Here is a 58,216-nt window from a genome sequence, read left to right as displayed (position 1 = left end):
TCTTACCGACAGAAAGTAGCCCGATATTACAACGCCAAGGTCAAGCCAAAGCTTTTCAGGCCTGGGGACCTAGTCCTAAGAAAGGCAGAAGTCTCGAAGCCTCTAGACCAAGGGAAGCTGGCTCCGAATTGGGAAGGGCCCTACATGGTAGCGGACACCTACGGGCCAAGGGCTTACCGACTGGAAACTCTGGAAGGGAACCCCATTCTCCAGACCTGGAATGCTGACAACCTGAAGTTGTATCACCAATGAACTTTATACCTGTCGTTCGGAATACAAATCCAGTTTCAAATTTTGGAGTCTCAACTCTTCGACTGATGATCGGTGCTCGCCAAGAAGTACGAGTCCCGACATCCCGACTCGGACTTAACGTCCACACAGAACCGACGGCCCAGTCGCCGATGATGTATCGGACGCTCACAAGGGCCGAAATGTCCATGACAATGGGAGTTACACTCCTTCTACGATCGAACTTTCGGACCAAACGACCGGCTAACTTGCCGACTCAGCCCCGACCAAAGAAAGGTAAAACGCCGGCGCGACCGCTGTCGCGACTTACCGACCGAGCTACGATCGGTCGAAGGATATTCAGCTTACCACCGTCTATCACACGACGCGACCACTGTCGCATTCATGACTCATCGATCAGGCCACGGTCGGTTGAAGGATATTTGGCTTACCACTGTCTATCACGCGGTGCGACGTAAGTACCCGACATAACGGTAACGGGATCCAACTTATCATCGCTTCCCCGACTAAACGCATCGGACGCCATTCGACTGAACGCATCGAAAGATATCCGACTGTCGGACCCCATGAAATAATCCGACCATCCAGTCTTGCCCGGTAGTAAGTTGGCTTTCAGCTCAACAAACACGCCCGACTCACAATCGGGCGACGGACGCCCGACTTAAGCCCTCGACCGTCGGAAGGCCGATCCAAAGTCGGGATTTGCTCTGCCTTCGTGGTGGCATGCATTACCGAACGTCCTAACTAATCTATCGGGCAAGCGACTTATGTGTTCAAAAGCATTCCACGACACATGAAAGAAGAAAGACATACAAAAGAAAAGTTCAAGTCCAAAAGACTTACTTTGATTTCATTAAAGATCAGGTCAAGTTTACAAAACTGGGCCGGAGCCCGACTACAAGTATGACAAGCAGAAGTAAAGGGAAAATAAAAAACCGACTAGTCCTCAGAGTCGGCCTCTTCCACTGGGTGACGGTTGGGGCGGTCGGCGAACCTGCTCGGGCTTCGGGGGTCGGAGCTGCTCGACCTTCGGTGGGCTGCTCCGCGTCTACTTCGGCTTCCGCCCTGGTGGTGAGACCTCCCGGTGATGGGTCGGCTGTCTCCTCCGTAGCTGGGGCCTCCGACTCTGGCGGAACGATGCTGTCAAGGTCGAGCTCCGGGTACAAGCTCCGGATGGCTTCCCGAGCATCTTCGTACCCCACTTGGTACGAGAGGAAGCCGCTCGTCAGAAGTTCCTCCTGGTACTCCTCCGAGTCGCAGAAGTCTTCTATAGCCCGACCCATGGCCTCCTTCGCCGACTCCGCTTCCGCCTTCGCGATGTCTGCGTTGGCCTAGGCGATGGACAGACCTTCTTCGGCCTTGGCTAGGTTCCCGAGGCTTACTCAGAGCTGCTCGCGTTCGGCCTTCAGCTTTTTGGCGAAGCTGTCCCTCTCGTGCCGAAGTCGACGGACGGTTCGGGACTTCTTCTTGGCGTCGTCCCAAGTCGGCTGCAGCTCAGACTCCAAAGTCGCCAAGGCGCCCGTGAGTCGGGAGACCTCCTCTGTGAGTCAGGAGACCTCCCCCTCAAGCCGGCCCTCCCGGTCGACCGACTGCTGCAGTTGGTCGACCAGAATGACCCTGTCGGCTTCAGCGGCTGCGACTTTGTCTCTCCAAGCCGCGCGCAGATCACCGAATCTCCGATATCCCGCCTCTAGCTCGGATATATTGCAGACCAACTGCACAAAACAAGATCGACCATCAGAAGACCGAGCTCACAGAAACAATAATGAAAACAAAGAAGAGAAAGACTCACCCGGATCATCATCGGGTAAAATGAAGACAGCATGTCGGAGACACGCTGATTCTTTATCGCCTCGACGTCGGCTGGGAGAAGGAGCGCCTGGCACAGCCTCTTGGCCAAGTCATGATTGGCCAGGCCCGACGTACCTTCGGGAAGCGGGAAGTCGGTCGACCCCCCACCACCGACCGACCTTCCTTCGTCGCCGGACGTCATCGGGGCCTTCCCGTGGTCGGACATCCAGGCCCTGACGTCGGAAAAGGATGGCAAGCTTGAGCCCGACCGAGTGTCCTCCGAAGGCGCGGCAGCAGCAGGCGCGGGTTGCTCGGGCTCGCGCGCCTCCTCCCGATCCTCCACCACCGGCTGAGCAGCCGGCGCGCCATCGACCGATTCCTCGACCGCCCTTCTCTCGGGCAAGGCTGCGCCCTCGCCCGACGGTCCCTCGGATGGGACTTCGACGAGCACTGTCGGCGCCGACAGTGCGATGACGGGCTCCACCTCCGATCCAATCGGCTCGCTCGACGGAGCTACTTGGGGCCTCTTGGGAGCCGCAACGGCCCGGCCCCTTGTGCCGGCCTCTTCCGTACGACGTACTGCCGTACGTCGGCTGCCGTCAGTCTCGACCTCGGTGGCATATCTGCAAACGACGATAGCTGGTTAGCACCAAAAAGGAAAGGAAAGAGTAAAGGGGAAGAAAGACAGAAAATCGACCTAAGCGAGGGACCGGGCTGAGACCGGCATCGTACAGGGCCTGCTCGGTGACGAGCTCCCTCTGCTTCAGCACCGAAATGTCTTTCAGATGGTGGAAGTCTTCCCGATCCTCAGCTTCCACCTGACTGTTCTCGTTCCATTGGGTTCGGAGATTCTCCCAACGGGCAGGGAACCCCCAAGGAGTAGAAGAAGATACAAAAAAGAACTGATTCTTTCATCTATGAATGGACGACGGAAGACCGGTGATGAAAGAGAGCCCCTTCTGAGGATTAAAGTACCACCACCCTCGGGCTTTAGGATGAGGTCAGAGGACGAAGAAGGATCGGAAGAGGAAAATCTGAGGGTCAGTCGGCAAAAGCCGACACAACAAAGCAAAACTGACTATTAGCCGAACCGAGTTCGGCGCGAGTTGCGTCGGGCATAGCCTGTAATAGTCGAGTACGTTCCGGACGAACTCCGGGACCGAAAAGTGAAGACCGGCCCGGAGGTCCTCGACGTAGAAGGCCACCTGGCCCTCAGGCGGGCTGTTGACCTGATCGTTGGCACCAGAGGCGAATAGCCGAAATTGCTCCGAGATGCAATATTGCTCCCGGAGCCGATCGACGTTCAGCCCCGAAAGTGAAGAGACCTCCACCTCCGGGGTCGACCGAGGGTCGTCAGTCGGCTCTCCCGACCGACCTCCTCGTGGAGATGTTCTTGCCATGGACCAGAACGAGGGGCGGAAAGCAAGGAAGAAGACGGTGAAGGCCCTTAGAAGAAAAAGAGAAGACTCCTAAGAAGAAGGAAAATGGAGTACCTGGAACAGGGGACTACGCGGGCAGAGTCTCGACAGCAAAATGAGAGGGGTAGGAACCTGGATGCAGGCGACCATGTATATATAGTACCTCCCTACGATCGAGATGGAGGCACGACCAACGAGGGACTCCCAGATCACGCCACGTGGCATCATCCGGACCGTCTGTCGGCCCGACGATTCGACGCACCCATCCTCAGATCGAGCCACGTCACCTCCATCCGCTCCAACGGACCCGTCCCAATGGCCACCTGCCACGTGGCGAAGAGGCCATGACGTTTCGCATCCCCGAAGGGGTGACGGGAATGACGGTTTTTCTTTCCGATGGGACGAGACGTCTGGTGTCGATGGGACGAGACCTCTGACACCGACAGGATGTCTGACATCGACAGGACGTCTGACACCGACGGGAGATTTGGTAAAGGACGTCTGACGCCAGCGGATCGCCCGGCATTCATGAGGTGCCTGATATCATATCAGCCCACGGTAGATCGAAACTTGATACGGTGAGGATCCACTCCTTTCGTCCGATGCTGCCGCCCAAACGAAGACATTGGCCAGCGCACCATCCGACTCAAGAGTGGAGGGGGGCAACTGTTGGGGAATACCGACCGACCCCACTCACGCCGACTCATCGTCGGGCCTACATGACCATCGCCCGACTCTGCCGTTACCGACCGTCGCCCGACTCTGCCGTTACCGACCGACCGATGGCTGCCGACCGACCGAGGATACGTCGGTCGGACGGACCTTTTCTTCTCTCCCGACCGACTGTACTATGGAGTCCGATGCCCGACTCCTGCAACGTGCCCGACTAACTGTCGGAGGGGCCCCAAATTTCCACCCGATGCCCCTCAACTGGCCGCCGACCTATGGTCGGTCGGCCCCTCCAGACGCTGTACGACTGCCAGAAACTGTCAGCCCTGACAATGGCATGCGGCATTGCCGCCTAGGGGCATTATCCCACCTAAGGCATGGGTCAACCCTAGCGATTGACAGCCCCACGGTGATTTGATATCTTTACGGCGACTCTGACAGTCTTCAGTGAGTTGACAATTCTTCAATTGTCTGCGCCATTAATAACGGCGCCATACCATGCTCCACTATATATATCGGGGAAGGCAATAGTACTAGAGGTCCCTTCGAAACTTTTGGGCTTGCTCCCTCTCTCTCTCTCTCTTTCTCGTTGAGCTCCTTGTTTTCTTTTCACTGTTGCCTAGTCTCCTCTCTGACTTGACTGTCGGAGGGTCCCCGTCGGAGCCGCCTCCGGTTAGTGCGGACTTTCTTTTGCAGGTACTCGTTCCCGACGATCAGGCGATGGGAGGATTGGCCGCAACAGTTAGCATATACTATGTTGCTAAATACATTCCAGATGTTGGGCTATAATTTTTTTTGTGCTGTACAAAGTAAGGCTAATGGTGTCCTAACTCATGCATGAGTTTAGCTACAGTGGAACCAAGAGCAAAAAAAGGTGTAAAATATCAATTATTCTAAAGTGGCATTTGGTAGGAGCATAAGGAATATAGGCGAAAGGAAATATGTCAAGTGTCATATCCAGCTACAGCCAGGTGTTTCTGTCAAATTTTAGTGAGCTGTCAATAATTTTTGAGATAAACTGAGAACTGAAACAAACTATCAATTTTTGAAATGGCAAAACTTCTAGTATATCATATATGATGGTATTGATATTTTAAATGTAATATCAATATTGAATATAATATTATATATCATAAAATTATAGTATTCTAGTTTATTATATCATTTAACAAACACTAACGTGCATATATTATGTAGTGATATATTAGACATTATAATATCAATATTTTAAAGACTAAATTAATATTAAATAATAAAATAATTATATTATTTTATAATATTAATTATATTATAATTTATTCATTATCATACTATAATATTCATATAATATAATAGATAATATAAAAATAGTTTTAGAGGTAAGGCAGAATAGATATAAGCCATTCCAAGATGGACATAAAATAGTCAATGATATGCTTAAAAATTGATCCTAGCCCACATGGTAAAATCGATCAATTATGGACCACCACGAAGTCCTCATCTCGACTGATCAATTCTGCTATGTGGCCATTCTGAAAGATGCATGGAGATGCTCAAACCTCCCACCATTCGGTTAGAGCTAGTCCATAATAGCAGATTTGTATTTCATCGGATTATATCTTCTGAACATGCAAGTGGTTAGTCTTAATGGCCTTCTTTACACATTTTAAAGTGCCAATCACAATGGGTACTGATCCTAATCTATATAAATCTTTCCTCGATGACCCTCCAGATAACTCCAAGTAAAGTTTGCATTGAGTACAAAGGGAGGATAGCTGGTACTCCACCTCTTTCTCTTTCTCTCTCTTCCTCATAGACACCCTCATGTGGACTTTGGATCTCTCTCTCTTTCTTTACCTTCTTTTCTATAGAATCTTCTTGATTATCCTAAGGTAATCTAATTTAGCCATCGGAGGATCTCCCACTAAGAAACCTATAGCAAGTAAATTTCTTCTGTTTGTGGTGTTTCAAGATCGATGCAGATGTTGGAGAAAAGATCTGATCACTATCAATTGCTTCGAAATTTTCAACTAGCTATTTAGGTTTCTGAATCATCATTCTCAACTCTTTAGCCCCTACCATCTAGCTTGTCAACTTGAGACCGTTTTCAGCAGCAACAATCTATGTCCAAGAAATGGGCAAGATGCGTGCTCTTATTTCTTTTCCTGTTTAGTTTCTTTATTTCGGTGATGGAATTTGAGCATAGATCTATTTCTTAATATGATTAATTTCTTCTTAATCCATTTTCTTGACTAATGTATACCTTCGTAAGTAAGGGTGAAAGTGGTATGAATATTATCCGCTCGGATCCATTTTTCTATCTAAATCAATTCGGATATAGACAAAAATTTGAAGATTTAATTAATATCCGTATCCGTATTCATGTATCTATAAAAAAAAAAATGGATATAGATATGGATGGATGATTATCTGATTCGTATCCGAATATCATATGTAATCCTATACAATTTTATATAGTACTTATTAATTTTTTAAAAAATATATAACTATCTAAACATATTATTGATTTGATTTATCATCTATTTAATAATATCTTTAATTCTGTAATCATAAAATTTAATTATCTAAATTATATCCATATTTGTAGCATTAAAATTTTATTGTATTTATTTAAAATAAATATAGATATAAATTTTTACATCCAAATAATATCTATATTCATATTTATATTTACTATATAAAATAAATATGAATATAAATATATTGATATTTTACCGGTATTCAATCTAAATCAAGCTTAATGGCATCCGATCTGTGCAATTCACAGGTCCAGTTTATTGCTCTACGCCAAGATAGATCACCAGCAATTCACACACTCCAAGGACACAGGAAAGACGTCTTTATACTTACAATCTTACATCAATACAACTTCCAAAGACAGGAAAAGAATATAAATACTCTTATGTTTTGTAAAACCAGAAACTCTGGAACAAAGTTCGAAATCACTAAATTGTCTGCAGAGTTCTCCTGAATGTTCCCCTGCTCTGTAGCGAGCCAAAACATCCATGCCGATCTACCAAAATCTTTCATTTGTTGCGATCCAATTCCGACCATCTTCGACCCAAAACAACGAAAAACCATCGATCCGTGATGGTTTGTCCATTTCCTTCAGACCAAAGAGGCGGAAGCTCCGCGTTACAGACGGGAATCATGGAAACTGAAAGGTGCCAGCTGCAGCCGCCCCCCCACCCTCTGGTGGGTTGATCGAGATCCAAAGCAACGACAAGGTGATGGCGATCAGCCCCGACCACACAAACACAATCGTGGGCGTCTTCCCTCGTCTTCCCATCAATCCCTTGGCGAAGGGGTAGAGATGGGCCAGCACCCAGAAGCTGAAGAAAGCTCCTCCCATGAGCTTGCTCCAGTTGGGCGTCTCGCTGTACACGGTCTTGGCGAACCCGAAAGCAATCGCGATGATGTTCACCATCATGATGGTGATGGGTGGTATCATGAGCGACGTCCACTTGACGATGTAGAGGTCGGCGTAGATGTCCTCCACGTCATCCCCGGCTGATTTGGAGGTGAGGGTGAAGGAGATCTCGATCCCAGCCATCACCTTGAGGAGGCCTTGGACGACGGCGTAGAAGTGGGCGCTGGTGCCGGAGATGAGCCAGAACTGCTCGTTCCGCCAGATCTCCTCGAGGCCGACACCGGACCACTTGACCTCCAGAATGGCGATGCAGATGAGGAAGACGGTGATGATGAGGAGGTAGACGAGGAAGGCGACACTGAGGGTCCGCACGATGAAGTGGCCGGTGAAGAGGGAGAGGGCGGGGAGGAAGCAGTAGACGAGGAGAAAGATGGAGGTGAATGGGTAGATGCCGACGTTGAGGTAGGCGACGCGCTGGAGGAACTTGAGCCGGGAGGAGGCGAGGAGGGCGTTGTTGCGCGAGAAGAAGATCTCCACGGAGCCGGTGGCCCAGCGGAGCACCTGGTGCAGCCGGTCCGTCAGGTTGATGGGGGCCGACCCTCGGAAGGCGTCGCGCTTGGTGATGCAGTACACGGACCGCCACCCCCGGTTGTGCATCCTGAACCCCGTCACCACGTCCTCCGTCACCGACCCATAGATCCACCCCACACGGTCCCCCCACTCCGTCTTGTCCTCGTACCTGCACCACCAATTGTACTCTTCTGTTACGTCGTTGGCCTCGATGGGCCGATGGACAGCCCGAACCATTTGGTAGGTAGATTTTTTCTTCGGCAAAAAGAAATTAAGGTGATCGATCAGGAAGGGTACCAGCAAGAGATGACCGAGACGGCCTCGGCAACGGTGTGAGGATCGAGGGGCGGGCGAGGGACCCTGAGGGCACCGGGTGGACGGCCATACTTGATCCCCGGGTGATCCGCCAGCGGCCGGCCCTGGAACTCGGCGATTGGAATGGACTCCGCAAGCGCTTCCGAGTTGCCAAAGCGCTTAGGCATGAGCGCTGCATTAAGTTCCCCATCAAAATCCTCGGCCTTCAGCGACTGCATCTCTGTCTCCGTGTCCGTGGGATACATATTTTTCTTTTCTTTCTTGAGGAACCACCCTTTGTATTCCACCGTACTTGGAGGGTCGAACCCGTACAACGCAAATCGCCGAAACATGCAGCCAGTTCCCACGTACACCGGGCCCTGCAGCAAGTAATCATGCACCATAATCGTTAGCTAGCGACTTTGATTGCATATTCTTAGTTTGTCGGTTCCAAAATTTCATGGTGTGCCACGGAATATCATCCCGTTTTGCCAAGCTCCCTCATCGCCAATCTATTACACTGCGGTAGGTTTTATGATGATGAGCTGAACTAGTGGTGGCAGGTGTGGATATATACCTGGATGCCATCCAGGGCGCGCATGTTGCCATCAAAGAAGACGGTGTTGTGGTTGGCATAGCGGTCGGAAGGGTCGATGCCCTCGAACCGCTGGGGGAACTGGATGTAGCAGATGCGCTCGCCGCCGCGGTCCATCATGAAGCACATGCCCTCGCGGATGGCCTGGCAATTGTAGATATAGTGGTCGCAGTCCAGGTTCAGGATGAAGGGACCATTGGACATGACGGCCGATGCACGCACCAGCGCATTCATCGCCCCAGCCTTCTTGTTGTGGTCGTACCCCGGCCGCTTCTCCCGCGACATATACACCATCATCGGCAGCCGGATGTCCACATCGCTGAAGTCGATCATCTGCTCCTCCTCCGGCAGCCCCAAAAGTGGATCAGCCGAAGGTGGCTTCAGCATCACCTGCAGCAGCCGGTCAAATCAATCCAATAAGATCTCAAGATTCTGGAAGAGTTCATGAGACGAGAGGTTGATTTAATTACCTGGAGGATGCCGGCGTGATCTCCTTTGGAGTGGTCGGGGGCGGAAAAGGCCCAAGTCCCAGGCCAATGGGTCCCATCGGCCATCCACGTAGCTTTCTGGACCTTGATCGGCTCGAGCGGGTCGCCACCGCTCTCCCTCATGTGCTTCAACATCTTCATTTCCTCCCGGGCATTGAACGCGTCGGACCGTCTCCGGATGGAATCCGGCAGGCCATTGATCCTCACCTTGAATTCGTCGTACTCCCTCTTCACCTTCCTCCGATCCTTCACGAAGTCTTGCCTTCTCTTGTTCTTGGTCGGATCACCCTTCACATTGAAGTAACTGTCCGGGTTCCTCGGCTCGATGTCATGCTTCCGGCAGAAGGGAACCCAGATGTTGGCAAAACTGGCGGCCTCCGCCATGGCCTCGAAGGTGAGGAGAGCCCCTCCATCGTCTGATACGTAGCATGCCAGCTTCTCCACCGGGTAGTCCACGGCCAGAATTGATAGGATGGTGTTCGCGGTAACGAGCGGCGGTTCCTTCTCCGGATCGGCTGTCGACACGAACACATCGACTCCGGGGAGGTCGGACCGCCCGGTGGGGTTGTCAGGGGACGGCATCTCGAATTTGTCCTTGAGGACTGATAGATCGGTTTCCCTGTTGATGGGGCGCAGCTTTGGGAGCACATCAAGCAGCCAGGAGAAGGCGAACCAAAGCTCGCACACGATCGACAGTCCCCACAGCCACATTGCTTCTTCATTGGGATGCTTCACTCTCCACCCCAGGAAGAAGAAGAGGCCGATCAGCCGACCAACTATAAGCAGCCTGAGTCACCCTTCTTCTAATTAGACTCACAAACACACACACACACACACACACACACACACACACACAATGGGTAAGGAGATTATGACGACAACTTCTTCACAACTGCATATAGATCACCCACCTGTAAGGGCTGATGATGCCAGCAGGCATCTGAATTTTCCTAGTGAGGGGCTTCCAAGGCTTGTCTGTGGCCTCGGGGATGCCGTCGCCCGTGCCCCCATCGATGTCATCTTCGTACATGCCGTCCTTGGGCCAGAAGGCGTTGCCGTAGCCGTAGGTTCCCTTGGTCTCGAACAGCCAGCGATTATGGTCGAAGTCCCCCGTCTGGCTCCGCATCAGCAGCGACTTGTTCGAGTTCATCACCGACATGCCGGGGGCCGGGAGAGGGAGGGCGCCGGCACTGAAGTCGGGCACTTCGTCCTCGTAGTCTCCTATCTTGTAGGGCTCCTTGCAGCCCGGGCATGTGCCTCCATCCTTCTGGGCATCCATGTAACAGTCTCTGCATATCTTGAACCTGCCATGCATCCCGGCATTCATGTTTTAGTATTACAATAACTCTTTCATCGCAGAATTACGGAAGCGTTCTTGAGCCAAAGGACGAGGCCTGCGTACCTGCACTCACAGGGATCGATATCCTCGCCCCGCTCGTTCCGCATGACCTTGCCATCGCAGGCAGGCATGGCACACTTGGAGCCCTTGGCACCGGCCATCTGGGGGTGGCTCACCTCCGAATCGATCACCTTGTCCATGAGGTGTGCCCTGGTGACGCTGTTGAATCCCCCGGTGAAGAGCGAGTTGGACACGTACTGCTCCTCGGCCTTCATTGCCACGGATTGCGGCTCCATTCCGTCCATTGGCTGGTTGTCGGGCGTCGGAGGGATTTGGACCGTGTAGTTTGTGTAGTCCCCCGACAGCTCGCCTGACATGTCGATATCCTCCCTTGAGAGGCTCACATACCGTCCGCTTGACGTCCTCCTCGCGAACTTCACCGTCTGCCCGGTCGTGTTCCGGCTGCTTTGAGAGCCGGCACCTCCCGGGTTGCGGATTGCCTTCTTCGATGGATTGTGTGGTTGATTCGATGCCATCTTTCTAAGGGGTTCTTTTCCTCTGCTCTTCTAATCTCCGATCGTTATTTTGGTTTCAAGGCTTTCATTATCGATCTCTATTTCAGCAAACCTGAAAAATTTCGCACTGGGCATCAATTCGAACCACTGGTGCGTTGCATTAAAACATCGTATTCTAGGAAACAAAGTTTCAAAGTGAACACTGCAAAATGTAAATCTGAACCCGCCAATGCCTCATAGCACCAGAGGAAACATAGCATATCAAAGTAGGTTGCTCTGCAAATTTAAATTCTAATGTACTTACATTGTGGCTGTAAATTAAATTTTCTTGTAAATGAAGTGCAAGTGTGCAAGAAAATATAACGCAATAACAAAGAACATTTTAAATAAACACTTGCTATCCCCTACCAATTGTCTTCAGACATGGATCCTAGATTTATTTCAATGCAGCATTTACTAATATATAGCAATCATTCATCCAAAATGAAGGCTAGAGCATTATGCTTCTCTTTCTATACCCTCGGGAGGAAGCTTGCTCACCGGCTTGCACATTGATCATGCTTGTTAAGAGCCCAATCCCTTGGTTTTTTGTGAAGAGATGTCCCTAGAATACAATTTCGGTTGCTCCGTCCAGTTTAAAGAACCTCCTCTCCTCTCCTCTCCTCTGATCCGGAGTCCAGAGACCCATCCCACCATCCGAAGGCCTAACTGGCGTTTCTAATGATTGCACCTTGTGTAACTTTACTACATCAGGGAATGGCAATTCTTGCAGGCATTGGTGATGCATGGGAGCAGCAGAGGAGCTTAATGCGAACCATCATGAGCTCGGAGGAAGAGAGAGATAAGGACGAAGAGAAAAGGCGTGGGCTGAGTCAAAAGGAAGGGTTGGTATGGTAGGAAGTTGATGGTGGGAGACTAGGTCAATACTATTTAAAAGGGGAAGAACTCTTTGCCCGGTATTTAAGGAGGGTGTTATAGAGAGTGATTGGTGTCGGAATCAAGCACCGGGCGAGGCTCACGGCCCTTCATTTCTTTCTAGTTTCTACACAGTTGCGGCTCACACGACACTCGCTTAGCCATTGAATCCTGTCAGAATAATTAACAACAGAATGCCACAGGGCGAGAGCCTAGGGAAGGAAAGAAACTAGCTACACCTCAATGCAACTCACTCTCCCTTCGTTGGGAAAACCTGGGAACAGCTCATACAACGTTAGGGAGAAAGCTGGTCTCGTCAACTTGTTCCCACACCATTCCGCAGCGTTCTTCTTTGCAGGTGGAGTGAGGGTGGTGGCAGGGAAGGTGGTTGACCTGAAGCCTCGGAGAGAGCGGTGGCAGATTTAGTAGACAGAGAGGCCTCCAGAAAATCAGGCGTGTCCCTAACCCGTGGGAATTTTTTGTAGCTTGTGCTATACCCGAGTACCTGATATCTTGATTAGATCAAGTCCATTGGTGTCTAGATTTTCGTTTACAGTTTTGGTAGCATTAGAATTGCGTCATCTCTCTGGAGCAATGTATTTGAGCTCACGGAGTATTTCAAAATGCAGTATATTGGCCAGTTGTTGGAAAGCAGATATTAATTATATGAACATCCTTCAATTAAAAAGTCTCACAAAGATATGTGTGATTTGATTTTCTTTCTAGTTATCGTCAAATCATGAGTCTAGAAGCGTTCTCTCTGGCAGCCAGAACATGAAGGTCCATTAATTGGATCCTTATCTTCCAAAGGCTTTAGACCAAATAGCTTCATATATCTATCATCCGAAAATACTTCATAGTTTGTCGAAGGAAATATATCGCCTGACTAGGTAACTAACTTGGGAGATCCTGGAGCTTGATCGTAATTGGGAGTACATGGAACGGGTACTCAGGAGCTGCTTCATGTACTGGATTTTGATTCTTTGGCAAGTTACATGGAGCGTCCTGTGTGGTTACTGAATAGCAGATCTTGTTAATGATGAAATAAATAATTAAAAAATGAATATAGTGCAATGAGTAATTCATTTTATTACCAGATATTTTCTTTGAAAATCACATTATTATACATTTTCCGACACAATTAATTGGCAGGAAGACAATTTTATTTGATGTGTCAGTGACATCCAACTTAAATTTGTAGATAGCCAATCCACTGGAATTTTGGAACCATATGCACACTGTACTCTCCAAACCCACAAAACCAAAAATCTACTTTTTATTCTAGACTTTTAGTAATCATGGCTTAGCCAATGATCCAAAGAGATATACACAGGAAAACTACATAATTCCATAACAAAGAACAGAGCTTTTCTAAGTTTATTATTCTATATGGTCTTACGTACCCTCAGACGTCAACCAAACTTTGTATGGGAACTGGCCATGCAAATGTTTTTCAAAATTGTCTCATGCGTGTAGCAACTCCAGATGCTTCTCCTGTTCAGGGAGAAGAAGGAAGAGCTGGAGGGTGGTTTCGAAGGCGATAGGTTGTTATAATTAAAATTAAAGTGTGCTCACTTAATCGATGGGACATGGCCATGCACTCCCTCGTTCAAGGCACCATGAAACCACAGCCCCGCATCAGGCCGCGAGAGTGCATTCAGCTGGCCTCGGAGGGCTTTTTTTTTTTCTTTTTTTTTTTTTTTTGGGAGAATGACAGGGGCTAGTAAGATACTTTCCTCATGTGTAATTATACAATATTAAATAAGATGTCTACAGGGAGTGAATAAAAATGATGGGAAACCATTAGAAGATACGGATAGATGAAAAGAAAGCAGCAGGTGCTTTCAGAAGAACAGAACCTTCAAGCCGACCACGGAGGATTGATTATGTTCTCGGTTGTTTGAGGCTTCCGTGCAATTCCGTCAAAATAATTATAAGTAATACCTAATAAATATATAATTTTGGGGCAGAGGGCAATCTTACTTGAGGGTGGCAAAAATCAATCCAATTCATCAATTCGATCCGTATTCGATCCATCTTAAATAGATTTGAATTTGTATTAAACGGCTTCAGATCGTAAATAGATCGACTTATTTAATCCGTTTAATAATCGGATCGAATTCAGATTTCATACAGCAGATCTGTTTAACTTGTTTATTAAATAGATTGGATCGGATCGGATCGGATCAGGTTGTAATCCGTGAATCTGCTACCCACTAAATATAAAAGCTAAAATCCTAAAAAAATCCGAAACCCTTCAGCATTCGCTCGTTCGCTCTGCGGCTCTGCCTCTCTGGTGTCTGATCTTTCATCTTCCCTCCCATTCTCGACTTCTAGATCTAGGGTTTCCTCCTTCGCTCCTCCACTCCTCCTTCAATGGCCAGTTGCTTGCAACTTCCTTTCTAACGGTGGCCGGGCGAACTGTGAAATCCATCCCCTCCCGCGGCTTTCTCTGGTTTCTTCCTTCGATGACGGTCCTCTTTCATCATCGATCTTTGAGGGCTTGTGCTGCTTGGCACTTTGGTGGCTTGGCCGCTCGAGATCTAGCCATTTAGAATTTTTTTCTTTTTTTTCTTTCGGTGATTGCCTGGTCGCTGCTTTCTTCTCCAACGGCCGTCGCTTAAGGAGGTTGGCCACTTGAGATCTAAGAATTTTTTTTTTCTTTTTGACCTTTTCCTCCTTCCATGCTTCCTTAATCTTCCTCAAGGTATACTTTTCTTAATCCTTAATCTAGGATTTTTGAATTTTCATGTTTATTTTTTTCATGGTGATCAACATGTGCAATGATTATGCTTTGAAAATTCGATCGGCTTGCTTTATATGCGAAGGTTAGATGTATGTATATTGTGCTTCAGTTACTAGGATGTGGGAGAGAGTTAATATCCCGACAGATCTGTGGTGTGATCAATATTTGGATATTATTGTTTGTTATGTCACCTTCTGTGTATCATAAAAAGCATATTCTATCTATCATGATAGTGCTCGTTTTAGCTTGCAGCTGCTTTCTAATATTTTGCCCATTTTCCTTCGTTGTTTTTATTGTTATGGTTGTTTATTTTTGATGATATGAGAATTAGACTTTCATCTATAACTTGATGTTTAAATATTTAGCAATCTAGATTAGAGATAAAATGATTACTATTTTTATATTTTGTATTCTTTTGTATTCTCAAATTTTTATCATGCTCGTAGGTTACTATTTTGTATTCTTTTAATATGCAAGGATCTTTTTTTTTCATTTTTTGCTATTCTGATGATTTTCAGATACAGTATCATTTTGAAAACTGAAATAAGTAACAGAACAAGGGTAAACATGTGATCTACATAAGTTCCTGCTGCTTGTTGTCCTTTTGAATTTCAAAATAATGTGAGCTAGTGCAGGTTGTGAAAAAGAGCTTAAACTCTATCTGGGATGAGACTTTTGACTTTCTTGTGGAAGATGGGCTACATGATTTGCTTATTTTGAAAATTTGGGATCATGACATGCTGAAAAAGGTATCTCTTCTTGATCCTGTTAATGCATTAGTAGTTTCAATAACTTGGTTAGGATCTGATATGTTACAGCAATTAATAGAATTATTAGTATAACCTGTACTAGAGAGCTCTATTGCTCAACATCTTGGTTTGGATAGAGTCAAAACTTGTCATCCAATTCACATAATTTAGGCATAACATTTTATTCCTAAGCAATCATATTGATCATCTTGTCTATCATTTTAGGATTTGACCAAGAGATGCATTATTACGCTGACGAGAGTTATAATTGAAAGAGAGTTGGCAGATAGTTTCTTTCTTGAGGCGTCAAAACTTGAAAAGTTAAATTTCAGCCTCAAGTGAAAATTGCAGCCAATTTATTAAGATTTTTGATTGATAAAAGATAATTTTACTTTTACCACCATTCATTATACAGGATTGACAATTTTTTTGATTACTTTGTCTTAAATCTGGGTTTTGAAAAATATTATGATATATACTTCAGTTCTGAGATAGGATTAGGCAAATTGCAATCACACAAGTGAAACTGATTGTGGTAGCTATTTGTCATATCATTTAATTCATCTTGGTTATTCTTAAAAAATTGAATTCATCTTAATCTTTATTTTTTCTAACAAAAATCATAGCATACAACAATAAATATATTAAATGGATTGGGTTGGGTCAGTTAAACAGGTTATTCATCTAATAAATAGGTTAAACGATAAATAGGTTAAACGGATTGGGTCGGATCAGTTAAATAGGTTAACTATTTAATAAACATGTTAAACAGATCGGGTCAGATGACCTATTTATTAAATGGGTCAAGTTCAGATTTGAAAATCTGATTTGTTTAATAAACAGATCGGGTTCAGCTTTGATATTTTCTGACTCTATCTGCATCTGATCCGATTCATTTATGACTGATCCGACCCAATTGCCACCCCTAACCTTATTTCCTCCATCGTACCCAAAAAAAAATCGCATGTGTGTGGATGCGATGGATTTTTTTTAAATGTTATTTTCTTAATATTTATTTTCAAGTTCATCCCTTTGTCTAACTTAATTTTTAAAATATGCTAATTTGACTGAGTGAGATCCTATGCAGTGAAATCGCATATTGAACGTGCGATTTCAAGTTCGAAATCACATGTTCGATATGCAATTTCAAGCTGAGATGGCATCTCATGGTTGATATTTTTAAATATAAATTAAAAAATAAAATCGTATGTTGGAAATGTGATTTCACGATGAAATCACATCTTCAACATGCTATTTCTCCTTTTTTTTTTCTCTCCTTTGTATCGAGGATTTTTTTTTTCTTTCCCTTGTATCGAGGGCGCAGATGGAGGACAATAGGGGCACGGACGGAAGACGGATGAGCCAGGGCTGGAGGGAAGGGGTGGCGGTGGTCGCACGGGGTGTGGGTTCACCAAGGCCTGGAGGGGAGTGGGATTTGATGGTCATGCGGCATGCGAGCTCGCAAGGGCCCAGGGGGTGGTGGTGGTTGCATGGAGCCAGAGGTGGACTGCGGGTGTGGCATGAACGATGCGGGGCGGGGCCATGGCAGATGCAGCATAAACGACAACAGCCTAGGCCTCGTAAGGGGAGGAGGCGGCCATGGTGGCAGGACAGAATGAGAGTGGGGCCTAGAAGGGACAGTGTGGAGGAGCGACGAGCGAGTGGATGTACCACCGATGGTGCATCGGAGGGGGGTGGGTGCGGATCAGTCGGAGGGATGGGGTGGGAGGAAGAAAAGGGAGAAATGAAAAAAAAATTTAAAAAAATAAAAAAAATTAATGATAAAATATTATTATTTGATGAATAGTAAAATATTATTATTTTATTAATAAAAAATTATTATTTGATTAATAATAAATTATTATTATTTGATTAATAATAAATTATTATTATTATTTGATGAATAATAAAAAAATATTTGAATCAAAAATTTTATTCAAAGATAAAAAAATGCAAGAAAACTATTTTTCGAACATCATGGGCTGAGCCCTGAATCTCAGGGGGGTGACCTCTAGGTCATCTCATTTTGAAAAAAAAAATATTGACATGCCTTTTTAGACTAGCATACAAAAGAGGACGACCTATGATGCGACCTTTGTGCCAGGGGATGACATATGGGTAGACCCTTGCTGTGCTGCAAGCTAAAACAAAAAGATCATTATATTCAAATAAAATTTTTATTCTCTACGGCCAGCCCCCTCCGGCATCATCTACGGCTCCTCCATCCACTCGTCACTGCTCCATGCCTCCTCCGATGCCGCATTGTATTATTATTATTACTAGCATATTATCCACACGATGCACTGGATTCTTTTTGGTTTAGTAAATATATTGTTTTAAAATAATATTTATATTTATTATATAATTATTTTAAAAATAATATATATCTTATTATTATATAAATTTTTTATTTTAATCATTAATATATTTATTGATTTTTAGTGATAAATATATTTTAAAATAATATTATTAATCAAATAATAATATTTTATTATTAATCAAATAATAATATTTTATTATTAATTAAATAATAATTTATTATTCATCAAATAATAATAATTTATTATTAATCAAAAAATAATAATTTATTATTTATCAAATAATAATATTTTATTATTCATCAAATAATAATAGTTTATTATTCATCAAATAATAATAATTTATTATTAATCAAATAATAATATTTTGTTATTCATCAAATAATAATATTTAATATTAATCTTTTTTTCTCGTTTCTCCCTTCCCTTCCGCCCACCCCACCACCGATCGCTCCTCCACCTCTTTGCTAGTAGCCGATCTGTATCCACTCTCCTTTGGTGCACTATCGATGGCACCTTCACTTGGCTGTCGCTCTCCTGTGCTGTCTCTCCTGAGCCCCACGCCCATTTTGGCCCGCTGCCATGGCCACCTTCCTCTCCCTTCGTGAGGCCCAGGCTGCGGCCATTCGTGCCGTGGCCCCGCCCCACTGTCATTCGTGCCGCACTCGCTGCCCAGCTTTGGCTTCATACGACCCCCTCCTCTCCCCAGCAGGCCCCAACAAACTCGCACATCGTGCGACCACCAAAACCCTTCTCCCCAATGGGCCTCGACGAACCCACACCCCATGCAACCACCACCACCCCTTCTCCCCAGCCCCGACCCCTCCGTCCTCCATCCGCATCCCTCGATACAAGGGAGCGGAAAAAAAAAACCTTCAATACAAAGGAGAGAGAAAAAAAGAGAAAAATTGGATGTTGAAGATGCAATTTCACCATGGAATCATATTTTCAATATGTAATTTTATTTTTTAATTTATATTTGAAAATATTGATCGTGGGGTGCCATCTCAGCTTGAAATCACATGTTCAACATATGATGTCGCCACATCGGATCCCACTCAGCCAAACTATCATATTTTGATAAATAAGTTAGAAAGAAGAGTAGATTAATTTAAAAATAAATATTAAAAAATAATAATTAAAAAATTTTTGAATACGACTACTGCTCCATATCTTTTCATGCCATCATCACCTTCCTGCTTGTACAATGAACATGATCACTCCTACCATCATCTGTACCATCAACTCCCACTATCCGCACCGTTACTATCATCCTCTTTGCAATTAATACCTATACCATTACCACTAACTCCACCATCATTTTTTTTTCAAATAAATTATATTTTTAATTTTTGAATTAAATCAAATTTTTTAAACAATCCATAAACTATAAAAAATTAAAATTTAGTCTCTATGCTTTTTGAGCCATTTTAATATAGTCCTTTTCCTGGATTTCAATCACTTTCTTTTACCAAAAATTTTAGATGTCGATACTTACATGGTAAAAAATATCTAACAAAGATGATATGACATAAATAACATGGCATATGAGTAATGATGTGGCACAATGGATGAAAGTTTTTATTTTACTGACATGATATGGGTGATGATGTGGCATCCACTATAAAATTTTTTTAAAAATGTTCAACACGGAGTGACATGTCAGCACTCATAGGTGACATAGCATTGATGATGTGGCATATGCATGATGATGAGGTACAGATGATGATGTGGCATATGATATAGAATTTCTTTCCAAAGTGTCCAATTATCGAGTGACATGTCAGTACTCATAGGTGACATGGCATAAATGGTATGCCATGTATGATGATGTGATATGAGTGATGACACGATATGTGATGTATAATTCTTTTTCGAAAATAACCAATCACCAAGTGACACGCCAGCGCCCACACATGCTATGGCATATATGATGTGGCACGTGAGTAATGACATGGCATGGGCAAGGACATGGCATGGATGGACTATGAATTTTTTTTTAAAAAAGTATCCAATCACTAAATGCCACATCATCACCCAAGCCACATCATTACGATAAATTATATTTTCATCCTCTAAGTTTCATAAATATTTTTATATGGTTCTTATACTTAAAAAAATCTCTAATTAAGTCCTTTGATTTTTCAAATATGACTTAATTTAACCTTCCCAAAAGGATGGCAGAGAAGATAATGATTCTGATGCGGGATGAGTCACTAGAAGCATTCAACAAGTCGAAAATGACAGCAATATTCAAAACAGGGAGCCGGGTCCAAATCTAGAAATGAAAGGATTGTTATGGCATATCTAAATCCAAATACAGAAAGAATGTGATGGCTCATAAGAAGAGAGTTATATCTTATCCATTGATTTCTACCTTCAACTATAATAGATTCTTGCTCCACATCTATATAAATAGGATCAAAGGACCTTAAAGAAAAAAAAGGCTTTCAAAAAGAAAAACTCCCACAACTCAAAGCTCTCATGATAAGAAATTCTCATGATGAAGACCAAGCTGCCATAGTCGTCTTTCAAAGACCGACCTCCTAAAGGCAAGCTCTTAAATGCTAAGGTGAAAAGTTCGACTTGAGAATGTCAATTTGAGAAAGCCGACTAAAAGCAAACTAATTAGAACATAGTTATGAGCGAGCATTCCCCAATAACTCATCAAGATTACTATGGAGAGCCAAAAAGCCAAGGATGAACAACCTCATGCTACCGACTTCTGTTTGAACTCCGACTCGAACGATTACTGACTCCAAGGTCGAGATCCAACCAACAATAGGAAATGTGGCCCAATGACTTTCACGAGCACTAACACATCTAAAACAAAGCCTCAACTTTGCACCGACCTCAAGCCGTCAGCCTACTCAGCCATATGGGTGATTCTTGAAATCTCTTAATAGCTTTCAGAATATGGGCACGATCCATAACTGACATTCATGACTAACAATTCTGATTCATGGATTAGTAGATGAATTTTCTACCCTAACAATCTATCAGATTGAGGCCTAGCAACCTAGTGATTAGGGGCCAAATGGCCTATGGCTCTACCCTCTATTTAAAGAGATAACAAAGAGACCCTTAGATAAGCCAATTAGGAAAGAGAATATCATCTCTTACTCTTGCACTCACCATTCTCCTCATTTTCTCTACTATTCTCAAGCTCTGACTAATTTAATCATTGAAGGATCCCCCATCGGAGAGCCCTCAACGTGAGTGAACTTCTCATATAGATTCTCTTTCGGGGTGCCTCCACCCTCAATCGACATCCACCCCTCAGTCGTATCTAACTTAGACAAGAGTCTTGCAGCAATAGACAGTAGTTATGACGATATAAATTCTTTTCTTGTATATGTTTATATCTATTCTGATATAAGGTAGAATGAAAAAGAGGATGGATTAAGAGTATGATTGAAGATGGAGTAAATTAATAATATAATAATATGTTATCAAAATAATTTTTTTTATTTTTAGTTTATGTATTATATTTTAATATTAGTTTTAACTATCAAAATCATATTAATTTAAATTAAATCATATCTGAAAATCAAAAGACCTAATTTAAAAAAATTTTTAACCATAAAGCAACAATTGAGATCCTTATTAGGGGATCTATTCTATCCTAATCGGAGCAAATGCCTGAGATCTTTAGTTGTATAGTCCATGATTACCAATCTATTCTTTTTCAAGAAAAAATTTAATAGCAGTAGCGAGCTCAACAATGGTGAAACTGAGAATGCCAAGACTACATACTTTTTCATTGTCGCTGCTATATTCACAATAACGATTTTCAGATCTCCAAATCTGATCTACTTTGGAACCATCTTTGAGTCCAGACCCCAACTCCCTATTTTGAATATTGTTGTCATTTTCGGCTTTTCAAATGTATCCAATAACTCTTCCCACATCCAAATTATCATCTTCTCTACCATCATGCTAAAAAGATAAACTAAATCACACAAGAAAATCAAAGAAACTAATTAGAGTTTTTTAAAGTATAAGGATCATTTAAGAACATTTGCGAAACTTTGAGGATGCAAAATATAATTTATAGTATATGGGTGATGACGTGGCATATGGATGCTAACGTGACATTTAGTTGCTGATATGTCACTCGATGATTGGATACTTTTGAAAAAAATTTACATCAGATGCCACATTACTAATGAGTGCTGATGTGTCACTCGGTGATAGGATATTTTTGAAAAAATTTCACATCAGATGCCATATCATCATCGATGCCACATCACCATGAGTGTTAACATGTCACTCGATTATTGGACACTTTCAAAAACATTCCATAGTAGATGCCATGTCATATTATTTATGAGTGCTAATATGTCACTTGGTGATTGGACACTCAAAAAATTTTATAGTAGATGCCACATCGTCACCAATGCCACATCATCTATGCCACGTTATCTATGAGTATCGATATATCACTCGGTGATTGGATACTTTTAAAAAATTTCACAGCAGATGTCACATCATTATCCATACCATATCATCTATACCACGTTACCTATGAGTACTAAAATGTCACTAGGTAATTGGACACTTTCGAAAAATTCCACAGCTGATGCCACGTTATCACCTATGCCATGCTAGTAAAAAAAATTCATCTATTATGCCACGTCATCACTCATATGATATATTATCTATGCCATGTCATCTTCATCGAATGTTTCTCGCCATATAAGCATCGGGTATCACCAGTTGGGATTGTCGGTGAGAGAAAATAGTCGAAATCCGAAAAAAGGAACACATTAAAATAGTTTAGAAAGTATAGAGACTAAACTTTAGCTTTTTACAGTTTAGAGACCTTTTAAAAAAATTTAATTTAATTCAGAGACTAAAAATATAATTTATCTTTTTTTTTTATAACCTCTATTATCACCGCCAATACTACCACCACTACCATCTCCTCCTCTATTATTACCAACATCAATATTCACAATCAATATTTTTACCCCCACCACCACCATCCTATCACCACAACAACTGCCACTACCATCTCTATCTTTTCAACTATTAACAATATTGTTATTGCTGCCACCGTTGCCACTTCTAATATTTTTGCCGCCACCCTTGCTGCCATTTTTAATGTTTTTACCAGCACCACTGCTACCACTACCATCATCAAGTCTATTATCATCCCTACTACCATAAGGTCATTATCACTCCCACCATCTCCACCACTGGTGATGATAAAGAAGAAGGGCAACTTCAACCTATATACAAATAATTTCTTAATCAGGAGGGCTATGGTGATAATAAGAAGAAAAGATACCATTAGTCTCATATTGATTGTCATATTTTTTATTTGAAGTGTCCTTTGAATTGAAATTTAGAGGGATAAAATCATGAGCCCCATGGGTCAGATATCTCATGGGCCAGACCATGAGCCTTTGAACACAACAACCACTATCGCCACCATTGTTGTTATTGTCATCACAAACTCTACAGCTTAGTTTCTTTGTTCTCAATGCTGATATAGAATAGATAAATTGAAAATTTTATCTTGCAGTAGAACTTTATTTTATCTTCTAATAGGTATGGGCACCTAAAGTTTGGTAGGAACCAAACCTCCCACTGATGCTCTTGTTAAAGGAATCTTTGGTGTCGCTTTTGGTGTATGACATGAGAAAGAAAAGGAAAGAGAATGATAGAGAATTTTGATAACACATCGTCTATTGTTGGGATAGTTTTCATGAGCCTTTTTTGAAAAAATGTAGGGCACATTGTTTCAGCCCCTATTTTGTTAATAAATTTATTTTTCTCTTCAATTTTTTTTCAATATTTTTATTTGATTTAAGTGGCGTTTGTTTTGGATCCTAAACCGATACTATCGATCTACTCCAGATGGCATATTGTTCTACACAGCCGCCACCTCCACCATCCTACTGCCCCATCCCCAATCCATACGCCACTACCTTTCACCACCACGACCGCTCCACCATTAACACCACTATGTTGACTGCTTCTTCTGAGGGTGATAGTGAGTGTTGTAATTCTGATGAAATGATAATTTCTCTTCTACACGAGCCACAGTAGCACCGGCCATCGCTGCAACGAACACTAAAACCCGCCAAGATATCCCTCGAGAGGAGATCCCCATTGTCCCTCTCGTACTCCTTTCCTGATCCAATCTAGTATCTCTTTCTTTAGTTAGCCCATCGTATTCCCTCGGAACCATGAGCACTGCCCATCTCATTCTTTTATGCTACCCAGTGGTGGCAGTAGTTGTGATGATAATCGTTGGAAGAGCTTGGCAAGAGAGACGAGCAGAAGTGCAGGTGGGAGGAAAATTGGAGGTATAGATTGAGTGTTTGATTTGTGATCGGAATGAAAATCGAAATGGTTTGGAATCGAAATCGGAATGATCAAATTTTTCGAATCGTTTGATTGGTGATCGGAATCGAAATCAAAATTGAAATAAAAATTTGAATCCATAAAAAAGAGTAGGAATTGAGTTCTATATAAATTGAGCCTTTCCCATTCCACTATGAAATTAAAATAAGACTTCTCCCAACCAAACGGTTGAAATGAAAATTATCTATTCTAATTTTGATTTCAGACTCTCACTCTCTCCAACCAAACACCTCTTGTATATAGCTTGCATTGCACTTGATCCCTAAAAACTCAATGCATGATGCCCACGTGAAGTTCTGAACCACGTAAATACCAAGGAACGAGGCTGATATGAACTTATGAAGCTGGCGTCATGGATGACAGATTTGGAGAACCATGAGAGACTATATTCTGAAGTATATAACAGTTGGAAAAGAAAAAGAAAAGAAAAACACCAGCACGTAGTGCACGTAATGACTAAAAGAAAAGGATGTAACTTAAGCTCTGATCTTGCCAGAAAACTAAATCCACTATTTCTAGTGTAATCATCTTCATATTCCAAGCTTCCTAAAAGATCACAACGGATAAATATGCAAATAATCTCTTAAAACTACTTAAAAAAAATAACAGTATAGCTGACAATTTTACAAGTAGAATGAATAATCCTAAGCAGATAGAACAGAGGCAATTCTAAATACATAGATTAGTTGTATAACGAAAACTAGTAAATTTGACAAAGAAATGACAAGGCAATAATCAAGAGCTACCCAAATCGAGGATAACGTTGTGAGAGAAGCCACTGACATAACATTGATATCCATGCGAAAGATATGACTTGCAAAGATGAGGAGAAGCCTCGGAATAAAACCAAGAGATAAGCATCAGAATTCAGGAGTGAGGCTGTAGCCCTCAAACCGGCAGCAGCAGTAGGGATTTGGAAAGCTGAAGAATCTTGCCTGGATTGAGCTTTGCTCCCTGTGACTGCTTGAACCAATAATCCAGTGGCATCGATTGGTAACCTGTGCATACTTGAACATAGTCGTGCTAAAGGGCACCCAATTTTGAACTGGAAGGTCAACATAATTCAGATGTTGCCATTCAGAAACCATGGTCTAACCTCTAAAAAAAAAACACTGACCACTACGAGTTCTTCTGACGCAAAGCATTACCTGCTTGTTAGTTTACAATAACATCAATATGACAACATCCTGTTTTTCACAGGTTACACCCTTTAGACTACTCTGACCATTTACCTCCTCATCTTATTAGCCCTCGGGACATAATCATCATAGTACTTTACCATAATCATCATCGTACCACATGTCAGCCGTGTGATATCTTTCTTCGCATCAGCCGCCAAAAAGGTTCAGTACTTCCAGCAGCAGGAGTATCCCAAGATTATAACCAAAAAGATAATGTGGTACTGAGTTGAATGGTCTTTCCAATTTTTTTGGTGCAGGAGTACACATTAACAGTGTCAGCCCACCCTATTTGATAATTCTGCTCGTGAAATCTGTCTTTATTGCCTAAAAGGGTGCAGTACCTCAAGCAACAGGACTATCATAAGATGATAGCAAAAACACCATAATATGGTACTAAGAAGTGATGAATGCTCATCTTTACAAATTCTCTTGTTGTGGAAGTACACTAACAGTGTCAGCACTGCTTGCGAACAAGCACAGCTGTTCTTTAAATCTATTCTTTATTGCCTAAAATGAAATTTCTTTTATGAAACAATAATACAAGCATTTCAGGCACAATCACAAAACTATTTTCCTCGTACAAGTTTTTGGGATGCTTCAGCTTCTTGATCTGAATCTCTAAATCCTTTCCTTACAACTAAATCGACAAAACTGGAGATTAATGTTACACTCGCACAGGAAACCCGTGCAAATTAGTCAGTGCGACCTGCTTTCTTCTTCTAGACTACTCGAAAGCACAAGCAGGCTGAGCTAGCCCAGCGAACCCTTGCTGCTCCTTAGGTACACGATCTAAAGAGTATCCTCCAATTCATCTGGTAAATATAGCTTCTCCATTGCCGACTGTCAAAAAGTTAAGGGGCAAACATTCATAAGATACCAGCATCGAAAGAAATTTCCGTTTTTTTCACAGCATGAATAAACTGAAGACCACAGCAAATTTGAAAGGCTTCTGCATATTCATTTACTATCACACAAAAAAAAACTAACAAGAACAATTGAGATGAATACCTTAATGGTAGCAACATCAGCTGCAGGAGGCTTTAAATCCAAGGCGATGCCAAAATAGAACATTGCCTTCTCATGCACGTTGAGTCTCTTATAGATCTTACCCATCAATGCATAGACACTGCTCTCACGAGGAGCATACTCCTTCAGCTGCTCCAACTCTTTCAAAGCTTCATCAAATCTTTCAAGACTAGAAAGTATGTTAGCCTTCTGATACATAGGAAGTGGATTCTTCTTATCAGCTGAGATAGCCTTCTCCATAATCTCTAGTGCCTCCTCATCTCTCTGCAAAATATTGACAAACATGAAAAACACCAGACATGGGTCTAGACAGAGCTTAAACATTCATTGCACAAGGAAGCATCACTGCAAGTTAGACACAAGCCGGCTCACTATGTGATGCACAATCATAAGCAACAGATATAATGGGATGCAAAGGAAAATTGTAATATTAGAATTTTCAAAGTGTGATAAGCATCAGAGCTAGACCTTCAGTGAATGCAGCGCCATTCCCAGGTAGCACATAAGAACAGAAGAACATGGGTTTATATGGAAAGCTTTTCGGAAATGATGCTCTGCAAACTCAAACTTCTCTTGACGGAGGTACACCACCCCAAGGCCATACCATGCGTTATAATGCCTTTCATCTACTTGAAGTGCACTTTGGTAGCATTTTATTCCATTCTCAAAATCCTCCAGAGCAACATACCTGTTAACAGAAATTTGGGTCTAAGCCAGCTGCAGTGAAGTAACAACTGGCATTTGCTACAAATGACCAAATATTGATGGACAATATTATCAAATTGGGGGAAACAAAGAAGAATCCAGAAGATAACAAGGAGCATACTCATGGCCACATAGCGTGTGAGCATACGCAAATCTTGAGTCAACATGCACTGCACGCTGGAAGTTTTTCACTGCAGTTTCATGATCTTTCTGCAGGCTATAGCAGTTTCCCATTGCACACCTACATGGTCATTCCATTAAAAAGAGCTATTAAATAACCAAATTGTACTCTTTACTTTGAATTAAATGATAGTGAAGAAAGAAAGAAAAACACAACATGAAAGAAACACTTATCCAATGAAAGAAGAAACAAATTCCGAAACAGATGGCTGAAAAATAATGTCAAAGAATAGAAGTTTAATCACTCAATAGCAACATAGACTAAGCCATCTATACATGAGGCAACTAGCTAGTCTAGCTTACAGAAACACCTTTTTCTTCACTAAAAAGAGATTCTGTGATGGTAAGAGTAGCTGCAACGGAAGTGGCTGCAAACAGTAGTTATGGCAAATTGGGAACAATCACAATGCAAGTGGTTGAGGGTGAGACCAGTTAATAGGGGTGGCAAAAGTGACATATTACCAGCTTACCCAACCCAGAACTGACCCACATATGCCAACCAATTACGATCATGGATCAGATGTGGATCAGACATCCTTGACTTGCCAGCCAATCAAGGTGGTTTCACATCAATAACTTCTGACACATCATGTCATGGCACCTTATATTTAAGCAACAGAGTTTGCAATTTTGGAGCTGTTGGCTCGATACTAAACCTGTTCTTATACTGATATATATATATATATATAAACACCTGCCTTATTACTTCTCCTTTTCCACTCTTGATCTACCTTCTTTGGCTCCTCTACCCCATCACCCCCTGGCAGCCAAAAACCCCAAAATTTTCTCCTAGAACAGCCTCGTCACAGAAACACTTCCATCCATCAATACCAGATCCCACCAGCATATAAGCAGATTTCATCACACTGGATCCATATGTCCCAATTAAGGCATACCTTAATGCTAGAATATATCTCTAACATGTTTAATAAAGAATTCATACGATTTGTCTTTAGAACAACAATGAAATTTTGATTATTGATTGCATTTTTTAATACCATAATTGTCTATTGAACTATGAAAAAAGCCTTTAGATCTCTCTTTATTCAGATAACATAGATGAGACCACAAGATCCAAAAATTCATGTACATCTTGCATGCAGGATATGACACAAGATACTTGGTGATTGATTATACAATGATTAAAAACAGCAACCATTTGACCTCACTTATAAAAGGATGTGTTCAACTTTTCCATCTACACAAATCCAAAATATTTTAGAGAACCTCAACACCATGACATTATGCAACCTATTTCTTTGACCTATTCTAATACATTATTGAACACAAGACTTCCTATTCCAACAATTACTACATATATGCATCAAAGTTGTAACAAAATACTTTTGAAAAAGTTTTCACTTGAAATGAGAAAGCATACCAAGCTTGAGGTGATAATCGATCAACCGAGATAAGTTCCTGAGCAAGGTAACTTAACTTCATTTCCTCCTCCAAATGCTGCCAAAATAGACAAGCGCAATTGTTAGATTATGAGATCACCTACCCAATTTACTGGGCTCCTCCTATTTATCATATTTAAGTAAAAAATATATCATTGATAGGAGTTAACAGAGCAGACCAAATGGGAGGTTTGGAGAAGAAATACCTTCATAAAGATTTTACCTTATTAAAATAATCTACTAACTCATTGGCCTACCTACAAGTTAATTTAGATGCCTCCACTAAAATCATTATCAATCTACTTAAAATTACCCAAAAGCCCCCAGGAGATTTCGTGACTGGCTCAAGCAATTATGTCTGCCAAATCTCCATCCACAAAAATTGCTATGAAAAGGCACTATATTTTCCAATTATGCCTTGATATCTAATTTGTCACAAATGATCAAAGTAACAATGACAGACATCACAGAAAAAAAAAAAAAATCTACTTATTATGGTCCCTACAGAAGTTACAGTAAGTCATTTTTGTTAATATACTAAAATCAAAGTTAAGTAACTCACTTGATTTTTTCCAATAATAAGACTAGCATTTCGAATGTGTTTGATCAATCTTATCCTTTCCAAGTTCAATATGTTGCCATACATTAAATCTGAAATATCACTTGACGAAATTGCCTTATTGAATCTCATTTGCCCTAGAAAATGTGCCCTCAAATCCTCTAAGGTCACAAGCAAGGCCTATCCATTAATCTTGTGAAACGACAGTACTGAGCTAGCCATATTACAATTAAGATTAAGAAGATGAGGTGGGTTCCCAATCATTCATGCACATAAGCAAAATGTGAGCCAGACTTCCAAGCATGTCACAATTTTGATAGCAATCACAAGTCAAGATGTTCTTATAAGCAACCAGTAAGATAAACCAGCTCCACCTATATTCACCTTACTGACTTACAAACTACACTAATGCTTCTAAGCATCCAAGATCTAAAGACAGCAAGAGTGACAATAATTTTATTTAAGTCTTAAATAATGCTGATGAACTTCTCTTTCCAACTGATTAACAGGCTAAAATATCCACCATTTCATCAAAGAAAATACATTAGTAAAGCACAAACCAAGCACACATAAATGCATCCATATTTGTGCAAGGTGTTTATGTTCACACAATGTAAAAAGAGACGATTTTACACCCACCGCTACATTCAAACATGACAATCACAAAATGAATATGTAAACCATCAGCTATGGTCTATAACATCTTACATGCCTATAAACAAAAGATCATGATTATGAAGACCCCCTTGTTTATGCATCAAATTGTCACAACCAAAGCATTCCATCATATCATTAAAACTATTAACTAAGAATGCTTTTTGCACTGGCCAGACATTTCCAAAATTTCTTTTCTTCAGGCATTTTGGACATTGTACATCATATGTGATGGTTTAAATTTGCCCCCCACCCCCTCAAAAAAAAATAAAAAAGAATATGCATGCATATATGCATGTATGTGTTTCTAAGTAGATATGATCAATAACACAAACTATCCAAGAACTGATGTTGACTTACATAAAGAACAGTTGAGTAGATGTCCATTCCTTCTAAAGTGTATGGTGACACCCGGCGCGCCAAATCGAAGAAGCGATCAGCCTCAAAATAATCTACCAATTCAAAATGTGCTTTACCTACCTGCATTGAACATTCTTAAATTCAGAGATGTCTAAATCACATAGATGCATAGAGTGTTAATATATACATATAATCCTGCTCTTCAGAAGATCAAAAGAATGTGAAAGCTCTTTCAGAAAGACATACAAATGGTTGTCATATAAAATGCATATTGGAATCTTGCATGATGAACATGATAACAGAAGGAGACTTATAGTAAGGATGCCTTAGAAAATTATATATGGTCATAGTAATCTAACAATGTTCTTCCCAGTTCTCCAAGAAGCTCGAGGAATTACTATGTCAAATGTGTTTTGTGAATAACACAGAAGACATTCAGCGAACTTGTAAATATATAAGACCAAATAATTTGGGCATTTTAAGTCTAGCACAATCTGACATCTTAATCTTCTCGTCCAGGGTCTAATGAGTCACAAAGGTACCTGACTAGCTCCCACTTTACAGTCTCAGAAAATGTCAAGTATGACAAATTAAATTGGCCATTCAGAAGCTTGTCCTTTTCTTAAAAATAACTCTTCCAGAAAATTTATCACCATGCCTAGATGAACTTTCATCAAGATGGTTGATTCACCTTTATCCACCGATTCTTAAGCTCCTTTTGGTCGTGGAGACAATGAAAGAATAGAAAGATAAATTAGGGGAAGGGAAGAAAAGAAAAGTGAACAATTTCTCATATTTAGCCTCATTAACAAATGACAACAGTTCTGGAGAACATTCATAGTTACCAGCCATCAAATTAGCTCACTTAAATAAAAGAAAAAACTCCAGAAAATGGTTTTAAGAAGCAAAAGTACCTGGGACAGCACCCATCCAGTATTAAACTGATGTTGGGAAAGTCTTAGATAAACTTCCAATGCTTCCTGCTCGAATCAGAAGTGTTACCTAGATAATATGACATTTCCAAGAAAAGAAACATCTCTGTGAAAACATCACTGGCATACCTGGGATCTGTACAAACAGGAAAGCCTGTAACCTTCTCCAAGAGTCCGCAAGAGGCCCAAAAACTCCCGGATACCACTTGCCAGTCTTGAGTCATGAGCCGAAATTCCACAGCCCATCTTATCTTGCTCGAGGCATTTACCATCAGCTAAGGCTGACATAGAAGATGTAGTTACCGTATTATCTGCACAGGAATCATAAAAAATCTGAGACCTTCTTCCTACAAGTAGACAAATTTCCATAAAGTTTGTATTAGTGTTCTTGATAGCAATCAAACAGAGAGCAGCAAAAGGATAATTAGGAAATCATTGACACGGCATGTGGCAACAACTAAAGCATAAAGTTTATGAGTAGAGGTAGTGACTAGCTACACTCATGCAACAAGTGTTGCATGGAGACAGACATGAGTCAGATATCCATCTATATCCAAGAGTATGATTTCTAAGAGGTAGAAATCTAGATATGAGGACTGATTAAAATTTTAAAAATAAATTAAGTTATACATGTCCATTTTTTAAAAAAAATAACTATAATATATATATATATATATATATATATATATATATATATATATATATATATATATATATATATATATATATATATAGGGGCAGACTTGGGTAAGGTCGATCGGATCTGGGCTTAGATCCGGTCAGATCAAAACTGGACAATGAGGGTCTTACATCGATGATCCAAGCCGTTGGATATTATCTACTATCTCAAAACTATTTGTACATCAAAAATCATATGATTTGAAGACCCCTAGCCTATGCACCAAGTGACCAAAAAATACATATAATTCAATTTTATTTAAGCCGTCCAATTTTTGATTACTTAATGCATAGGCTAGAGATTTCCAAATCATATGATTTTTTGTATACATGCAGTTTTGAGATAGTAGATCATATTCAACGGCTTGGATCATTGATGTAGGACCCCTATTGTAAAGTTTTGACCTGACCGGATCTCAGTTTAAATCCGATCGACCTGATTCTAGCCTGACTCTATATATATATATGCATATGTACATATGCAGATATATATACACATATACATATACATATATGGATCATTGATGCAAAGCCCCTATTATAGAGTTTTGACCTGACCGAATCTCAGTTTAAATCTGATCGACTTGATTCTAGCCTGGCTCTATATATATGTATATATGTACATATGCATATGTACATATGTACATGTATATATATACGTATGCATATGTACATATGCATATGTGTGTGTGTATGATATTTGTCAATATGTTTCATCTTCCATATATAATTGAGAACGTGCATCTTTGTTGTTGAGTGCTAGTTTATTGCCGTGCACACACATTTATGAATAATAACATGATAATAAAGGAGAGCAATAAGTGCACCATAAATTCTTTTAGCTCACTAGCATATCCACTTCTGTCAAACAGCATCCACAAATCTCTGATTAAACTTATAAAATTCAAGAATTTGATTTAATAGACTATATGAGCTTCCTAGGACTATAATCAACTTCTCAGAATTGTGCTTGGCACCTTCATCAAAATTTTCATTAGCCCATGATTGTCCCCTTCTAAGCGTCACAGAACGTAAGACTGCTGAATTTGTTTTTGATGATGATGAAGAGAGTCCTCCAAGAGACTTAGCAGAAAAATGATTTGCTCCATTCCCTCCAAGTTGTGAGGCATTTGAGTTTGTATTAGCAGCTGCTTCACCAGAGAGTCTTGTACTTCGTCGGGTTCCTGAATCAGAAAATAATCTCCCTGATACCTGTGAAGAGGCGCACACGTGAATTTAAAAAAAAAAATGTTGATGAAGTATGTCTGAGAAAGATTTTGCAAGCATCACAAGGAAGATAAGCCACTTCAATATCTGGAAATTTCCACAGTTTCACAAGTAAAAGAATAATTATCAGGAAAAGGAGGAAATATAACATGGTGTGACAATCCACATTGCAGAAAGAAAATTCCTATAAGATAAAGAGAACAGACAGGACTATCTTCAGGTGTAGGAAAAGGTACGATCATGGACCTGAGCATAAGCAGCACATGGAGAACATGAACCAAGGGTACGAACCCTAGTATAACCAAGAAATAATAAGACAGGACCGCAACCAGTCTATCAAATTAATGACAGTAAAGATAAGCACAATCAATTTTCTACGGCCACAGAACAATGAAAATATAATTTGCAGGATATGAGAATGCAGATTCAGAAGGATTACAAAGATGACACAGATCAAAACAATATGACATGAGCTGTGCTACAGATACACCATAGCCAAAAAAAATTTCCAAAAGTCTGAAAGATGTATAGGTCAAAAACACAATCTACTATGATAAACATTCTTGCGTCATGCTAGGATAAAATGAAAAATACAGGAAGCACGTGGTAATGAAAATGACTACACCATCCAACCAGAAAAATCAAGCAACCAAAAGTATTGTCTCCCGAGGCAAAACAAACCAATCTTATGTGACCACATTAACAAAAATAATTTCCTATCACAGTACCAGTATTGACTCTTTATTTGCTGTAAAGAAGCCAGTGCCACTGAATACCCCTTTGTTAATACATAACTTCAAAAGGAATATCATCCCATCCTACAAAAGTAAGCATGTTAACTAGCAACTAACATGATCTTCACTGTTCCAAAATACGAAGTCATGTTCCATGCATAAGCAACAAACAAAATCCAATAAAATAAGCAGAAGATTGATTGTTCTACAGACAGAATATTAAATATGTAAACAGCTTATTTCATGTAGTTCCGTAGTTCCTCTTCATTAACATTTGCAATTCAAGTAAAAGAGATGAAAGTTACAAAAAAGCATTAACATGAATAAGAAAAAAATAACCTTCCGTAGTTTCCCTTCATCCACAAATTTTCTCCTGGGGGCTTGAATTACTGCATTTACATTGGACTTAGTATAGCCATCACCGCCAATTGCATTTAAGTATAGCTGTGCATTTCTACAAAGAGGTGGGGGAGCTACCCCTGATAGCTGTAAAAATAATGACAATATCAATGGTTAGCTTGCAGCAAAGTGTTACTAAAATTAGATCTACTATTATAAAGGAAAATCACTTTTTATGCTTTATATCAAAAAGCTAAAAAACACTTCCTATGAAATAAACATATCAGGACTGATGATGTTCTCTACTTCAAGTAGGGATTCAAATGAGCTGAGCCGACACAACTATCAGGCTGCTCAGGCTCATGTCAGTGTATTAAATAGCCCTTCAAGCTCATCTTGAACTCGAGCCGAGCTTCACATAATCTGCTCAAGCTTCACTCAGCTAAGCTTTGAGCTGAGTTTAAGTCGAGCCAAGCTAAAAGCTTTTTTCCACTGTTTTCACATGGAAAAATGTGTTCAGGCTCAGCTTGCTTATAAGCTGTGCTCTGAAATATGTTTGAACTCAGCTTGTTTCCTAGCTGAGGCGAGTTCAAACAAGCTATCAGCAGACCAAGCCTAAGCAGCTCATGCTCCGATCATTTGCAGCCCTAACTTCAAGGACAGTCAAATGACAGGGATAATATAAAATTAAGTCATGAACTAAACAGAAAGAGCAGGACATTCTCTTTTCTGACATCATGACAAGAAAAAGCACGAATGAATCTCCAACAGCCTTCATTATTTAGTAACAACTAACACCTATTATAAGAGCATCTTGTTAAATTAAAACCAAATAAATGTTTGCTATTTAGAGACAACTATAAAATAGTTGTGTTCAGCTAAGGTTTAAAACAATGGTCATTATAACAGTTTATGAGGCCCCCCATTACATTTATTATATACATCATTTTTGAAACTGCACATGTTATTTTAGCTGTTTTCCCATTATATGACAGGATTCATGGACGCTATTTGGTACCACGGTTTATCAGACTCAAACAACTTTTTTGGATAAAAAAACTGTGACAGCTAAAAGAATTATTTTCTTCTGCAAGCAGTGACATTATCAACATACTGACATCCTTGCATGAAAGATCACTTTAACGCATTTTCATTAAAGAAAATGTAGCGTAGCAGCAGATTTAGGACTTGTACATGTTTTGCAATGTTAACATATGAAACTTCACAATCCTTTCTAAGGTAAAATGCAAATCCCCAATCAACTCTGTCATTGGCCATCCAAAGTTGGATACACAACAACAGGTAAATGCATCATTGGTACCAATAATTGACACCATGTTCATGCTGCGGAATGCAACCTCATGACAGTCTTATAAAGCCCATCCAGTGAAAAGGTTAGATGGGCATTTTCTTTGTAATAATAAGCATCTACAAGGGTTCATATTTGCAGTTCCTTTAAATCCAGAAGGAAAGAGGAAAAGAAAGGAGATTCTCTCCCTTTGAACAAGCTTCAGTATGGCAGGTAAAATTATGGAAACCATCAAAATCAGTGGAACATTGCTTCAAAGCCTGGTGGCATGGGTTTCACTTTTTAGAGTTCAGGAGTCCAATATTCTAAAGCATGATAGTATTAACAACAAACTAATTAAGTTTCAGCATGGAAGAGTAGCAAAAAAATGCCAATCAATGTAAGTAATATCTATCTCACAAAGATGGTGAAAAAAATAATAAAGCAGTGATTTACTTTCATGAACTGTAATATGATTTTACCAATCCAAGAGAAAAAAAATCATGCATGTAGCAATGTTTTAAGGAGATTACAATTACCTGCGTAACTGCTGGAGGAGTGTAATACTGGGATATATTAGATGGCCCGCCAATTGGAGGATGCCCTGCTACCATGACTGTGCCGTGAGGATGACTCAGGGTCTCTCTTGTGTTGTTAGCATGCAGTTGTTTTGAGTGCCTTGGACTTGTATCCCCTGAGCCCAATGCCATACTAGAAGGTAGACTTTGACACTCAGTGCCAATGGTCAAGTTCTGAGAACTTGATTCGGATAACTGCTGCTGCTGGACACGAAAAGCAGCTGCATCATTAAAACATTCACTTGCCTCTTCTGCAGCACCTGGACAAAATGATCACACATGTTTCCATGCAAAAACATGATATAAATTTCACTTACGATGGAGAATTAGTTTTTGGAGTTAATTCAAGAAAGTTCAATAGAAGTTTGGAGCGGAAGAGCAATATATTAGCTTAATATAACAGGAACCAAAGGCAACAAACTCATACAGATCAATAATTCTCCACAACTAAACTTGCCCAATATGAATGTGCATAATGGCCAAACAGACAAGATATTACATTATTACAAATGATAAATATCACTAAAAGTTAATGGATGCAGTTGCATCAGACAAGATGTGGCCCAACTCAAGGTTAATCACCGCCACATCATATCAATAGCCATCATCAAACATGTAACTGCTGCTCCTTGATCTCCATGGAGCCTTATCTCCAAAGTTCCCACTCTAGATATTTCTCAGATAATAACAAGATTGCAATAGATTACAAACTGGCAAAAAAAAAAAAAAAAAAAAAAAAAAAAGAGAAAAAGGTAATATGACACAGATATGCACAAATATTAGTACACATTCTAAAAGCCCAAAGTTACCAACATAAAGTTTTCATTACTAAGTCCACATAAGCATCCAACATACTGACCTAGTATACACAGTTCCTCATATGCAGCCCATAAAAGAGGATCTATGGCCAAAGCTTGCATGAAGTGGTCAACTGCACATGTCCTCCTACCAGTGTACCTAAAGGGGTTAAAAAAAAAAAAGAGTTGGCAACTCGAAGCTTAAACAATGACTACAAATGCATATGACAGCAAAAATTAATGAGCAAGCAACATGTAGTTATCTGTGTAAGAACAAAATGTCAGTATTGCAGTGCAATTATTACATTAACAAGGGAAAGAAGTGATGGATCATATCACACCAATATGGCATCAGGACAAGGCCAAAATTACAATTCAAAATCATAAACAACTAATATATCCAAATATTACCAAAGAAAATAATTATTATCTTACCATGACCTCTAAACTTTTTCAAACAAGTCCAATAAAATCATTTAAGTCTTTTTTGTGTCAAAGCAGGAATTGAGCATTTCATATTAGTCTCCAAGTCTTCATTATTTTAAAATCATCCATCATGATCTGAAAGAAGCTATTCAAGAAACAGTTATATGCACTTCACACCCATGCAGATTTTAGTATATTTAAAAACATTTTCGTATTGCATCACATAATGACAATTACACACAACATAAAAAATTTAATACCTATAAAAAGGTCGTCTTAAACCAAATCACAGTCTCTGGGCTCTGGGTAGGCATTAAAAAAAAAAAGATCAAAACAATATCATTTTATGCCCTGTGTGGGATAAATCAAAAGCTCTAGACTCATAAAGCTTTAAGAGTGGGATCTCCATAGATAATGCCTCAGTACAAAAGGCAGCAAAGAAAGTCAAGAATATGACTTTGATGATATAGTCTATAAATCCATACCATGCAGTTGTAGAGGACCAAAGAATCGATCAAACATCCCATTTAGGGATGATGTTCAACCTTCTAAAGATGAAATGTCATAATGTTTTAAGCTTCCCCATTCATTTTACTCTATATACTGACTGAAGCATGTCAAGGAACTTATAGCATTGAAATGATATAGGTCAATTGCCTATTCAAAGTTACATTGCATCTCAAACACAACCATTATGTGAGCCCGCCAATTGCCAATGTTCGTACACGTGTCTAAGTGACTGACTTGGCAAGAGGAGAAAAAATAGATAAGGATATGTAGAAAAAAAAATAACTCAAATACATGCATTTAAATATCATATAAAAGTATATATTAAAAGATATTATTTGTTAAGGTCTTCCTATATGCATGTTTCTAATCCAAACTTGGAAGTTAACTTGAGGATTCTGGAAAAATGATAATTTGTAATATTATTTTACCATGTACATTCTTAAACATCTCCAAAAAAGAACAAAACCTCACTTTAAGCTATTATAGTGCACGAAACCAAGATTCTCAAAATTGGTACTGGGTGATGTGCCAATCATGAACCAGGTTGGTATCGTACTACATCATACCAATATAACATATGCTGCTCAAGAGTCGATTCTCAAAACGAAGGTCGATGACTAGGGCAACTGGCAAAGGCAACTGAAAAGAGCATTTGATAAGGGAGATGGGCAAGGGCGACCAACAAAGGAGCTGCTCAAGGTCAGCAACAGCAACATCGGAGCAAAGGAGGGAGTTAGGATTTCAAAGATAAGAAAATGAGAGAGAGATTAGGACTCATGAGGGGGAGGGGGAGCTCATATTAAAACTCTGGTTCAGACCGGGTTGACCAGATAGAACCAGTCCAAACCAAGTGGCACCAATTAGTTCCACCCAATCTGGACTCATTCTATCCGATTTTGGGTTTACCTAATACCGAACCTGCATACCTACCTGGTTCCACACCAGTTTGGTTCATACGCCTCGAGCCGAACAATTCTAGTCAGTATTGCAAGCCTTAACCAAACTCATTGATGGAGTCAACTCTCTACCAATTTCTAAAAATTAAAATTAATAAATATTTATAAGTTAAGTGTCCGATGCATATCTGACTCAGATGTATCCACCATAGATTCTAGGAGCATGATGCGAGTGTCCATGTAACACAAGGGCCTACACAAACGTTGATAGATTGCTGGACTTGTACTTTGATCTGCTAGAGGTAACTTCTTACAAGATTACTGGTCTACATGAAAGTTGATTTAAATAGAATAGATATATAAGCATGAATTAGAGCATACTATAACGGAAATATACAAATTTAGCTATTGAAATTTAATCTCGTATTCACATTCAGTATAGTTCAGCAAAAAAACCAATTCAAGACTTTGAACACATTATCGGTCGATCAGTTTGAGCATCCTCGAGCAAGAACATGACAAAGCATCACCAGCATATGCTACAATATTTCATAAGAAAATCTCTGAATCAAAATAGAGTACTAGAAAAGTATTACAACGATGTTACTTCATCCTCTAGTTTCCAACAAGTTGCATATCCTATCTATATACAACATATCCCTCAATTGCCAACTCAGATAATATGAACATAAATGAGATCAAGCATGTTGTCAATCATGAGAATCTGCACTGAGTCAATCATGATATGATTATCTTATCTATTGATCTTTTTCCCTATCAATGTCATACATAACAACCTCAATAGTATCCAAATAACTTGGTAAAGAAAAAAAGAGTACCAGAGTACAACCTGCAAACTACAAAGAACAGCAGTAAATTGATGCACAAACAGAGCATAGTACATAGGAGAATGATTACACTATGCACTGAAGATCTTTCCATGAGAGAACTATCAGTAGTTATGTCGACTACCATTATTATTTAAAGTGCATCAATATTTGATCTCATTTGTGGATATGGAGCACATGATTTACATAATAGAAAGGTGTCATATAGTCTCAAGTTCAGGATAATCATATGCAATTGATAATACTAGATAGAAGAAAATTGGAAACCTATAAATGAGACCAAGAAGATAGTGGCCTGCTGCTCCATTGGGAACCTGTGCAGAGGAAGAAAACAGCAACAAGAGTCATTTTTTTGCCCATGCTGATATGAAGCTAGACATTACAAAAACCAAAGATGTGACCAAATGAAGTGAAAGTGAACCAAACAAACAGCAAAGAGCCAATGCACGCTCAAGCCCCTCCAGTCTTCAGTTAAGTAGATAAAGTCAAACGTGTACAATGTACATTGTAATTGTAAAGCACAAAATATTTCAAGAGGAAGTCTTGACTAACTGCTAGATTGCTACTCTTAAAATGGAAAGATAGTGATCATTACTGATTTTAAATTTTGATTCAGCCAAACAGAAATTTAACAGCACTATAACTGCATGATCCTTGAAAAGGTGAGAAAATTATTCAATGATCATCTCTTTGGTTTTCTTTCAGATATAGTACTGAATTTTTTTTATAAATAATGAGATAATCAACACAAGAGTCTACTCTAGGTAAGGCACTATGGTACAAATTGCTAGTAAAAGTTCGGGCCTCCCAACTACTTAACAAGATAGTCTACACAATATATGATCATTCTAATTAAATGGATAACGAAAATGTGGCACTCCTAATAGCATCCTTAATATAATCAGAACTGTACCTTATGCTTCTAAGGATGTCATCCTCCACCAGTCCAAGAAGTGGACTTGGTTAATTTATCTTCCAATAATATATACATGATGGAAGTTTAATTGTGCTCTTCCAGGAGTTCCAATAGACCCTAGCATTGCTAGACTCAGGTGCTACTTAAGTATCTGAAGAAATAACATTGTTATAATCTCCAATATACCACGTGCGCTACAAAAGCCTCTGGGGCTCAATCTAGTTCCCACATGCCTACAAGGCTACATAACTAGAATTTTCCACCTAGGGCAAAGCACCTGCTATGAAATCTGTCAAAATACATTTTCCTGCACTCTCCTTACTCTAAATTTTTTAGAATAGCACTTCAATGCTCCTGCACTTGAATTAATTTTCTTGCATACTCTATACAGGTAACCAAGCTAAAAGGTTTATCCCATCAAATATTAAATTCGTAAACTACTATTGCCATTCTATTTTCAGTTCATTGCACGGAATAAAGCCACAATTTAATAGATTAGAACTGGCTTTGTTTTCTGATGTGCTTCTCCCATGCATGAATGCTCGAATGGCCCAGATGCTCAATATATTCATTACTGCATGGGCTATATCATATAGTAAAGTTCATGTGAAATACTAGACTATTGCAGATTCAGATGTGTTTCTACCTGTATTATTTCTTATTTCACAACTTTCTGGTTTAATGGATGAATGGATAGTAAACTATTATGACCAAACTAAGTTCAATCATCTATGATAAGGAGAATTCCATACCTCTGCATTAGGCTCGTTGGCTGGACATAGTGCAGTTTCAGCTTCACGAAGAAGATTCATCTGAAAGCATGATATTGCAAACAAGTAGCGGGACTGAGGCATTTTTGACCCTTCATATCATTAATAACAAAAAGGAGAATGAGATTGTTGAACAAGCATCACTTCCAACTGCAAGCAGGACCTCAAGAAACAAGATAGAGGTGTACATTATTGTAAAAGACCAAACCATTCACACCATCTGATATGCACACAGGAACAAAGATATGTACTGAAATTACTATCACAAGTTGCATGAAGAATTTGCCACCCATGCCACCGACCCAACACCTATTACATTTGATCAAAGCACCATTCTCTCCCATATTACAGCATAATGGTCAGAAGCATGTACAGATTGGAACTAATCAAACTACATGGATACATAGACCATATTTACTGACCATAGACCACCACTCGCATGACCGAACCACCAATGTTTAAGCATTTACTCTACTGGTGCATTGTCAAATACCTTGATAACTAAAGTGTCCAAGACGACATTCCATGTGTACCTTACCTTTCAGAATATGGTATGCGCAATAAGCCTGGTTGTTTCTCAAATAACAAGTCGCCAGCAGTTGCAAATTGAGCTACATTGAAAAGTTTCCACCGGCAAAATCAGTAAAGACCCTCCAACAAAAAGATCTAGAACTCCTAATGATGTAACCTAGAAAAAACCCTAACTTGCAGTGAGAACTCAAATTAACATCACTTCAAATTACAAAATTACAGCAATTTCCAAAGAAAACCAAAACAACAATAACCCCAGAAAACTAGAACCTATGAAACGCCAAAAACGCTGCAGCTTCGAAATCAAAAATCTTGCTTTTCTTCTTTTGCACACCCAAAATTCACAATTTTCTTCAAAAACCATAATTTTCTCCAAGAAATTTCATAAAACTCCAAGAAACGATCTAACAGCAGCGGGAGCTCCAGAGCAAGAAATCTCAGGTACCGAAAGGTCTCAAACAGCGACCGATCATCCCAAGAGTAAAGAAAAGAAAAGATCTAACAAAAAAGAAAAGGTAGCGAGCAAGCAAAAAGAGATCGGGAGGCCGGCCAAACCTCGGAGGGGAACTCGGCGCAGAGGCGCTCGCAGAGGAAAAGGGCGTTCCGATACATGAAGAGGCGGAGACTGCTCTGAACTCGATCCACCATTAGGGTTTCCATGGATCCCCTCGCTCTCACCCTTCGCTATAAGATCTCTCCGTGCTGCTTCTTTTCTTTGGGGAAGAGAGGAAGAAAAGAAGGGAGGAGCGAGGAGGCAGAAGCCGAGAGCTCGTTCGTACCGGGGGAAGGAGGTGGGGGGTTTTGGATTTGGGGGTTCTTTTCCGAATTCGAATCGATTTAAAAATGGCCCGTTCGAGAGAAGCGGTTCTGGACCGTGTGATCGCGGGATTTGTTTCGGCCCGAGGATATGATGACCGTTGGATCTGGGTTTGATCGGGGGATGGGTGTATAAGCGGAAGATCCAGCGCTTGTGGACCGGCGAAGGGATGGGGTAGGGGAGCCAGGCAGGAGGAAAGGTCTCGTTGGTTTTTTGTGCGTGTGCACCGTTTCAAAAATTTCCTGAAACCTCTACCGGCACCTTCTAGACCGCGCAATAGAGGTTGCGAACTTGCGAACGAAATAACTTCTCCCTTGTACTTCACCCCCCAACACCAACGCCTATAAAAGAAAACAAAGGGGAAATGACCTCTAATTGTGCTTTGCATGCAGTGCTATATTTTCACTATGGGAGGCAGATCTATCATTGAGATTGAAATTTGTAGGAGCATGTGCTTGCGCTGCATGTGTGAATGATTCGGTTGGTATAAGTTTTTCGATACGGAGAGAAACAGTGAGGGAGAGAAGAGTGCAGGTAGGAATTAGTCGTATTCTTGCCGTGATCAGGGAAGAGGATCATACATTTGACAAAAAATGACCGATCGATTAGGAAATTTTTTAAATAATATTAGATGGATGCAAGAAAATAATTGCATATAAGAATATTGACTAAAATGGAATTGCATAAAAATTTAAGTTTTATTTTTATTCTCCGTAAAATGAATGATTACAAAAAATATTTATTTTTTTGATAGATGTTGTTGGTGCAGAATTCCACCGATGCCGGAGAAGTTAGAGTCGAGGAGATCACGACCGCCTGGACCTGTAAGGAAAGTCTAAACCGGAGTTGGGAGTGCTCCGACAAGACCCTCCGACGCTCAAGTCAGTACTCTGCTTCAACAGAAATGAAGTACTCGAATGAGATTTTAACATAGCTTAGAGGAGAACATATCTGGAGGGTCTCTTTTATAGACAGGAGAGCGTAACCGATTGACAGCGACGTCCGTAACTGCCTGGTAGTGGGCCGTTCGGGACCACGTGGAGTTTGTTACGGAGAGTAGTGGTGTCCGTTGTCGCGACTTACCGAAGAGTGGTGGGGCCACGTGGAGTTTGCTACAAAGAGTGGAGTGGTGTCCGTTGTCGCGACTTGCCGGGGAGTTCGGACCGGATGGCTGAAGCTCGGTTGGGACGTCTGGTGGAGCAGAATAGCTCTCTGTCTCAGCAATCTAAGAGAAGCTCGGATGTTTTTGAGGTTGCTGACGGATTAACTGTTGTTGGATGCCTTAGGCGTTGATGCTGCAGACGGAAGTCATCTGCTGTAGAAGCCCGGACGGAAACTTTCTGTTGAAGAAATCCGGCTGGAGTCCGATTGCTAGAGAAGTCCATCTGAAATTTATCTGATGTAGAAGCTTGTCTGAAGACTGTCCGCTGGAGAGGTCCGGTTGCATGAGGAATCCGGCAGAAGGTCGACCGATAGCGAAATTCGGAAGGCGTTATAGAAGGTTGACCGATAGAAGAGTCCGAAAGATGTTGTGAAAGTTCGTCCCCAGGAGGAGTCTGGAGGACACTGTGGAAGGTCGACCGCTGGAGGGGTCCGGAGGGAATTTGTTCGTTGGAGGGGTCTGGTTGGCACTGTTGAAGTCCGGTTGGCACTGTTGAAGGTTGATGGATGGAGAGGTACGGAAGACACTGGAGACAGTCGGTCACTGTAGAAATCTGGTTGCTAGAGTCCGTTCGTTGTAAAAGTTCATCTGGAATCCATCCGCTGTAGAAGTTCAGACGGAGTCCGATTTTTGTAGAAGTCCGAAAGGAGGCCGCTTACTATAGAAGCTCGAATGGAGATCGATTGCCGTGGAAGCCTGGATGGAGACCGCTTATTGTAGAGGCTCGACTGAGGTCCGCTTGCAATAGAAGTTCGGACGGAATTCGCTTACTGTAGAAGCTCGGATGAAATTCGAAAGGCGGTCGACCACTGTAGAAACTTAGATGGAGTCTGGTTACTGTAGAAGTCCTGCTGCTGGAGAAGCCTGGACATTGACGAAGTCCGAAAGAAGCTCGGAGTAAAGTCGATCGTGACAGGAGGAAGTTTGGAAGAGATTCGGAGAGTAGTCAATCACTGTAGAAAATCGGCTGATAGTGAAGCCCAGAGAGCATTTGGAGCAGTCCGATAGACGACTGAAGGAGCTCGTTATTGGAGAAGTTCGGAGGGTACTATAAGAATTCGTCCGTTGGAGGAATCTGGAGGATACTATGGAAGGTCGACTGCTGGAGGAGTTCGGATGGTACTGTGGAAGCTCGGACGGTCGGGGGAGTTCAGAAAGATGCCGCACAAGGTCAGAAGCCGGAAGAGTCCTGGGAGGGTTGGCCTCTTACGAACTTCGGCTGGGGTTATTTTATACCCAACACTAGTCCCCCTACTTTCGAGTTCGGATTTTGAATGAAAAAAGTACAGAAAAATTTTTATAGCCGAAGTTATCCCCCTTAATTTTCGTACTCGATTGTTTCCAGATATTTTGGTGTTTGGCACGTCGGTGCTGGAGTCTTTTCAAATCGAGGCGACCCGAAAAGATTTTTTCGAAATTTCTGCTGGAGCATCGCCCCAGGTACGGTGCAATAATGATTCTGTCAGTCGTCAGCCATCTGCCACGATGAGTGGGGCACGTGGCGGTTGTAGACCTGCCAAAAGAGATCTGCAATCATTATTGCACCGGACCCTGAGGTCTATTTAAATCCGTCCTCCTCCTTCAGGGATTTCACCTTGCCTAAGATTTTTCTTCGGTTTCCTCTTCTTCCCCGAGAGCTTCGTCCTCCTCCAGCATCTCTCTCGGTCTTAGGCGCCCTTTAGGTCGACCTCCATCGCCTTCGCTGCCCTCCTGCACCTCTCGGACCAACCTAGGTTAGTTCTGGAATCCTTCTTTTTTTTGCTGTTCTTCCGTTTTTTCTTCTCTGCATTCCGCCCGTTCGGTTTCTCCGCGAGCGCCTTGTTTCCTATTTTTTTCAATTTTTCCAAAATTTTTTGGGATTTTCATTTGATTCAAAATATCCTCCAACACTTCCTCCTCTAGCAGTTCTAAAAGTTCGTCAGCTCCAGCCCCCCAAAATCCTAGTATTGTAGATGAACCCGTACTTAGGATCGGACCTCGTTCGATCTTTGTACGAGACACCATTCTCAGCTGTTTGATCTCGGACGAACTCTCGCTGATTAGGATTCAGTACGGGATTCCTCCGAAGTATGAGCTTGAGCTTTCCGGGCCAACTGATCGGGCTAGCGCTCCTTCCCCTGGCCACTTTTGTTTATACCAAGAAGCCTTCCGCACCGGGCTTCGACTTCCACTCCCACCTTTTGTTGTTGCTCTTTTTCGCTTTTTAAACATTTCTCTAGTTTCTGTAGCGCCGAACTCCTTTAGGTTTCTGATAGGATTTCTTTCCCTCTGTCGTTTAGCTGAAGTCCGGCCAACTCTTTCCTTGTTTAGAAACTTTTATACCTTTAAGTGTCACCCTTCGGCAAAGGACTGGTGGTACTCCTCCCTCCAGTTCGGTAGAAAAGGGTTGCTGAAAGGTGCCCCCTCTTCTATCCACAACTGGAAGGAGAGGTACTTCTACATCCGATGCCCGATCCTGATGCTGGGGTTGCCCCCATGGGGCTCCCTGAGGGCTCCGTCCGTCGGGCTTCTAGTCTGGGAAAGGACGATCTTGAAGCCTCCAATAAACTTAAGACTTATCCAACTCCTCTCCTCCTCGACCTTCTGAAGGAGCAACTTTTATTCAATGTCGGCCTGAGCCCTCTCAATCCTGCCGGTATTTTTTCTTTCTCAAGTCATTCGCGACTTCCTCTTTCTTTTATTCTGTTTCTAAGCTATGTCGATCTTTTTTCATTGCAGACATGAACGTAGACGCAGCTCAGATACTAGCCAAGGGTCTCAAGGCCCACAAGAGGAAAGACACCGCAACTTTTGAATCGGTGAAGAAGGCGAGGGTAGAAGAGACAAGCTCGACCGTGCTTGCCCAGGCGGTCATTGTCGGTGATGCCCCCTCCGATGTCGAGCCCGCAGTCCCCCGAGCTTCTTTAAGAAGCCCTCCGACCGAGGTTTCCGCTCCAGAGTCTCATCCCGAGGAGGTGCCGGGGGCCAAAAAGAAGAGAAGGAAGAAGACGATGGCCAGCAAGATCAGCAGCAGCAGGGCTGCCATCGAAGGGTCCAACGGCTCCGAAGAGGATTCAAGGGAGAATCCCTTCAACAACAGGAATTTAATAAAAAGATTGATTGACGGATGCATTTTGCCCGAGATCGTCCATAGGATCGTCCATGTCGATCCTGAACAGCGGGTTTGGGACCCTCTGGGGTCCTTTCTTGAGGTAGGCTGATTTACTTTTTTCTTCCTTTCGCTTCTTCACTTAGTTCATTCCTTAGCTTTCATATTGACTTCTTGGCCATTCTTACAGATTGCACACCAACTCATCGCCAACATTGAGGCGATGAACAATGCAAAGAAGAAAGCAGCCCAGGAGGAGGAAGGTCGCCAGGCTGAGGCTACCCGTCTTAAGGAGAAGGTCGCCGAAGTCACGAGTCTCCAAGAGGCACTCCATAAGGAGGAACAAACTTCGACGGATCTGAAGGCTGCTTTGGAGGAGGAAAGAAGGAAGGCAGAAGTCGAGGTCTCCAAGCTGAAGGAGCAGATCTCGACCCTAATCTCGGAGGCAAGGGCCCAAGCAGTGGAGGAGTTCAAGACCTCCTCCGAGATGAGGGATCTGAATATCAAGTTCGGCCAGGCCGTCTTTATCAAAGGCTTCGAGCTTTGTCAGGAGAAGATGGTCGGAAAGTTTTCCGAACTCGACCTCAGCTTCTTGGATGAAGCATCCGGCGATGAAGCCGGACCTTCCAAAGCTGCTGTCGGTCTCCCTCCAATCGGGACCTCTTCAACTGCCACAGTTGCCGTGACCGACCTTCCGGGGGCACCAAGCTCCTCCACTTCTGCTTCAGAGGTTCGAAACTTCTAATTTTGTATTTTTTCTTTGTTACAATTTTTTTTCTCTTGTACTTAAGAATTATTCAATCAATAAAATCGGATTTCTCTTAACAGAGAGCTCCTTTTTCTTCTTCTACTTTCTTTTTCTCCTTTTGATTCTTGCAACGATTTGCGTTATGACGCTCTTGTTTTCTGACAATAGCGCCCTGCCGAAGCTCTTCCCCTATCATAGGTGATTCCTTTGAAGTCTATGATCCGAGATCTAAGAAGAGAAGTTCGTCACTTAACGAATAAATCAAAGAAGATGGACGACGAACTTTACAGACTGAAAAAGAGCCATTCGCAAGCCACCATGGAGGTTACTCGCCTTCGGAACCTCCACAAAAAAGACTTCATGGACTATAGCCAGAAGAAGGCCAACTTCGAGAAGGAACTTGAGGAACTTCAGAAATGCATCAACGATCGATCTTGGACTCAGGCCTCCAAGATCAGCTCTCTCGAGGTCGAGTTGGCGGTCGCACGGGAGAAGATCGGCCAATTGGAAAGGAGCTCATCCTGACTTCCAACTCAGGCTGACTACGGTTGGGACTGGTTGAAGAAATTTTTCGACCTCCAGAAGTAGCTACAGAACGTCGAGATGAATTACAATACTTATCGAGTCGGCTGGTACGAGCAAATAGATAACTATAGAAGGAGGCTCAAGACGGTGACCGATGAGGTTGCTCACCTTTAGAAACAGTTGTTTGAAAGAGCCCAGGCTGTTTCGGTTCAAGGCTCCGACGAGCTCCGATCCTTAAGGGGGACCATGGAAGAACTGTCCGTAGCCCTTGAGAAGGAGAAGGCCGAACTGCAGCGGCTGAAAATTCAGCTGGCCTATGAGCAGCAGGCGGTCAAGGATGCAGAAGCAGAATCCAAAGTTCTGAGGAAGAGCTTCGAGAATCGAAGGGCGAAAGCCGGCGATTTCACCAAATGTATCGAGAGATGCTGCAAAGAAAGAAGGAACTGGAAGAAGAAGTTGAGAACTTAAAGCAATCCCTGATAATGGCTGGAACCGAGAGTTCGAAGTCAGAAGAAGCCGAGCTTCCTCAGAGCTTCTTTTACCTTTTGTTCCATGTATTCTTTTCTTTTCTTGTTGTTTTTTTTTGACCTTCAAAGATTTTTGTAATGCTCTCTTTACTAATGAAATAAAAAAAAAATTTCTCATTACCTTATCTATTCTTGCTCTGAGTTATCGTTTACCGAGCTTCTCTTATCTTTTGTCTTATTCGATGTCGACGTTGTTTGAAGGTTCCTGATCATCGCCGCGTTGATTCATCCTTTTTGTTTATGACTGAAGGTCTTTTCGAGGCCATTCGAATTTGACGCTTTCTCCCGATGTTCGAGCTTGGGGCCCAAACTTTTCGTTACTTTGAGGAAGTCTATTTTCTCCTGCTAGTGTTGGATTTCTCCTTAGAGACTCAGAATTTTTGATAAGAGTTTTCTTCCTCATTGAGACAAGGTCTCTTGTGTCTTAGATGTAGTTTATTTTTTCCTTATCTCTGGCGTAGCTCGTCGCTTTTTCTTTTTCTCTTCTTTTTTTTTTAATGTTTGGGCGAGGATTTTTCCTCTGCTCCTAACGGAGTTGTAGGGGTGTAGAGGAGCCGTTGAGGAGGCTTTTCTTCTCATCCGATCTTAAACGACCAGGTCTTCGTTTGTGTCAGGATGAGGTTCTCCTCCTGTTTCCGACACAGTCAATTTCAGCTCATGTTAGGATGAGGTTTTCCTCCTGTTCCTAACAGGGCTGTGGGGGCACATAATGACCGTTGCGAGGGCCTCTCCCCCCATCCGGTCTCTTAATAATCGGATCTTCGACTTTGCTCATGTTAGGATGAGGTTCTCCTCCTGTTCCTAACATGGCTGTGGAGGCGCATAAGGGCCGTTGTGAGGGCCTCTCCCCCCATCCGATCTCTTAATAATCGAATCTTCGATTTTGCTCATGTTAGGATGAGGTTCTCCTCCTGTTCCTAATATGGCTGTGGGAGCACATAAGGACCGTTGCGAGGGCTTCTCCCTCCATCCGGTCTCTTAATAATCGAGTTTTCGACTTTGCTCATGTTAGGACGAGGTTCTCCTCCTGTTCCTAACATGGTTGTGGGGATGCATAAGGACTGTTGTGAGGGCCTTTCCCTCATTCGATCTCTTAATAACCGGATCTTCGATTTTACTCATGTTAGGATGAGGTTCTCCTCCTGTTCCTAACATGACTGTGGGGGTGCATAAGGGTCATTGCGAGGATCTCTCCTCCCATTCGATCTCTTAATAATCGGATCTTCGACTTTGCTCATGTTAGGACGAGGTTCTCCTCCTATTTCTAACCTGACTGTGGGGGCGAATAAGGACTATTGTGAGAGCCTCTCCCTCCATCCGGTCTCTTAATAATTGGATCTTCGACTTTGCTCATATTAGGATGAGATTCTCCTCCTATTCCTAACATGGCTGTGGGGGCGCATAAGGACCGTTGCAAGGGCCTCTCCCCCCATCCGATCTCTTAATAATCGGACCTTCGTTTGTGTCAGGACGAGGTTCTCCTCTTGTTCCTGACACGTTTAGTTTCGATTATCTGAAGAAGCTACTCCCCTATCGTTATAAGCTCATGCCAAAAGAAAAGATATGCGAATATGAAATTTTTATTTAAGATAAAGTTATTGGTAATACTTCGTAAATTTTTTGAATTCCATGATCGCGGAAGGTCCGCTCCTCCGAGCTCTTTTAGATAGTATGTTCTGGGCCGGACTACCTCCCTGACTTCATACGGGCCTTCCCAGTTTGGGACAAGTTTCTCATGATTCTGAGGTTGTGAAACAGCGGCTCGCCGAAGTACTAAGTCTCCCACTCTGAAGACTTTGCTCTTGACCCTGGAGTTGTAGTAGCGGGCTGCTTTCTGCTTGTAGACTGCCATCCGAACTTGAGCGGTCTCTCGCTTTTCTTTTAACAAGTCGAGGTTGGCCTTGAGATCCTGTGAGTTGCACTGCTCGTCGAATGCTACGACTCGCGCCGACGGAAGCTTGAGTTCAATCGGGATAACGACTTCTGTTCTGAAGGCTAAGGCAAAGGGGGTCTCCCCCGTGGACAGTCTTTGAGTAGTTCGGTATGCCCATAACACATGATAAAGCTCGTCTGCCCAAGTTTTCTTTGCTTTTTCAAGTCTCGCCTTGATTCCTTGCAACAGAGTCCTGTTGGTCACCTTGGCTTCGCCATTTGCCTGCGGATGGGCTACTGACGTGAAGTTATAGAAAATATTTAAGTCCTCACAAAATTTAGCAAATCTTGCTCTAGCAAATTATCGCCCATTATCAGTAATGAGAGTTCTGGGTAAGCCGAATCTACAAACGATTGACTTCCAGATGAAGTCTTACACTTTAGCTTCTGTGATTTTCGCCAAAGGTTCGACTTCGATCCACTTGGTGGAGTAGTAAATTGCCATCAGGAGGAACTTTCGCTGCCCGGACGTCATGGAAAAAGGTCCAAGGATATCCATCCCCCATTGTGCAAATAGCCATGGGGCACTCAAAGGTGTAAGTTCGGAGGCGGGCTGTCTTTGGATATTCGCATATCTCTGACACCGATCATACTTTCTAACATATTCAATGGAGTCGTGGTACATTGTAGGCCAGTAATAACCTTGTCGGAGTAGTTTGTGGGATAAAGATCTGACCCCCAGGTGACTTCCGCAGACTCCTTCATGTACCTCCCATAAGGCAAAGTCGGCTTCAGAAGGCTGGAGATATTTCAGGAGGGGCAAAGAGTACGACCTCTTGTACAGCTTGCCCTCATAAAGGATATATCGGGAGGCCTGGTTTCTAAGCTTCTGAGCTTCTTTTGCATCATGAGGAAGAACCCTGTCTTTGAGGTATGCAACCAGTGGGTCAATCCAGCTGAGTTCATGGCTGATATCCATTACAAGCTGCGGTTCTTCCGTACTTTGACATTTCAGAACTTCGAAGAGGACTTCCTTGGATAGTTCAGTCGGAGCCAGTGTAGCTAACTTGGAGAGAAGATCGCCTCTGGTATTTTCTGCTCTTGGAATCTGCTTGATGTCAAAGCTGCCAAAGACAGGGATAATCTCTTTTACCTTTTCGAGATACTTGGCCATACTGTCCTCTCGAGCTTCATAGTTTCTGCTGACTTGTCCCACCACCAATTGAGAGTTACTATAGACTTAGAGCCGTTCTACTTCTAATTCTTTGACGATCTTCAGTCCTGCAATCAGAGCTTCATATTCTGCTCTGCTATTTGTCGCAGAAAATTCGAAGCGCAGTGCGTACTCCGCGATAATTCCTTTCGGATTGACCAAGATCAGGCTCGCACCCGCACCTGACATGTTGGAGAAACCGTCCATATAGAGGGTCCAAAAACCATCAGAAAGATCTGTTCTTTTCTCAGGGGAGTTCGGTTGGAGCCCTGGGTTGTCAGCTTCACCTCGTTCAAGTTCGGCTTCTTCCGAAATAGTGCATTCCACTATGAAGTCTGCTAATATCTGGGCTTTTATCGTCGATCGAGGTCGATAGTTGATGTCGAATTTTGTGAGCTCGATCGTCCATTTTGCTATCCTTCCAGAAGCATTCGCTCGATGCAGAACTGCCTTAATTAGCTGATCGGTGAGCAGTGTTATGGTGTGCCCTTGAAAGTAAGGTCGAAACCTTCGGGCTGCAATCAACAAGGTGTAAGTTAGTTTCTCTAACTTAGTGTACCTAATTTCGGCATCTCTCAATACTCGACTTATGTAGTAGATCGACCGTTGAATTTTTACTTCTTCCTTAACCAGAACTGCTGCGAGAGCCACAGGAGAGACCGCCAGGTACAAAAACAACTCCTTTCCAGATTTGCGCTTTGACAATAGCGGAGGTGAGCCAAGGTAGTTCTTCAATTCTTCGAATGCTCGCTGACATTCAGTGGTCCAACAGAAGTTCTTCGGCTGCTTGAGAGTCTGAAAGAAAAGTAGGCACCATTCGACTGACCTTGAGACGAAGCGATTTAGAGCTGCTACTCTCCCAGTAAGGTGCTGAACTTCCTTTATTGACTTCGGGGCGGTCATTTTCTGGATGGCATGAATCTTTTTCGGATTTACTTCGATCTCGTACCTCGATACCATAAAGCCCAAGAATATTCCTGAGGTTACTTCAAAAGCGCACTTGGTTGGGTTCAGCTTCATCTTGTATTTTCGGAGGGCGCTGAAGGTCTTTTCAAGGTCGGCGATGTGGTTTATTGAGAATTTGCTTTTTACAAGTATGTCGTCCACGTAGACCTCCATATTGCGGTCGATCTGCTCTTTGAAGATCTTGTTCATCAGCCATTGATAGGTCGCCCCTGCATTTTTAATGCCAAAAGGTATGATCCTGTAACAGTAAAGACTACGGTCAGTGATAAAAGCAGTCTTTTCTTCGTTCTCTGGTGCCATCTTGATTTGATTGTAGCCGAAGAATGCATCCATGAAAGTGAAAAGCTCGTGGCTCGAGGTTGCATCTACTAATTGATCAATTCTGGACAGAAGATAACTGTCCTTCGGGCAGGCTTTGTTCAGCTTTTTAAAGTCTATACACATCCTCCATTTGCCGTTCGCCTTCTTAACGAGAACCACATTGGAGACCGAGTTCAGATAGTTGACTTATCTGATGAACCCGACTTTCAAGAGTTTATCAACTTCCTTAGCTATTGCCTTCTGCCTTTCTGGTGCATGATCTCGATCTTTTTTCTTCATCGGCCGATGTTTGGGATCAACAGCTAGACAGTGTTTCATGACTTCTGCATCAATCCCCGGCATATCCGTCAAAACCCAAGCGAAAATATCCGCATTCTTTTATAGAAAATTGATGAGCTGTCTCCGTACCTCTTCTCCCAGGTTGGAGCCGATCTTCACCACGTGCTCTTCATTCCCATCGTTCAAAGGAATTGAGACAAGATCTTCAATTAGCTCACCCCGTTCTTCAGCAAGATCGTCATGGATGTCTAATCCATCAACCGGACAGAGGTCAGATTGATCATTTCTTTGTAAGGCTCTATTAGAGCAATGTCTTGTCAGGACTTGATCTCCTCTGACCTCTCCGACCTCTTGGCTTGTAGAAAATTTTAACTTCAAATGGTAGGTCGATACCATAGCTCGGAGGGCGTTGAAGCTAGGTCGGCCGAGTATTGCGTTATAGGCAGACGGCGTCCTTACTACCAGAAAATCCACTTGCACTCTAGATTGTTTCGGACACCGACCTGCAACTACGGTCAAAGTTATTACTCCTTTTCCACTAGCACAGCATCGTCAGTGAACCGTACCAATGGAGAGCTTATCGGCCCTAATCGATCATCCGAAATGGATATTTTTGAGAATGCATCATAAAATAAAATATCGATCGAGCTTCCATTATCAACAAAAATGCAGCGTACATCATAGTCAGCAATATTTAAAGAAACTACAACTGTATCATTATGGGAGAATTGAATCTCCTGGGCATCTTCTTCAGTAAAGGTTATAGATTCTTCAGTCCTTTGCCGCTTGGATGGTCCGATCGATCCACTGGCTGCTCCCCGCCAGGGTCCTCCAGAGATGGTATTGATGATCTCAATTGGAGGCAGATCTTCCGGCTATTTTTCCTTTCCTGGTGGCTCTGGTTGTGGTAGGGCCCTCGATCGATCTTTCCTACCTTCAGACCGACGTCGGATGAATCTGTTGAACCGACCTCATCTGATGAGTTCCTCGATCTCATCTCGGAATTGAATACACTTCTCCGTATCGTGGTCGTGGCCACGATGATAGAGGCAGAACTTGTTAGGGTTGCGCTTCTCGGGGTGTGTGCGCATCTTTTCCGACCTTGACAGCTGCTTCCTGATCTCCATCAGCACTTGAGTTTTTGGAGCATTGAGAGGGGCGTAGCTGTGGAATCTTCCTAGGGGAGAGCTCCGTCGAACTCTGCGGTCCGGGCTTCTCTGCCTATGAGCTCGGAGGGGAGTTCGGACACGCTTGTGTCTGGAGGGAGTTCGAGAACGTGGCCAAGTTTCACTCGGCCCTTTTTCAGCTATGGGCTTGCTCGAGTCGCCTGCCTGCCGCTCCTTCACGGCCTCCCCATCCATCAGCTTGAAGTTTTCCTCTACTTGGGCATATCCTTCGGCCCGAGCCAGCAAATCAGCGAAGTTCCTGGGATACTTTTTTTCCAGAGAAAACAAAAGGTCATTCTTTTGAAGACCGCTTTTCAGGGCAGCCATTGCAACTGATTGGTCCAAGTTTCAGACCTCCAATGCGGCGGCGTTAAAATGGTTGACATAAGTTCGGATGGATTCTCCCTCCTTTTGCTTGATGTTGATGAAGGACTCTGAATCTCTCCAGAGACATCGGCTGCTGACAAAATGAGCCACAAACTGATGGCTCATTTGATCAAAGGAGAAGATAGTACCCGACTTCAATACCGAGTATCAATTTCTTGCTGCTCCCTTCAAGGTAGATGGGAAAGGTCGGCACAGGATGGCATCTGGCACGCCATGGAGCAGCATCATTATCTGGAAGGCCTCCAGGTGGTCAACCGGATCCGAGGTCCCGTCGTAGCTCTCAAATTGGGAGGGCTTGAAGTTCGACGGGATCGGTTCCTGCATAATCCTTTGAGAAAAAGAAGGGTCAGTATAGATATCCTCACCGTAAGCAGGAGGAACATGGCGGAGCTCTTCGATCCGTCGGTTCATCTCTTGAAATCTTTGATCCAGGAGATCCTCTCGATCGCGAATCTCGAAGGTCTTCTGGCAGAACGAAGATAGGGACCCTCCGAGGGTGGAATCATGATCAGAAAGAGGGCTCTCCATCCTCTGCTTCCCCTTTCTGGGGGATACAGGGCGACTGGCCCAAGTGGGCTGCTCGATCGTCGGATTTTGGAACTCCGGTGATGCTCTTTTCAGCCGCACAGATGCCTACGGCTGCTGCTACTGCTGCATGGCCTGCACTGCTTTGGTGAGGCCCCTGACCTGCTGAACCAACAGATCGAACTGCTCCATGCCGACTGCTGTTGCCGGAGGAGGAGGAGCCTGGAAAACTGAAAATGAGATCGGAGCTGACGGATCTTGCTGAGATCTGGCCATGGAGGCCATAGATCACTTGGTGGATGTCTTTCGGGGAGGCATCAGGTTGGGATCTGGCCGGAGAAGAAGAAGAAGATGTCGAAGAAGATGACCAGAGACAGTCCCGTTGAATACTCCTTTAAGAACAAGAGTCCTGCGAAGACACAGTCCTTCCTCTAGCGCCAATTCTGTTGGTGCAAAATTTCACCGATGCCGGAGAAGCTAGAGTCGAAGGGATCACGGCCGCCGTTGGGACCTGCAAGGAAAGTCTAAACCGGAGTTGGGGGTGCTCCGGCAAGACCCTCTGACGCTCAAGTCAGTACTCTGCTTCAACAGAAATGGAGTACTCGAATGAGATTTTAGCAGAGTTTAGAGATAATACTTAGAGCTTAGAGGAGAACGTATCTGGAGGGTCTCTTTTATAGAGGGAGAGTGTAACCGATTGACAGCGACGTCCATAACTGCCTGGTAGTGGGCCGTTCGGGGCCACGTGGAGTTTGTTACGGAGAGTAGTGGTGTCCATTGTCGTGACTTGCCGAAGAGTGGTGGGGCCACATGGAGTTTGTTACAAAAAGTGGAGTGGTGTCCGTTGTCGCAACTTGCTGGGGAGTTCAAGCCGAATGGCTGAAGCTCGGTTGGGACGTCTGGTGGAGCGGAATAGCTCTCTGTCTCAGCAATCTAAGAGAAGCTCGGATGTTTTCGAAGTTGCTGACGGGTTAACTGTTATTGGGTGCCTTAGGCGTTGATGCTGCAGACGGAAGTCATCTGCTGTAGAAGCCCGGATGGAAACTTTATGTTGGAGAAATCCGACTGGAGTTCGATTGCTAGAGAAGTTCGTCTGAAATTTGTCTGATGTAGAAGCTTGTCTGAAGACTGTCCGCTGGAGAGGTCCGGTTGCATGAGGAATCCGGCAGAAGGTCGACCAATAGCGAAATTCGGAAGGCGCTATAGAAAGTTGACCGATTGAAGAGTTCAGAAGGTGTTGTGAAAGTTCGTCCGTAGGAGAAGTCTGGAGGACACTGTTGAAGTCCGGTTGGCGCTGTTGAAGGTTGATGGCTGGGGAGGTATGGAAGATACTAGAGACAATCGGTCACTGTAGAAATCCGACTGCTGGAGCCCGTCCGTTGTAGAAGTTCGTCTGGAATCCATCCGTTGTAGAAGTTCAGACGGAGTCCGGTTCTTGCAGAAGTCCGAAAAGAGGCCGCTTACTGTAGAAGCTCGAATGGAGACCGGTTGCCGTGGAAGCCCAGATGGAGATCGCTTATTGTAGAAACTCGGCTGAAGTCCGCTTGCAATAGAAGTTCGGACGGAATTCGCTTACTGTAGAAGCTCGGATGAAATTTGGAAGGTGGTCGACCACTGTAGAAACTTGGATGGAGTTTGGTTATTGTAGAAGTCCTGCTGCTGGAGAAGCCCGGACATTGACGAAGTCCGGAAGAAGCTCGGAGTAAAGTCGATCGTGACAGGAGGAAGTCTGGAAGAGATTCGGAGAGTAGTCAATCACTGTAGAAAATCGACTGATAGTGAAGTCTAGAGAGCATTTGGAGCAGTCCGATAGACGACTGAAGGAGCTCATTATTGGAGAAGTCCGGAGGGTATGATAGGAGTTCGTCCGTTGGAGAAATCTGGAGGATACTGTGGAAGATCGACTGCTGGAGGAGTCCGAATGGTACTGTGGAAGCTCGGACGGCCATGGGAGTTCAGAAAGACGCCGCACAAGATCGGAAGCTGGAAGTGTCCTGGGAGGGTTGGCCTCTTACGAACTTCGGCTGGAGTTATTTTATACCCAACAGATGTAATTATTTTTCTAGTTTAGATTTGCAACAAAAGTGTGTATTGCCAACAAATGGAAATCAATTTTATGGTTTTCTATTTTTAATTATCATTTCTTGGCCATCGATGACAAGGAACATTGTTTCTTCGCGACGGAGCATTCATCTTTTTTTTCTTCCGGTTCTAAAATAATTTGACAAAGAGAAGAGCTAATGTCCTATTAGTATTCATTTTTTTTCTTTTTTTTTTATTTTTAAAAAATTAAAATATAATTTTCGATCCAATAAAAATATTTATTTTTTTTGATTTTATTTTTATTTAAAAATTTTTAATTTATGAAAAAATGAAAGTAAAAAAATTTTATTCCTACTGCCTGTAATGTAAAATAATTTATTGAGTCATGAAATGAAATTAATTCAAGTAGTAGCTCTCATGATCTTTTTCTCTTTTTGGCCCTCAGTGACTACTACCATGTCACCTTCACCCCAACCACTTTATCAAATCAAAAAGTTCCTTCTCCTTCCCTCCAACCTTCTTTTTCCACCTCATTACCTAAACAATGGAGTTGACAACAACAACAACATCTTTTATATCATCTTACCCCTACCTAGAGTGGTATTATTGCGGATAAGGATCGGCCCATCACATAAAGTATT

General features: G+C 42.3%; 2 protein-coding genes across 4 annotated transcripts; both read right to left on the bottom strand.

Moving 5' to 3' along the window:
- Positions 1-6,864: 6,864 nt before the first annotated feature.
- On the bottom strand, positions 6,865-12,151 carry LOC105039530 (cellulose synthase-like protein D4). Its single transcript, XM_010915713.3, has 7 exons — positions 11,839-12,151; positions 10,847-11,410; positions 10,356-10,748; positions 9,427-10,231; positions 8,939-9,346; positions 8,365-8,741; positions 6,865-8,236 (listed from the first exon to the last, which is right to left on the bottom strand). The coding sequence occupies exons 2-7, from the start codon at positions 11,317-11,319 to the stop codon at positions 7,276-7,278; spliced, it is 3,417 nt and encodes a 1,138-aa protein (XP_010914015.1). The 5' UTR covers positions 11,320-11,410; positions 11,839-12,151; the 3' UTR covers positions 6,865-7,275.
- A 13,819-nt stretch (positions 12,152-25,970) lies between these two features.
- Positions 25,971-42,735, bottom strand: LOC105039435 (cell division cycle protein 27 homolog B). Of its 3 annotated transcripts, none has more exons than XM_010915570.4 (16): positions 42,492-42,735; positions 41,944-42,016; positions 41,388-41,497; positions 39,987-40,033; positions 37,102-37,199; positions 36,204-36,502; positions 34,377-34,523; positions 33,054-33,288; positions 31,528-31,709; positions 31,381-31,446; positions 30,467-30,586; positions 28,875-28,951; positions 27,435-27,554; positions 27,077-27,296; positions 26,591-26,872; positions 25,971-26,422 (listed from the first exon to the last, which is right to left on the bottom strand). In XM_010915570.4, the coding sequence occupies exons 1-16, from the start codon at positions 42,594-42,596 to the stop codon at positions 26,372-26,374; spliced, it is 2,232 nt and encodes a 743-aa protein (XP_010913872.1). In that variant the 5' UTR covers positions 42,597-42,735; the 3' UTR covers positions 25,971-26,371. The 3 variants fall into 3 exon arrangements, with proteins under 3 accessions (XP_010913872.1, XP_010913871.1, XP_073102360.1); XM_010915569.4 differs by having other exon boundaries at positions 26,199-26,422; positions 31,528-31,745; XM_073246259.1 differs by lacking the exon at positions 42,492-42,735 and having other exon boundaries at positions 26,199-26,422; positions 31,528-31,745; positions 41,388-41,447.
- Positions 42,736-58,216: the final 15,481 nt, after the last annotated feature.

This window comes from Elaeis guineensis, chromosome 1 (genome assembly GCF_000442705.2).
Source record: "Elaeis guineensis isolate ETL-2024a chromosome 1, EG11, whole genome shotgun sequence".
Taxonomy (NCBI): Eukaryota; Viridiplantae; Streptophyta; class Magnoliopsida; order Arecales; family Arecaceae; genus Elaeis; species Elaeis guineensis.
This window is presented reverse-complemented; position numbering and strand designations above follow the sequence as displayed.

Excerpts from the sequence above, each read along its gene's own strand:
- LOC105039530 (XM_010915713.3), bottom strand. The coding sequence starts at position 11,319 with ATGGCATCGAATCAACCACACAATCCATCGAAGAAGGCAATCCGCAAC. Across the intron at positions 10,232-10,355 it reads GGCATCATCAGCCCTTACAG|GCTGCTTATAGTTGGTCGGC; the intron begins GTGGGTGATCTA and ends AGGGTGACTCAG. Across the intron at positions 9,347-9,426 it reads ATCACGCCGGCATCCTCCAG|GTGATGCTGAAGCCACCTTC; the intron begins GTAATTAAATCA and ends CGGCTGCTGCAG.
- LOC105039435 (XM_010915569.4), bottom strand. The coding sequence starts at position 42,596 with ATGGAAACCCTAATGGTGGATCGAGTTCAGAGCAGTCTCCGCCTCTTC. Across the intron at positions 42,017-42,491 it reads GCGCCGAGTTCCCCTCCGAG|CTCAATTTGCAACTGCTGGC; the intron begins GTTTGGCCGGCC and ends TTTTCAATGTAG. Across the intron at positions 27,555-28,874 it reads CGATTATCACCTCAAGCTTG|GTGTGCAATGGGAAACTGCT; the intron begins GTATGCTTTCTC and ends ATGACCATGTAG.